General features: G+C 41.9%; 1 protein-coding gene across 1 annotated transcript; it reads left to right on the top strand.

Annotated features, from left to right (window-relative positions):
* The first annotated feature begins 13861 nt into the window (after positions 1-13861).
* LOC132780274 (protein BTG3-like) lies at positions 13862-51725 on the top strand. The gene is made up of 6 exons (XM_060783885.2): positions 13862-13900; positions 25894-26164; positions 40297-40494; positions 46035-46172; positions 47360-47582; positions 48635-51725. Exons 2-6 carry the CDS (start codon positions 26157-26159, stop codon positions 48818-48820), a joined length of 753 nt encoding a protein of 250 aa, XP_060639868.2. The 5' UTR covers positions 13862-13900; positions 25894-26156; the 3' UTR covers positions 48821-51725.
* Positions 51726-70641: the final 18916 nt, after the last annotated feature.

Consider the following 70641-nt stretch of genomic DNA (forward strand, 5'->3'; position numbering starts at 1 on the left):
CCAACTGGGAAGGGAAAGAATTTTCTCGTTCCTTTCTTTCTTTTACTGCCATTTCATCACACTGGAGAAAAAATCCACTTAAAATCTGGTTTCTGCCTCTTGCAGAATTCTGAGGTTTGTAGTTTAGTGAGGCTGTTAACTGGGTGTATTTTGGATTCAGGACCCTTCTACACTGCCATATAATCCAGTTTCTGGTCCCAGTTGACACAATGTAACACGATTTTTGTTCCTGGTTTATCAACATCATAGGAATCTCCTCTGGTAGTGCAATGAGTTAAACCTTTGTGCCGGCAGGACTGCTGACCAAAAGGTCAGCGGTTTGAATACGGGGACAGGGGTGAGCTCCCGTCTGTCAGCTCCAGCTTCTCATGCGGGGACATGAGAGAAGCCTCCCACAGGATGGTAAAACATCTGGGCATCCCCTAGGCAGCGTCCTTGCAGACAGCAAATTCTCTTACACCAGGAGCGACTTGCAGTTTCTCAAGTCGCGTCTGACATGAAAAAAAAATCAATGTCATTTCCTAATTATTAAAACATGGGGAAAGTTTATTAAACTGCAGCATATTTTGCAATAGTTTTTCAATAAATATCTCATTGAGTTTCAACCAATTCCAAATAGTTTGTGGCAGCCACAAAAACGAAGTTTTGGAGTACAATAACTACTTTCAAATAGAACAGGAATAACACTTTCAAACCAGGAGCAGATTTTTTTTCAAATGTTGTTACATGGTGTTATCTATTTTGAATTGGATTATATGACAGTGTAAACTCATATAATCCAGTTCAAAGCAGATAATCTGTGATCTGATACTGGATTATATGGCAATGTTGATCCAACCTCAGTTTGCAACAATTGAGATCAACATAGGACAAAGAGGGGAAATTGAAAGATTTGAGAGAAACAAACATTTTAAAGTGAAATGACAAAGTGAAACAATTGAAAATTTATCAGGACTCAATTCAGGACAGTTGGGAAATAAGGGAAAGGGATAATGGGAGGGGAGATAAGTGATGAGAAAAGGCCCACAGAGTTTTCTCTGCGGAAGTAAATCACCCCATTGGATTATCTATATAGGGACATGAGAAATATTGAAGAACTACTCCCAGTTGTGTAGCTACCAGGCATTTGGATGGATAGAGTTAGATTTTGCTAAAAACAAACTAATTTTATATCCCTCTCATACCCATTTTCCCATTATCTCTACAACCCCCCAGTACAGGATATTCACAAAAAGGAAGGAGATGCAACTCTTCTCAACTGTGAGGTTAAGTTCGAGGTTCCCCAAGATCGGACAATCCGGTGGAAATTTGCTAAGGAAGTAAGTGATTCTCTGGGGGCTCAGAATAACTTAAGAACAAAAACTCCTATGTGAGTTGCCAGTTCACTAACTTTGTGAATTTATTTTGTCCTTCAGTTGCAGTGCTGATGGAGGGAACTTTGCAAAAGTGCAGGAAAGGGCATAACTTAGTCTTGTTACTTCTCAAATAGATTACTGCAACACGTTCTACATGGGGCTGCCCTTGAAGACTGTTCGGAAGCTCCAAGTAGTCCAAAGGCCTACTTTAGATTTTAATTCCTTGTATAAGTTAAAACTTGTACATGCAAATTTGGATATGATTTTATACACATTGAATTTATGCTTTTATATAACTAATTTACGTATTAATTTTCTACTTAAAAAACAGCTATTTATCTTTCACATGGAGTACTATATTTTTGTCTTATATGGTAAATTTGTAATTAGCATTTTTTAGTACAATGGGGTCTCAATTGGTATTGTCTCAAATTGAGATTAATTCTTTTTACCAAAAATCATTGTTATATACTTTTTTCTTTAGAGCATATTTGGTTTTCCTGAGTAGCATTTGCTTTGGACCCTTCCAGACAGGTACAAAAATGCGGGTCCTGTCGTGCTTTTACTGGAGGCATCCAAAAAAAGGGCCTGGGTCTAATGGGATATTGGGCCAGTGGGGACTGACTACTGGGTTGTCTTGAGATGCTTGAGAGTCAGTCCCCACAGCCATCTCACACTTTTTGGGCTCCTGGAGCCCAAATGTACAAGATGGCACCCACATCCTCCTCCCAAGCCCCCCAAAACAAGCCTTAAAGTTAAATGGAAAATTGCCAGGCCGCTGTTCGGCTGCCTTGAGAATCCTCCTGGCATGTACAAGAGATGCACCAGAAGACCAGGAGGAAGTGGAGGTTCCTGTCTCCTGGCATATTATTTCTATGTACCAGGACTCGCAGAGCAGCTTGGCGGTGGTCCAGTAAGATTTTTCTTATTTTGAGGCTTGTTTTGGGGGTGCCCCCCCCCCCACCACCACCACCACCAAGCCTGGGTGTTTTTTTTTGGGGGGGGGGGGTTGAACTCACATCTGAACCAAAGTGGATTTTAAAAATACACTTTGGTGCAGATTTGGGTATTGTCTGGAAGTGCTCTCCAAAAGCAAAACACGGCCATCCCCAAAGAAACTGGTGTACTTGTTGGCCCTTGAAATGCCTTGAAATAAATGATTATGTTATTGAGAAAGCTTTTCTTGCCATTATATTGTTTTTGTAAAATAGAAATCACTGCATTTAATACAGCATCTGTCACATTAATTATATATTAATACAGTGCAATAGATGACTTGGATTCGTGTAACGATCATTGGAATGGTCTGACCTTGATTGTGAAAAATGTTATTTTATAGTTGCAAATGGTATTGTTTATGTTTTAATTGCTTTTAACCTCGTTTAGATTTTTAACTAAATGTTATTTAATTGTTGAATTGTTTAAGGCATTGAATTTTGCTTCTGCTGTAAGTCGCTTTGAGTCCCCTTCAGGGTCGAAAAGGGCGGGATATAAATATAGTAAATAAATAAAGAAATATAATCCAGTTTAAAGCAGATAATCTGGGATCAGATCCTGGGATATAGGGCCTTGTAGAAGAGGCCATAGATGTTATCCAACAGATCCCTCTGACATTTGTGCAACCCTATTTTAGTCCGTATGAAACAATTCTATTTCTCATGGAAAGGGATGGGGTTTCCCGAGCCACAGGGTATGGCTGTATGAGTGACACAGTTCCCCTGTTTCATTCTTGTTGGTTGTCTCAGCAAACTGAAAGCCAAAACCAAGGTTACAACAACATCTATTATAGAACTCCAGTATGCTGATGACAACGTCGTCTGTGCGCATTCAGAAGAAGATCTACAAACCACTCTAAACACCTTCGCAGAAGCATACGAGAAGCTCAGCCTGTCATTGAACAAAGTGGTCTTCCAGCTGTCACCAGCCAACCCCTTTCCAATGCCAGAGATACAGCTTAATGGTGTAACATTAGAAAATGTTGACCATTTCCGCTGCTTTGGCAGCCACCTCTCCACCAAAGTCAATATCGACACTGAAATACAACACCGCCTGAGCTCTGCGAGTGCAGCGTTTTTCCGAATGAAGCAGAGAGTGTTTGAGGACTGGGACATCCATAGGGATACCAGGGTGCTTGTTTATAAAGCTATTGTCCTCCCAACCCAACTATATGCCTGCGAAACGTGGACTGTCTACAGACGACACATGCAACTCCTAGAACAATTCCATCAGCGCTGCCTCCAGAAAATACTGCAAATCTCTTGGAAAGACAAGCGGACAAATGTCAGTGAGCTGGAAGAAGCAAAGACCACCAGCACTGAAGCGATGGTCCTCTACCATCAACTCCGCTGGACCGGCCACGTTGTCCAGATGCCCGACCACCATCTCCCAAAACTGTTGCTCTACTACTCCGAACTCAAGAACGGAAAATGAAATGTTGGTGGGCAGGAAAAGAGATTTAAAGATGGGTTCAAAGCCAACCTTAAAATCTCTGGCATAGACACTGAGAACTGGGAAGCCCTGGCTCTTGAGTGCTCCAGTTGGAGGTCAGCTGTGACCAGCAGTGCTGCAGAATTTGAAGAGGCACGAATGGAGGGCGAAAGAGAGCAAAGTGCCAAGAGGAAGGCACGTCAAACCAACCCCGACCGGGACCGCCTTCCACCTGGAAACTGATGCCCTCACTACGGGAGAAGATGCAGATCAAGAACAGGGCTCCACAGTCACCTACGGACCCACCCTGGAGGATTATCCTACTCGGACAATGGGGGATCAAGTAAGTAAGTAAGTAAGGTTGGAATTGTGCACATGGATGTGTTTGATAGCATTCTGAATTTGATGCCACAAGTGAGTGCATATAAACTGATTGCAAAGTTCCTAAAGTGACTCTCCAAAACTTTTCAAGCCTAGATAGAGAACATAAAAGTATATCACTGTGCCATGAATGCTGTGCTTGATCTTCCTCCCTCTGGTGGCGGAAATAGGAAATGAATGTAACCTTTCTGCCAGATGCAGGTAAATCCAGAATCTGAAATGCTTCAAAATCCAAAACAATCCATAAGACAATTGGGACAAAGCTACCTTTGCTTTCTGATGAACCTGTGTATACAAAATTGTGCATACAAATTACCTTCAGAGTGCTTGCTTACTTACTTAGATGATCCCTCGTTGTCCGAGTAGGATAGTCTTCCAGGATCAGTGTACTGGCAGTGGGTCCGTAGGTGGCTGTGGAGCCCTATTCTTGATCTGCATCTTCTCCCGCAGTGAGGCCATTGGTTTCCAGGTGGGTGACAGTCCCGGTTGGCTTGATGCACCTTCCTTTTGGCACGTTTCTCTCTTTCGCCCTCCATTTGTGCCGCTTCAAATTCTACAGCACTGCTGGTCACAGCTGACCTCCAGCTGGAGCACTCAAGGGCCAGGGCTTCCCAGTTCTCAGTGTCAATGCCAGAGTGTTTAAGGTTGGCTTTGAGCCCATCTTTAAATCTCTTTTCCTGTCCACCAACATTCTGTTTTCCCTTCTTGAGTTTGGAGTAGAGCAACTGCTTTGGGAGACGGTGGTCGGGCATCTGGACAATGTGGCCAGTTCAGCGGAGTTGATGGCAAAGGACCACCACTTCAATGCTGTGGTCTTTGCTTCTTCCAACACGTGACATTTGTCCACTTGTCTTCCCAAGAGATTTGCAGGAGGCAGCGCGGATGGAATTGTTCCAGGAGCTGCATGTGACGTCTGTAGACAATCCATGTTTTGCAGGCGTATAGCAGGGTTGGGAGGACAATAGCTTTATAAACAAACACCTTGGTATCCCTACGGATGTCCCGGTCCTCAAGCACTCTCTGCTTCATTTGGGAAAAAAGTGCACTCGCAGAGCTCAGGCAGTGTTGTATTTCAGTGTCAATGTTGACTTTTGTGGAGAGGTGGCTGCCAAGGTAGTGGAAATGATCAACATTTTCATATATATATATATATATATATATATATATATATATATATATAATCTTTATTAGAGTTTTCATTTTATAACATACAGTGCAAATAAACTGAGAAAAGTGATAATATATAATAAAAGAGAGAAAAGAAAGAAAAAAAGGGGAGAAAGAAGAAGAAAGGAGAAGAGGGGAGGATAGAAGAAGTGAAAGAGAGAAGAGAGGGGGGAGAAAAAGAGAGAGAAGAAAGAAAGAAAAAGAAAAGAAAAGAAAAGAAGTAGCAAAGATTTAAAAACAAACAATGGGGACAGCTGGAATATGTCTCCCTCGTTGACTTCCTTTATATCTTCCGAGTGGATTTTCCTTTTCTTTCTTCCATCCGTATTTTCTTCCTATTTTTTCTCCTCTATTTTTATTGTTGTATTTCTATTTCCTTATTTTAAGTGATTTGTCGCATCTGTCCAGTCAGTTTCTTTTATTGGGGTTCCATTATTTTTTGATATCCAGTATGTTAATCTGTCCATATTCCTAATATCTAGGATTTTTTCTGTCCAGTCCCTAATTTCTGGAATGTCTTCTTTCTTCCAGAGTTTTGCATAGCAAATTCTTGCTGCTGTATTTAATAAGAATAGGAGTTTGTCTGTGTTTTTATCCATCTTTGAGTCTGTTATGCCTAATAGATATATCTCTGGTTTAAGTGGTATTTTTATATGTAACATTTCCTGTGTAATTTCTTTAATTTTTTTCCAGTACAATTTAGCTTTTGGGCACGACCACCACATATGGAAATATGAACCCTCTATGTTTCTGCATTTCCAGCATTTTATGTTTATATTTTTGTGGGAGTTACTTAATTTCTTAGGGGTCATATACCATCTGTGCGCCACCTTCAGCCAATTTTCTTTTAGGTCTATTGCGTACGTATATTTGATCTTTGTCCTCCAGATTTTTTCCCAATCTTCTTTTTTAATTGTTTTTCACAGATTTTCATTCCATCTTTTCATATATTTTTTCTCACTTTCTGCCTCTAAATTCCATTCTATTAATTTCTTATATAGTTTAGTTATTATTTTTCTTTCAGTTTCCAATATGCTGTCCCAAAAGGTGTCTTGTTCTTGAAATCCTATTTTTTAATCTTTCTTAAAACATTCGTTTATTTGTCTGTGCTGATACCACGATATATTTTTATTTATCAAATTCATTTCCTGTTGAGTTTTTATTGCTGTCTCTCCTTCTTCTTTTTTTAAATAATTCCTTGTATTTGGGCCAATTATTCCATCCCATTTCTCTCCTTTGCATAACCTCTAAAGGGGATAGCCATAATGGAGTTTTCTCACATATTTTTAACTTATATTTTTGCCAAATTTTCATAATAGCCGACCTAGTGAAATGATTTCCAATTTTTTTTCCCTTTTTTTGGACCTTCATACCACATATAGTAGTGCCAACCAGTTCTCAGGCCAATTCCTTCTAGGTTTAGTAATTTTACTTTCTTTAATTCCGTCCAATCTTTAGACCACATCAATGCACTGGCTTCAAAATATAGTTTTAGGTCTGGGACTGCAAAACCTCCTCTTTTTGTTCCTTCTGTCATATTTTTGAAATTAATCCTTGCTTTTTTTGCCTTGCCAAATATATTTCATTATGTCTTTGTTCCACTCTTTCAGTAAGTTTTGGTTTCTAATTATTGGAAGATTTTGAAAGAGAAAAATCATTTTTGGTAATATTTTCATTTTTACACTGGCAGAACATTTTCTAATGTTACACCATTAAGCTGTATTTCTGGCATTGGAGAGAGATTGGCTGATGACTGCTGGAACAGCACTAGGGTTTTCTCAATGTTCAATGACAGGCCGAGCTTCTTGTATGCTTATGCGAAGGTGTTTAGAGTGGTTTGTAGGTCTTCTTCTGAATGTGCACAGACGACATTGTTATCAGCATATTGGAGTTCTATAACAGAGAACTAACAGTGCACATATAAGATGTATATATGAAGCTTCTGTGAATATCATGTTTAGATTTGGGTCCCATCTCCAAGATATTTCATTATGTCCCTAAATACAAATGCAGGTAGAGCAAAATCTTTTTTTTTTTTTTTTGGTGGGGGGAACTGAAATCCAGAACACTTCTGGTTCCAAGCATTAGAGAAATGCAACCTGCATACAGACAGTCCCCGAGTTACAGACTTTTGACTTACAAACAAATAGTTAAGAACGGGGGGGGGGGGGGAGACCACAGGAAGTGAGAGAAATCTATCCCTCGGAAGGGAAATTCACTCCTGAAAGAGTTATCATGGAGAAGAGGTGTCTCAACAGAAGATTTCTTGCCAATCCTTGTTTCCACAACAAGCCAAATTTTTCAAAATCCAATTGTCAAAGGGACAGAGATTGAGGTTATTTATTTGTCGTGTCAGGGCAACCAGTCAATTATATTACATTTCTAACAGAATAAAGCAAACAAACAGACAAAATACAAAATTTGTGAGTTTGGTAGTCGATTAAATGTCCTTTGACCAGTAGCTGGCCACTTGGAGTGCTTCTGGTGTTGCTGCAAGAAGGTCCTCCATTGTGCAAGTGTCAGGGCTCGGGTTGCATTTCAGCAGGTGGTCAGTGGTTTGCTCCTCTCCACACTCGCATGTCGTGGATTCCACTTTGTAGCCCCATTTCTTGAGGTTGGCTCTGCATCTCGTGGTGCCGGAGCGCAGTCTGTTCAGCGCCTTCCAAGTTGCCCAGTTTTCTGTGTGCCCAGGGGGTATCAGCCATTGGTTGAGGTTCTGGGTTTGAGCCTGCCACTTTTGGATTCTCGCTTGCTGAGATTGAGGTGAAATCTTCTGAAACAGCGGCACAGATAGTAAAACAAACACCACAGGTTTGTTAACCCTTCCCTATGGTAAGGTAAAGTTTTTCCCCTGACATTAAGTGTAGTCGTGTCTGACTCTGGGGTTGGTGCTCATCTCCATTTCTAAGCTGAAGAGCCAGCGTTGTCCGTAGACACCTCCAAGATCATGTGGCCAGCATGACTGCACAGAGCACTGTTACCTTCCCGCCGGAGTGGTACCTATTTATCTACTCACGGTTGCATGTTTTCAAATTGCTAGGTTGGCAGAAGCTCACGCCACTCCCCGGATTTGAACCTGCAACCTTTCGGTCAGCAAGTTCAGCAGCTCAGTGCTTTAATTCACTGCACCACTGGGGGCTCCTTTTCCCTACGGTATTGAAAGCTAAAAAAGATATATTTTTGGCTGGAGTTACACTTAACCCTCTTTGCCTCCTTATGGCACAGCAGGTTAAACCGCTGAGCTGTTGAGCTTGCTGGCCGAAAGTTTGGCGGTTCTAATCCGGAGAGCAGGGTGAGCTCCCACTGTTAGGCCGAGGTTCTGCCAACCTAGCAGTTCAAAAACATGCAAATGTGAGTAGATCAATAGGTACCACTTCTGCGGGAAGGTAACGGCGCTCCATGCAGTCATGCTGGCCACCTGGCCTTGGAAGTGCCTACGGACAACGCTGGCTGTTCGGCTTAGAAATGGAGATGAGCACCACTCCCCAAAGTGATACCACTTTGATGGCTGAAAGCGAGGAGGAGCTGAGGAGCCTTCTAATCAAGGTGAAAGAAGATCGTGCAAAAGCTGGGTTGCAGTTAAACGTTTAAAAAAACAAAGATACTGTCAACTGGACTGATTGATAACTGGCAAATAGAGGGAGAAAACATGGAGGCAGACTTTGTATTTCTAGGTGCAAAGATTACTGCAGATGCAGACTGCAGCCAGGAAATCAAAAGATGCTTCCTTCTTGGGAGGAGAGCAATGTCCAGTCTCGATAAAATAGTGAAGAGTAAAGACATCACACGGGCAACGAAGGTCTGCATAGTGAAAGCAATGGTATTCCCCTTTAGTAACCTACGGATGTGAGAGCTGGACCATAGGGAAGGCTGAGTGAATAGATACATTTGAACTGTGGTGTTGGAGGAAAATTCTTAGAGTGCCTTGGACTGCGAGAAGATCCAACCAGTCCATACTTCAGGAAATAAGGCCCAATTGCTCATTGGAGGGAAGGATATTAGAGGCAAAGATGAAGTACTTTGGCCACATAATGAGAAGACAGGAAAGCTTAGAGAAGACACTGATGCTGGGGAAATTGGGAAAAGGAAGAGGGGCCGACCAAGGGCAAGATGGATGGATGGTATCCATGAAGTGACGGGCTTGACTCTGAAGGAGCTGGGGGTGGCCACGGCCGATGGAATTCTGGTGTGGGCTGGTCCATGAGGTCACGAAGAGTCAGAAGTAACTGAAGGAATAAACAACAACAACACCAGAGTCAGACACGACTAGACTTAATGTCAAGATAAACCTTTATCTTTACCTTACACTTAAAAATGTATCTGTTCCGGTTTGCAAACAAATTCAATTTAATAACAAGCTTACAGAATCTAACTTGTTCCTAACTTGGGGACTGCCTGTACAGTCGGGTTTGTGCCCACAGATTCTATATATCCATGGATTTAATCACACTGGCTTGAATATATATATATATATATATATATATATATTAAAATGAAAACCTAGATTTCTGCCCTAGTTATATAAGATATGCCATTTTACTCTGCTTTTGTATGTAACGGGACTTGAGCATCCATGGATGATTGTGTCCATAAGGGGTATCATCTGTCCTTTTACCTGATTATTCTGTTGTTTGTTTTCTGGCCCAGTTTGCAATCTCCACTTGTTCTATTTCCAAGCATAAGCGAGACAGCTGGAGGAGTGGGGAGGCATCTCCCCCATCTCTATTCCTCCCTGGATCCCTGCGGTTACATAAGAAAATAATTATCTTCCCACATAAATTGTATCCAAAGCAAAAAACACTGAAATTGAAATCCAAAGCATGCTTGCATAATCCCATTAACAATAATAGGGCCAACTTCAGAGAAAAATATGATGGGGATGAAATCATCTCTTATATTTATTTATGTGTACGTCCCACTTGATATTTAATGAAATGGCTACAATTGAACATATGATGGCCGGAAGCCTGTTGGTTTGTCCCTGCTCTAGGAGGCCCACACAAGTAATTGCTGGAGGTTGAATCAAGAAATAAGGGCCAGCATTGTATTATTGTACTGCATTATACTAGGGCCCCTTCCACATGGCCATATAAAATCCAGATTATCTGCTTGAACTGGATTATATGGCAGTGTTGACTCATATAATCCAGTTCAAAGTAGATAATGTGGATTGTTTGCTTTGATAATCCACACAGTGAAGGCATCTACCTTACGCTTTGCTACTCTGCTGCTGAATACGCATGCTCAGTGTGGGAAACATCTCACCACGTTAAAACAGTGGATGTGGCTCTTAATTTGACATGCTGCATTGTCACAGGATGTCTATGCCCCACACAACTGGAGAAATTACACTGTCTAGCTGGCATTGCACAACCTGACATCTGCCAGGAAGTAGCAGCCAGTAATGAAAGCATTGACGTTTTTGGCCCATCCTCTGTTTGGATATCAGCCAGCATGCCAACACCTTAAATCAAGAAACAGCTTCCTAAGATCTACATAGATACTTGCAGGAACACCTCAGCAAGCAAGAGTCCAGAAGTGGCAGGCTGACACCCAACTCCTCAATCAGTGGCTGAGACCGGATGAGAAACTCCCTCTTGGGCAAGAAGAGTGGATTACTTGGAAGTCGCTAAACAGGCTGCACTCTGGCACCACAAGATGCAGAACTAATTTTAAGAAATGGGACTACAAAGTGGAGTCCACGAGATGCTAATGTGGAGAAAAGCAAACTACAGACCACCTACTATAAGGCAACCTGAGCCCTGCCACATGCACAATGGAGGACCTTCTCACAGCGACACCACAGTGGCCAGCTACTGGTCAAAGAACGTTAGTATAATGCCAAGTTTTTTTTAACTTTGTGTTTTTACATGCATTTTAACTGTCCCCTTAACTTGCTTTTGACATCTATATACATAAAAATATAATGTTCGTTTGTGGGATTAACCTAACTCAAAAACCACTGGACAAATTGACACCAAATTTGGAGACAATACACCTATCAGGCCAACGAGTGACCATCACTCATAAAAACACAGCAGAAGAGACTTTAAAAGCCAACCCCCCCCCCCAAATACATTTTAACGCATGCGCAAAACCACACACACACACACATATATATACACGCAAACGCACATATATACACATATACACTGGTGGCGCAGTAGGTTGAAGCACTGAGCTGCTGAGCTTGTTGACCAAAAGGTCACGGGTTCGAATCCGGGGAGAGGCGTGAGCTTCCACTGTCAGCCCCAGCAGTGGAACCTAGCAGTTCGAAAACATGCAAATGTGAGTAGATCAATAGGTACCACTCCGGTGGGAAGGTAACGGCGTTCCATGCAGTCATTCCGGCCACATGACCTTGGAGGTGTCTATGGACAACACTGGTTCTTCGGCTTAGAAATGGAGATGAGCACCACACCCCAGGGTCATGACTGGACTTAATGTCAAGGGAAACCTTTACCTTTAACCTATATACACAAATGCACATATATATGCATATACAAAACATATATACACAGATTGGGCTACACAATGCGTGGCAGGGGACGGCAAGTGATAAATAAAAATAAATCTGGATTATATGATAGTGCAGAAAGGGATTTGGTCTCTGGAAGTCCAGGGTTCGAATCCTGCCTCACCATGAAACTCTCTGGAAGATCCTTGGCAAGTCATACTCTCAGCTGCATAGGAAGGCAATAGCAAATCTCCTTGGAATTAATTTTGCCAAGGAAGCTGAATGATGGTTTAATACTTTATGACTTTAATCTATTTCAATCCCCGAAAAGCCACAGGCATTGGCTCAGGGTGCATCTACACTGTAAAATGAATGCAGTTTGACACCATGTTAACTGCTATGGCTCAATGCTATGGGCTCTTGAGAGTTGTAGTTTGGTGAGGCCCCAGCAAACAAGGTTGAAGACCTTGTAATACTACAACTCCCACACCCCCATGGCATTAAGCTACAGAAGTTAAAGTAATCAATATACATATTTCTAAAGTATATGTGTATCCTTAGTTGTGTTTACCTTTCTGGGGATTCATCATTCAACAATGAATTCAATGGAAGTCTCTTCTATTTGCAGATTTTAGCATTAATGGAGCGACGATTTGGGTTCCCCACCACCGGCCAACATTGTCTCGTTCCTTTGTCCCATCTCCAACTCTGAGTCCCTCCTTGATTATCTCATACTTTTTTGCACCTCTTCATCTACAGCTCAGAACTGAGGACCTTTTTCTGTTCCAAGACCTGGCCTTTGGGTTCAATCCAACCCTCCTCATCCGGCCCACCTTAGGAGCCCACCATGGGACATTCATCTGTGAGATCGTAGAAGGAGATGACTTGCTCATCAGAAAGTACTTCTATGTCAATGGTGAGGACATAACAATCACAGACATATTGGGACAGAGAGTGTGAGAGGATTCTCTATCAGAGGGACAGGATAGGAAAGTGTTAAAGGGAGAATAGATTACATTGTGGGTTGTTGTAGGTTTTTTGGGCTGTGTGGCCATGTTCTAGAAGCATTCTCTCATTAAGAGCCACATCTACTGTTTTAGTGTGGTGAGATGTGTTCCACACTGGGCATGCGTACTCAGCAGCAGAGTAGCAAATCACAAGGGCCTGCATCTGTTTCGCCTGCATCTGTGGCAGGCATCCTCAGAGGTTGTAAGGTCTGTTGGAAACTAGAAAAACTGGGTTTTATATCTGTGGAAAGACCAGAGTGGGAGAAAGAACCCTTGTCTGTTGGAGCTAGGTGTGAATGTTCTCTGAGCATGAGCAGAGAGTTTTCTCTTGATCATTAACAAAATCCAAGCACGTACATCCACTCACACAACCTGTTAAGATAAAAAATGAATTTAGTGCTCTAAAGCAAAGGCTCAGTTTTTATAGGTTTTAATATACACCTGCATGAGCCACCGGTGGCGCAGCAGGTTAAACTGCTGAGCTGCTGAACTTACTGACTGAAAGGTCGGTGGTTCGAATCTAGGGAATGGGGGTGAGCTCCCACTGTTAGCCCCAGCTCCTGCCAATTTAGCAGTTCGAAAACATAAAAATGTGATAGATCAATAGGTACTGCTTTAAAGGAAGGTAACGGCGCTCCATTCAGTCATGCTGATCACATGACCTTGGAAGTGTCTATGGACAATGCCGGCACTTTGGTGTTGTCCATAGACACTTCCAAGCTCATGTGGCTGGCATGGAGATGAGCACCACCCCCCAGAGTAGACTTAATGTCAAGAGAAACCCTTTAATACACATATAAAAAAATTCAAAGTGATGAAATCTAAACAGTAAAATTGACAGCGGAAATGAGACGAGTAAGTAGCTTGAACTTTCTGCCTCCCTTTCTTGCAGTGACAGAGAAAAGACTTGGGCTGGAAAAAGAGCTGCAAAGTATGTTCATTGCCATTCTGAATCCCCCACCGAAGGTAGCACAGGATATCGTGGAAAGACACCGACCTTCCCTGGAAGACATGCTCTCAGGTCCAAACTTCTTGCAGAAAAAGAATGTCATTCTCCTCATCATAGGAATAGTCCTGGGCTCCATGGTCTTCACCATGGTGGTAATGTGAGTACTTCTCGCACATGCTTCTGACAGCAAAGAATGGAGCTTGTGTGGCAGAGTGAATGGCTGGATCTACATTGCCTTATAATCCAATTTAGAACATTATATAGCCAGGGCAGACCTATATAATGTGGTTAACTGCGCTGATCTGTATTATATGGGTCTACATTGACCATATACAGGCAGTCCCTAAGGTACGAACAAGATAGGTTCTTGAAGGCTTTCACGGTGAGAATCACTGGATTGCTGTGCATTTTCCGGGCTGTATGGCTATGTTCCAGAAGCATTCTCTCCTGACGTTTCACTCACATCTGTGGCAGGCATCCTCACAGCTTGACCCCTCAACCTCTGAGGATGCCCGCCATAGATGTGGGAGAAACATCAGGAGAGAATGCTTCTGGAACATGGCCCAGAAAACTCACAGCAACCCAGTGATTCCAGCCATGAAAGAAGATAGGCTATGTAGGTGTGTTCTTAAGTTGGATTTGTTTGTAAGTCAGAACAGGTACATTTTAAAAGTATAACTCCATACACTCTCTCACACACATATATCTACACAATATAATAATTATATATTCATATTACATATAATATTACTAATAATATTACAGTATAGTAGCATAGTACAATATAGTAATATATAATACTAATATTGTGCTGTATTAATAATATAATATATTGTATACACATGTAATATTGATAATATTATAATGTAATACAATATAATAATTTGATATTTCATATTACATGTAATATTACTAATAATATTGCAGTACAGTGGTATAGTACAATATAGTAATATATTACTAATATTGTGCTGTGCTAATAATTTATATTGTATACACATATAATATTAATAATATTATAATGTAATACAATATAATAATTTGATATTTTGTATTACATGTAATATTACTAATAATATTGCAGTACAGTGGTATAGTACAATATAGTAATATATAATACTAATATTGTGCTGTGCTAATAATATAATATATTGTATACACATATAATATTGATAATATTATAATGTAATACAACACTAATAATACAATATAATAATTTTATATTCATATTTCATATAATATTACTAATGATATTACAGTATAGTGGTATAGTACAATATAGTAATATAAATACTAATATTGTGCTGAGCTAATAATATAATATTTGTATACACATATAATATTGATAATATTATAATGTAATACAATATAATGCTACTAATAATAATACAATATAATAAGTTTATATTTCATATTACATGTAATATTACTAATAATAATACAGTATAGTGGTATAATACAATATAGTAATATATAATACTAATATTGTGCTATGCTAATAATATATTGTATGTACATATAACTTGTACACCGCTCTGAGTCCCCTTCAGGGAGAGATCCAAGTTCAGGGAGAACTCCAAGTTCTAGACCAGGCTGAGCCAGAAAGCTCACTGAAGCCCCTTCTACACTGCCCTATATCCCAGGATCTGATCCCAGAGTATTGGCTTTATGAGTCTTCACTGCCAGATAACCTGGGATAAACAGATAATCTGGGATCAGATCCTGGGAAGGGGCCTGGGGATGGATCTACACTGCTCTATATCCCAGGATTTCTCATGCCCTGAGTTTAATTGGTGAGGAATCTTATTTACACCCCAGTCTCTTTGCACAAGAGCATCAATTGTGGGATCTGTAGGAAATTGGCAGAACTCCTTGAATGCCTCCCTGTGGCACAGCTGTTAAACCTTTGACCTAGAGATGTGGTACAAAGCTCCTATTTTGTTGTTGCGTGCCTTCAAGCCAACTCCAACCTATGATAACTCTTATCATAGGGTTTTCTTGGCAAGATGTCTTGGAGGAGGTTTCCCATCGCCTTCCCCTGAGGCTGAGAGAATATGACTTGCTCAAGGTCACAGAGCAGGTTTCTGTACCTCAGTGGACATTCGAACCCTCTCTGCAGAAATCATGATCCAACACTTATACCATTACACCATGCTGCCTTTTTTCCAAGGCCCCTATTTCAGTACATTTTTCATTTTCATTGCTGAAAAATGTTGCAATTGGCCACCTTGATTAGCATTGAATGGCCTTGTAGCTTCAAAGCCTGGCTGCTTCCTGCCTGGGGGAATTTCGCCCACATCTATGGCAGGCATCCTCAGAGGTTGTGATGTCAGTTGGAAACTAGGCAAGTAAGGTTTATATATCTGTGGAATAATGTCCAGTTTGGGAGAAAGAACTCTTGTCTGTTTGAGGCAAGTGTCAATGTTGCAACTGCCCACCTTGATTAGTATTGAATGGCCTTGTAGTTTCAAAGCCTGGCTGCTTCCTGCCTGGGAGAATCCTTTGTTGGAAGGTGTTAGCTGGCCCTAATTGTTTGCTGTGTGGAATTCCCCATTTCCCTAATCAAGGTGGCCGATTGCAACACAAAACAATCAGGGCCAGCTAACACCTCCCAAGAAAGGATTTCTCCAGGCAGGAAGAAGCCAGGCTTTGAAGCTGCAAGGCCATTCAATGCTAATCAAGGTGGCCAATGGCAACAATCAGACTTGCCTCAAGCAGGCAAGAGTTCATTCCACAGATATATAAAACTCTCTTGCCTAGTTTCCAACAGACTTCACAACTTCTGAGGATGCCTGCTATAGGTGTGGGTGAAACGTCCGGAGAGAATGCTTCTGGAACATGGAAAACTCCCAGCGACCCAGTGATTCTGCCTATGAAAGCCTTCATCAACACAATAGCTCGTTTGGTTTGAATGTTGCACTAGGGCCCTGGGAGAACAAAATTCAAATGCTCCTCTTGGCAATGGAAATCCAAGACCTTGGGCAAATTATGCTCTTTCATCCACAGAAAAGGGCACGGAGAAACTCCTTCTGACCCGAAATGTTGTCAAGAAAACACCACAATAGGGTTGCCATAAATTGGAAATGACTTGAAGGCACACAACAGCAACAAACATTTAGAATGTTAATTTTTTTTTACTTTCATCTTTTGCCCAGTTCATCAAATGACTTTGCTATTGCTCAAAAGTACTCTCCCTAAACCAGCCCTTGTTTTAGTTGTTGTGTGCCTTCAAGTCATTGCTAATTTAAGACAACCATCATGGGGTTTTCTTGGCAGATACTATCTGTGAAATACTAACTGGAGCCTTAAGTACTAAGGAGAGAGGAACAAAAGTCTTTGCACCCTGAAGCATCACTAGCTCAGAATAATCTAATCCAGTGTTTTCTAACCTTCCTAATGCCGTGACCCCTTAATACAGTTCCTCATGTTGTGGTGACCCCCAACCATAACATTATTTCGTTACTACTTCATAATTGTAATTTTGCTACTGTTACGAATCGTAATGTAAACATCTGATATGCAGGATGTATTTTCATTCACTGGACCAAATTTGGCACAGAAACCCAGTATGCCCAAATTCGAATACTGATGGGGTTGGGTGGGGGATTGATTTTTGTCATTTGGGAATTGTAGTTGCTGGGATTTATAGTTCACCTACAATCAAAGAGCATTCTGAACTCCACCAATGATAGAATTTTATTTATTTGTTTATTTATTTATTTACTTTGCTTATATACCGCTGTTCTCAGCCCGAAGGCGACTCACAGCGGTTCACAACCAATAAAAACAGCAATAATTCAATGCAATAATGTAACAACAATTAACAACTTAACACATTACCCAGAATTGAACCAAACTTGGTGCACAGAACTCCCATAAACAGCAAAAAACACTGAAAGGGTTTTGTGGGCACTGACTTTGAGTTCTGGAGTTGTAGTTCACCTACATTCAGAGCGCACCGTAGACTCAGAAAATGGGTGTTTGTAGGTTTTTCAGACTGTATGGCCATGTTCTAGAAGCATTCTCTCCTGATGTTTCACCTGCATCTGTGGCAAGCATGCTCATAACCTCCAAGGATGCTTCCTACAGATGCAGGCGAAACATCAGGAGAGAATGCTTCTAGAACATAGCCATACGGCCTGAAAATCATACAAGAATCCAGTGATTCTAGTCATGAAAGCCTTCGACAATAGACTCAAAAACTGATAGATCTGGCATGAATACTCAATATGCCCAAATGTGAGCATTTGCTGGAGTTTGGGGAAACTAGACCTTGAGATTTGGGAGTTGTAGTTGCTGGGATTTATAGTTCATCTACAATCAAAGAACATTCTGAATCCCATCAATGATAAAATTGGGCCAAACTTCCCACACAGAGAATCCCATGACCAATAGAAAATACTGGAAGGGTTTAGAATGAATCGACAGTGATTTAGGGGAGATGTAGTTCACCTACATCCGGAGAGCACTATGGACTCAAACAAGGATGGATCTGAACCAAACTTGGCATGGATACTTAACATGCCAAATATGTAAATTGGTGGAGTCTGGGGAAAGAAATTAGACCTTGAGATTTGGGAATTGTAGTTGCTGGGATTTATAGTTCACCAATCAAAGAGCATTCTGAACCCCACCTATGATAAAATTGGGCCAAACTACCCACACAGAGACTCCCAAAGCCAGAAAATACTGGAAGGATTTAGAATGAATTGACAGTGATTTAGGGGAGATGTAGTTCACCTACAACCAGAGAGCATTGTGAACCCAAAGGACTATGCCAAAGAGATTCCTAAGACCATCATAAATATATTTTTTCTGAAAGTCTTTTGGGACCCCTCTGAAACCCCCTTGTGACCCCCAGGGGTCCTGACCCCCAGGTTGAGTATCACTGAACTAGAGCCTAACTCCTAAGGAGAGAGGAACAAAACTCATTGTACCCTTAAGCATCATTAGGACAGAGTAATCTAATCATTTCTTCCTAAGCAGCCCAAACCTACCTGTGGGTCTATTCAGATGTAAATATCCCATTGAGGCCCAGAGCATTTCATCCATACAATAAAAAGGGACCTAACAAGGTAGTCTTAACCAATTTGCTATCCCATTGTCATGCAAACTGATGCAAAGTCCACTCATCCGAAATGGCAGTGAGTAATTTAATCACTCTCTTTTTTCCCTTCTTTGCAACTATCTCCTGCCACCTCAGGACACTTTATCGCTGGGCCAAGTGAATGGGAAACGACTTTGCGGACCTGCCTTCATCTCCTGTTTTCTTCCCACCATCCTGCCTTAGTAAAGAAAACTGTATACCTTGGCGTAATCTTTGTCATTGCCACTATTTTCTTTCCATTTGACTTTGATTTATGACGATTCTATGAACGAGAGACCTCCAAGAGCTCCTGGCCTCAACTCACATCTTGCTAACTCTGTGCAACCAGGACTTCAATGATTGGATCCATTCACTACTCTTCTATATAAATAAAAATGTAATGTTAGTTTGTGGGATTAACAGAACTCAAAAACCACTGGGGGAATTGACACCAAATTTGGACAGCATACACCTAACAACCCAATGTATGTTCTTCACTAAAAAAAATTGAGTTTGTCATTGGGAGTTGTAGTTGCTGGGATTAATATTTCAGCTACAATCAAAGAGCATTTTGAACTCCACCAATGATGGAATTGAACCAACCTTGGCAGATAGGACTCCCATGACCAACAGAAAACATAGAAGGGTTTGGTGGGCATTGACCTTGAGTTTGGGAGTTGCAGAGATAATGTGGGCTAGGTAAAACTATGGTTAGGTGGATCTGTAATTGCTTAAGCAAACAAACCCAAAGGGTGATTCTCCCCGAGCGGAGTGCCATAAGCAGGGTTTCATCCAGGGCCCAATTCTGTTCAACATCTTTACTAATGACTTAAATGAAGGGTTAGAAGGCATGATCATCAAGTTTGGAGACGACACCAAATTGGGAGGGATAGCCAATACTCCAGAAGACAGGAGCAGAATTCAAAATGATCATAACAGATTAGGGAGATGGGTCAAAACAAACAAAATGAAGTTCAAAGCAAGATACTCCACTTAGGCAGAAAAAATGAAATGCAACAATACAGAATGGGGGACGATGCCTAACTCGACATCAGCACATGTGAGAAAGATCTTGGAGTCCTCATGGACAATAAGTTAAACATGAACCAACAATGTTGTGCAGCAGCTAAAAAAGCCAATGGGATTTTGGCCTGCATCAATAGGAGTCTAGTGTCTAGATTCGGGAAGTCATGCTAGCCCTCTTCTGCCTTGGTCAGACCACACCTGGAATACTGTATCCAATTCTGGGCACCACAATTGAAGGGAGATGTTGACAAGCTGGAATGTGTACAGAGGAGGGTGACTAAAGGGATCAAGGATCTGGAGAACAAGCCCTATGAGGAGCAGCTGAAAGAGCTGGGCATGTTAAGCTTGAAGAAGAGAAGGCTGAGAGGAGACATGATGAGAGCCATGTATCAATATGTGAGGAAGTCATAGGCAGTCTTGTTTTCCGCCACCCTGGAGACTAGGACATGGAACAATGGCTTCAAACTACAGGAAGAGGAGATTCCACCAGGACATTAGGAAGAACTTCCTGACTGTGAGAGCTGTTCAGCAGTGGAACTCTTTGCCCCGGAGTGTGGTGGAGGCTCCTTCTTTGGAGGCTTTTAAACAGAAGTTGGATTGCCATCTGTCAGGAGTGCTTTAAATGCGATTTTCCTGCTTCTAGGCAGAGGGTTGGACTGGATGGCCCACGAAGTCTCTTCCAACTTTATGATTCTATGATTTTAAAAAACCACTTTGGGTGTTATGAAGCAAACAAGGAAAATTATAAGAGAAATGGTAAGGGAAGAATAGGACCCTGTAACCAACATAATTTATATAAGCCTGATTTCCTATTCCCCAGTTTATTCCATGAATTTTATTTCAATTGGCACAATAACATGAAATTTAGGCCGCTGACCATTTGAATTTGTTCTTAGTTATCCTCCTGTTTCTTGAATTAGGTCAAAAGTTTGTTTTCATTATATATCAGCTTACTCCTGTGTTGCCATAGAGGCAAAGATTGCCCGGCTTGCTAATGGCACTGCTTTTAAAAATATTTATGTATTTCAACACAAGCAATCTAAATTGCAATCAAAGTAAGTGGCATTCAGGAAAAAAAACAGAAATAAAAGAAATACATAAATAAGAAAGGAAAGAAAAATAGAAAAGAATATAATATGATATAATACCTTGCTTTGGTTAGTTAGTGTTTAGTGTTTTAGCTAGCTGTGTGTATATTGTGTTTATACACGATACATATATATACACACACACTAATCTAAAACCCTAATCATTAGCCAAAACTCTAAACACTAATTAAATGAAACACAAAAACACTCTGATCAAACTAATGAAAGAAAACCCCATAATATTTTTTGATTCTACCATTACTGATCCAACTAGATATCACTAGAAAATTAGATCTAACTAGAAAAATTTAAAAAATATTCTGTTCTTGGTTTGAAAGTATTATTTCTTCTTTAACTATGTGGTACTGACTTTGAAAGTAGTTTTTTATAAACCCCCCTTCCCTAGTTTCCAACAGACCTCACAAGCTCTGAGAATGCCCGCCATAGATGCAGGTGAAACGTCAGGAGAGAATGCTTCTGGAACATGGCCATACAGACCAAAAAACTTACAGCAACCAGCAATAAAGTAATTCTATACTAGCCGTCCCCTGCCACGCCTTGCTATGGCCCAGTCTGGTGATCTGGAAAATAAAATAATGAGAAAGTTTTGGTTTCTAATATATGTAATTTCTTTCTGTTTGTCGGTAAACAGTATTTCTTTTGTTTCTTTGTCAGTGTTGATGTGGAGATTTTCTGGTTTGCCTACTCTGGAACATGCAACATATAATTGTCCTTCTTTAGGGGTCCCTTTCAAATATATGATACTATATCTCTTTCTGTGTGTGAATCATATATATCGATCCATATCTACGGCTGGATGGCTCTTTGTCAGGAGGGCTTTGATTATGTTTTCTTGCCCTGGTGAAGGGAGTTGGACTGGATGGCCTTAAGTATTTTCTGTTGGTCATGGCGGTTCTGTGTGGGAAGTTTGGCCTAATTCTGTCGTTCGTGGGGTTCAGAATGCTCTTTGATTATAGGTGAACTATAAATCCTAGTAACTACAACTCCCAAATGTTAACATCTATTTTCCCTAAACTCCATGTTCATATTTGGGCATATGGAATATTTGTGCCAAGTTTGGTCCAGATCCATGATTCTTTGAGTCCACAATGCTCTCTGGATGTAGGTGAACTACAATTCCCAAACTCAAGGTCAATGCCTACCAAACCCTTCCAATATTTTCTGTTGGGCATGGCAGTCCTGTGTGAAACATTTGGTTCAATTCCATCATTGGTGGAATTCAGAATGTTCTTTGATTGTAGGTGAACTGTAAATCCCAGCAACTACAACTCCCAAATGACAAAATCATCTTTTTTAGTGAAAAACATACATTGGTTTGATAGGTGTATGCTGTCAAAATTTGATGCCAATTAGTCCAGTGGTTTTTGAGTTCTGTTAATCCCACAAACAAACATTACATTTTTATTTATATATCTGTTTGGAAGCCATGCCATTGCCAACACCAAAAGCTTGGGATTAATTTAGCACAGGTTTCACTCCAGCGCCAGTGAGACAGTCATAGCATTTGCGCTCATCAAGACAGTTTCCATAGTCAGACATTCAGGGAGAGTCCCAAACATCCACAAACCCGTTGTGGCAGTTTCCACCTTTTCCAGGTCTCTTGCAATGCGTATCAGTCTGGATGAATGCTTTGCATAAGAAGAGGGGCAGCTCACCTGAGAAGGCATAGTTCCTGGGAAAATCCCTCCTCCCTTTACTCCCAGGAGAGCCTCAGGCAACTACAGGAACATGTCTACATACCAAAGACAATAGACGCAGGGAATAAAGGAAATCTACATACTTATAAACCTGTCAAGATGTAATTAATTCCATGGGTCTGTTGTGGTTAGAAACATGATTGGATTTAGTTCAGGGAAGCCTCAGGCAGCCTTGAATAGAGGAGTGAGTGGAGGCATTGTTAGCAGGAATCAAGGTCTGACATTGTCCACATTTCAATGACTTCTACTGAGGTCCACAGCCCTACAGGCATTGCCAAATTACAAATCCCATCAGGATTTACCATTTGATTGGGACTAATATGACCAAGCAAAGAGGGACATTTCACATTGCCATTTTTCACCATGGACCATAAGACTTTGCTGTTAGGAAAAGCAGCAGGAAACTGTTCAAATATAAAGTGCAAGCCTACAAAGATAAACATTCTTTTCCACCTTAGTATCAATTTTGCTTCATTTCAAAATTTATTTTATTGTTTATAGTTTGAATTAGATCTCTACTGAGACACCACTTTCTTTTAAGTGGTTAGGATATCAAGATATTAATCCAAACATGGGCAAATTTCAGCCCTCCAGGTGATTTGGAATCCCACAGATATATAAACCTCTCTTACTTAGTTTCCAATATACCTCACAATCTCTGAGGATGCCTGCCATAGATGTGGGCGAAACGTCAGGAGAAAATGCTTCTGGATCATGGCCATAAAACCCGGAAAACTCACAGCAACCCAGTAACATGACTTTGTTAGTGTCCAATATACCTCACAACCTCTGAGGATGCCTGCCATAGATGTGGGCAAAACATCAGGAGAGAATGCTTCTGGATCATGGCCATAAAACCTGGAAAACTCACAGCAACCCAGTAATGTGACTTTCTTAGTTTTCCTATGCGTGGAGGGCTTTTGGGTCACTCAGTACAACGAAGATGCTATGATTATGATTGTTGTGATTGTAATGATTATGATTGACTACACTATGCAAAAAAAGGGAGAAAAAATATGTTCCTAGTTTGAAAGTGTTACTTCCTTCCTGTTCAGTTGTGCGACACTTACTTGAACAAGGAAGTAGAATAAGTACTTTTTCTACTTCCTTTTTTAAAATCCTTCTATTACCTGAAACTCAAAAGTTTGTAGTTTTCCTTAATATTACATTTTTAAGCCTTTCAAAACAAAAGTTCTTGCAGTTTAATAAACTTTTCCATATTTTTTTCCTGTCTGAACCAATTAGGAAATGACATTTATAACCCAGGAACTTTTATTTTATATTATTTATATTATTTTATAAACTCAAGATCAATGCCTACCATTTAGTTTGGTTCAATATCATCATTGGTGGAGTTCGGAATGCTCTTTGATTGTGAGTGAACTATAAATCCCAGCAACTACAACTCCCAAATGACAAAATGATAGGTGTATTGTTTCCAAATTTGGTGTCAATTCATCCAGTGATTTTTGCGTTACGTTAATCCCACACACAAGCATTATATTTTTATATTATACTAGCTGTCCCTGCCACGCATCTGGTGATATGCAAAATAACATAATGAGAAAGTGTTGTTTTCTAATATATGTAATGTCTTTCTGCTTGTGGGTAAACAGTATTTCTTGCTGTTTCTTTGTCATTGTTCATGTGGAGATTGTCTGGTTTGCCCACTCTGGAACATGCAACATATAATTGTCCTTCTTTAGGGGTCCCTTTCAAATCTATCATACTATGCGTGTGTGCAAGTCATATATATGTATCTATATCTATGGCTGGATGACTCTTTGTCAGGAGGGCTTTGATTACGTTTTCTTGCCCTGGTGAAAGGAGTTGGACTGGGTGGCCTTAAGTATTTTCTGTTGGTCATGGGGGTTCTGTGAGGGAAGTTTGCTCCAATTCTGTCGTTTGCGGGGTTCAGAATGCTCTTTGATTGTAGGTGAACTACAAATCTCAGCAACTACAACTCCCAAATGTCAAGATTCTATTTTCCTCAAACTCCACCAGTGTTCACATTTGGGCATATTGAGTATTCCTGTAGAGTTTGGTCCAGATCCATCATTGTTTAAGTCCACAGTGAGCTCTGGATGTAGGTGAACTACAACTCCAAAACCAAAGGACACTGCCCACCAAACCCTTCCAGTATTTTCTATTGGTCATGGGAGAACAGTATGCCAAGTTTGGTTGGTACACTGTTCCATCGTTGGTGGGATTCAGAATGGTCTTTGATTGTAGGTGAACTATAAATCCCAGCAACTACCAAATGACAAAATCAATTTTTTGAGGGAAGGACATACATTGGGTTGTTAGGTGTCTTATGTCCAAATTTGGTGTCAATTCACCCTGTAGTTTTTGAGTTCTGTTAATCCCACAAACATTACATTTTTATTTATACTACTAGTTGTGCCCACCATGCGTTGCTGTGGCCAACCTTCCCTCTTTCTTTCATTCCTTCTTTCCCTCCATCCTTCACTCCCTCTTTCCTTCCTTCCTTCCCGTCTTTCCTTCTCTTCTTCCTTCCTTATCTCTTTACTTCCTTCCCCCTTTTTCTTTCTCTTCTGCTGTCTCTTTCCTTCCTTCTCTTTCCTTCCTTCCCTCCCTCTTTCTCTACATTTTCCCCCTTCCTTCGATTCCTCTTCCCTCTTGCCCTTTTTTCTTTCCTTCTCTCCTTCCTTCCTTCTCTAACTTTCCTTCCTTCCTTTCCCCTTTTTCTTTCCCTACCCCTTTCCTTCCTTCCTTCTCTCTTTGCTTCCATGCTTCCTTCTCCCTTTCCTTCCTTCCCTCTTTCTTTCTTTTTTCTCCCCTTCCCTCCCTCTTTCTTCCCTTTTTTCTGTACTGTTATTTAGCTTTTCATCATTTAGCTTTTGGGGGCATTTTAAGTCCCTTCTGCTGTGTTTTTCAGTGTTTTTATGAGTGATGGTCACTCCTTGGCCTGATAGGTGTATTGTGTCCAAATTTGGTGTCAATTCGCCCAGTGGTTTTTGAGTTATGTGAATCCCACAAACGAACATGACATTTATATTATATTATATTATATTATATTATATTATATTATATTATATTATATTATATTATATTATATTATATTATATTATATTATATTATATTATATTATATTATATTATATTATATTATATTATATTATATTATATTATATTATATTATATTATATTATTAAAAAACCCAGGAACAACAAAGTGTTTAATATTGATCCATCTTTTCCATTTTAATGCAGCGCCTGGCACGAGTCCCGCAGCGCCCCCTAGCGTTGATCCGGCCCCTTGCAGCTCCCTCCTTAACACTTGCCCTGGAAGTTCCCACGCGCCCAGGATCTCCTTTCATGGTCAGTGACGTCGGCAGTGGGCGGAGAAAGCCCCGCCTCTTTCCCCGGGCCCGCCTTCATATGAGTCAGAGGGGCTGAACGGAGGGACACGAGTGCTGGGAGTTTGCTCAGGAGTCGGGACCGCGTGGCAGCGAGTGAGAGAGCAACACGTTGCAATGGCTGGGTAAGCAGACTGGAAGGGGAAGCAGAACCTTGGAAGTGGAAAGGGAGCCCTTCAATTGGGGAGAAATCCCATGTTTTCCTTTCCTTGATCTGTGTTGCTACTTTGTTTATGTTGCAGTATTGTTTTGATTTGCTTGATTATGATTTACTGTGGTCGTCTCGTGGGTCTCCCTTCCTCTGCCCAGGTCTTGCAAGTTCAGGGCTTCCACGATCAGTTTAGTTCAACTACTGGGCCAAAGCAACGCGTGGCAGGGGACGGCTAGTTTATATATCCCCTGCCATGCGTTGCTGTGGCAGTCTGGTGATCTGGAAACTAAAGTAATTGGAAAGTGTTGGTTTCTAATAAATGTAATGTCTTGATGCTTGTGGATAAATACAGTATTTTCTGTTGGTCATGGGGGAAGTGTGGCCCAATTCTATTGTTGGTGGGGTTCAGAATCCTCTTTGATTGTAGGTGAACTATAAATCCCAGTAACTACAACTCCCAAATATCAAGGTCTATTTCCCCCAAACTCCACCAGTGTTCACATTTTGAGTATTTGTGCCAAGTTTGGCCTAGATCCTTCATTGTTTGAGTCCACAGTGATCTCTGGATGTAGGTGAACTACAACTCCAAAACTCAGGGTCAATGCCCACCAAACCCTTCCAGTATTTTCTATTGGGCATGGGAGTCCTGTGTGCCAATTTGGTTCAATTCCATCCATGGTGGAGTTCAGAATGCGCTTTGATTGTAGGTTAACCATAAATCCCAGCAACTACAACTCCCAAATGTCAAGGTCTATTTCCCCCTAACTCCATCTGTGACCCTAGTTGGGCATATGGAATATTCGAGCCAAGTTTGGTCCGGATCCATCATTGTTTGAGTCCACAGTGCTCTCTGGATGTAGGTGTACTACAACTCCCAAATTCAACGTCAATGCCCAATAACCCCTTCCAGTATTTTCTGTTGGTCATGGGAGTCCTGTGTGCCAATTTGGTTCAATTCCACCCATGGTGGAGTTCAGAATGCTCTTTGATTGTAGGTTAACCATAAATCCCAGCAACTACAACTCCCAAATGACAAAATCAATTTTTGAGTGATGGTCACTCCTTGGGTTAGTAGGTGTCTTGTGGCCAAATTTGGTGGCAATTAGTCCAGCGGTTTTTTAGTTATGATATCACTTAAAACAAAAAGAGCATACAAACATACAACTGGTAATATAATAATAATAATAATGATAATGATAATAATAAGGGTTCCCGCACCCTCTTGCCTTTCACTTTCCTTTGGTTTGGGATCTTTCTTCTCTGATCCTTTTAGATTTTTCAGTGTTCCCTCAACAGCACCCCAATTCAGTCCTTTCTCTCCTTCCACAAGTAACTCTAGTTCTTTTCCTTCTAGTTCTTTTCCTTCCTTTTTCCTTTTCTCAACCCCATACTCAAGGTCCCTGCCCTGATCTGGAAGCTTTCAAAGTCAAAATCCAGCTTTGAATCGCATGATTTCTCTGAATCTCAAAGTTGCTGGCAAGGGGATTCTGGGAGTTGCAGTCCAGATGAGCAACTCTTAACCCAGATTGCCTTTTGTGCTACTCGGAATTAGGCCCATTGAGTGAATTGTTTCTTGCTGTTGGGCAAAGAGGGCACAGGGTGGCAGTTTTGTATATCGGTGACATTCATTGGGTTTTGAGATTATTATTATTATTATTATTATTATTATTATTATTATTATTTACACCCAGGTATGGAACCACCTGGTTCCACATCTGGGTGTATAATAATAATAATAATGTATTGTCAAAGGCTTTCATGGTCGGAATCACTGGGTTGTTGTAGGTTTTTTGGGCTGTATGGCCATATTCCAGAAGCATTCTCTCCTGACGTTTCACCCACATCTATGGCAAGCACCCTCTGTTTCCAACAGGCCTCCCAACAAATTACTCTTTGTCTGCTGGACGCCAATGTTGATGTTGTATTTGGCCACCTTGATAAGCACTGAATGGCCTTGCAGCTTCAAAGCCAGGTTGCTTCCTGCCTGAGGGTATCCTTTGTTGGATTGTTTCTTGTCTGGAATTCCCCTGTTTTTGAGTAATGTTATTTATTTACTGTTCTGATTTTAGAGTAATACTCGTAGCCAGATTTTGTTCATTTTCATAATTCCCCAGATATATAAATCTCATTTGAAGTAGGATCCAAAAAGAATCAATCAGGGCCAGCTAACACCTCCCAACAATAAAGGATTCCCCCCAGGCAGCAACCAGCCAGGCTTTGAAGCTGCAAGGCCATTCAATGCTAATTAAGGTGGCCAATTGCAGCATCCACATTGGCGTCCAGCAGACAAGAGTCCTTTCTCCCACCATGGGCATTCCACAATATAAAAACCTTACTTGCCTAGTTTCCAACAGACCTCACAACCTCTGAGGATGCCTGCCCTAGATGTGTTCGAAACGCCAGGAGAGGATACTTCTGGAACATGGCCATACAGCCTGGAAAATTCACAGCAACCCCCTTATTATTGTTGTTGTTGTTATTTAGGTTGGAATAGGCCTTTTGCTTCTCTCTACTCCTCTACCCACCCTCTCCATCCCTTCTTGTCCTTTGCCTCTCTTTTTATCTCCACTGGTTGGCAGTTCCTCTTTCTGTTTTGATGCCTTTCCTCTTTCTGTTTTGATACACTTCTAAACCCAAAGGCTGATGAAACTCACCCATAACATTCTCTGTTGTGCAACCTGGGTCTTTTGTCATCTGGATGATCTGGGTTGGGGAAGTTTGCCTCCACCCCAGACACTCCCTCTCTCCGGTATTGACTTTTATCATCAAACAAAGTGGTTGCTGTTCTTTCCTTCTCCTGCTTTTCCTGCCTATGTTTTGTGCTCTTGCTGCTTTTACACTTAATGAGAGCATTTGGCCTAATACGGGCAATTTGGGCCCCATAGTCATAGTTTGAAACTGCATTATATGGTTGCATAGATGGGGTCTCGGGCTAGCAGCCCCTTTTCCTGGCTTTCGGGATCTTTTTCTAGTATGACCCTTTACAACAGGTATAGGCAAACTTCGGCCCTCCAGATATTTTGGACTGTTAGGTATTGTGGGAGTTGAAGGATTCTTGAGGATATTTGCTATAGATGCAGGCGAAATGTCAGGAGAGTGCCTCTAGAACAAGGCATGGGCAAACTTCAGCCCTCCATGTGTTTTGGACTTCAATTCCCAAAATTCCTAACAGTCCACCTGGAGGGCCGAAGTTTGCCCATGCCTGCTTTACAAGATGTACCTTCAAGCTTGTGATGAGTTTCATGGAGTTTTCCTAGACAAGGGATACTCAGAAGTAGTTTCCTCTGAAATATTGTCGCTAGAATTGGGTTGGTGGTGTCCCATCCAAGGACTAGCCAGGAATGACCCTGCTTAGCTTTCCACTCTATTGTACTTTTACTGCATTCTGTGGAATTCTGGGCTCCAAATATGGAGAGCTTTCTGAAATCTAAAAGTTGTTGGGTACACACTATCATTGTGTTTTTTGGGGCTGAGAGAGTGTGACTCACCTGACATCATCTAGTACAGACATGGGCAAACCTGGGCCATCCAGGTGTTTTGGACTTCAACTCCCACCATTCCTAACAGCCTCAGGATCTTTCATTTTTCCTCTCAGCCACTTAAGTGGCTGAGCTGAGATGGCTAAGTTAGTACTTAGTTGTATAAAGAGACACTTCCTTCTCCTTAGTATTGGCCAAACATTGCTGTGTATGACTGATGCTTGTACTGAAAAGTGTGACTGTGTCCTTGATTTCTAAAAAAAAACTGGATTCTCTGCAGAATTAGCCATGCTTGAGTCATACCACAATCCCGTCTAGATACAACTGAGTTCATACCGGGTCATTTTGCATGCTGTTGTGTTTTCTCCTAGCAAGGCGATTTCAGGTCACTTTCCTTTTGGATCATAATCCCAAAAAATGAGCTTTTCCAAGTATTTCTATGCTTCAGCCTTTTAATTTGTTGCTTGACTTCTGGTTACCCCATGAATGCTAGTTTTCTGAGGCAAGAGGTACTAAAAGAATGCCGTGGTTCCCAACCTGTGGTCCGCAAGAACTAAAATATGGCCTGCAGCCTCACCGTTACTACACCGAGAGCAACTGGTCTTGCAAAATCCTGTTATAGTGCCGAGGCTTATTAAATATGGTTTTCTGTGGGTGAGCAGATGGTGACTACTGGGTGGATTATGTTCTGTATCAGAAAGTAGAGCTGATGTGATCTATCCAATGCAACAAAATCTAAAGTTGACCAAAAACTGATTCGTAACTATTTTGGTACTAATGTTGGAAAGTGGTCCCTGGTCAAAAAAAGGTTGGGAACCACTGCAAAAGTGGTTTCCCCTGAAATATTGCCTACTGCACCTGGTAATTGTTGACAAGTCTCTCACCCAGGGATGACAAATTTAATTCTTGATATTGTCTTTTCATATCTGTTCAGATTGGCATTGGGAGATGGTTGTTTCCAGTTTGATGTGCCATGTTCAAAATCAGGATTTATTTATTTATTTATTAACCATATTTATTGAACAGGTCCCTTTCCAGTGCATCCTTATCTACACTGATTTTTAAAGCCAACTGGCACCTATTTGGATTTTTCCAAATCCCAGTACAACACTGAAACCTCTGTGCCATATTGGGTCAAGAGTGTGTGGTTTAGTGACTTGAGTGCAGGGCTATGACACTGAAGACCAGGATTCAAATCCCTGCTTAGCCATGAAAACCCACTGGTTGAGTCGTACACTCTCAGCCTCAGAATGTCCTATGATAGTTGTCACAAGTTGGAAATGACTTGAAGACACAGCAACAAAGCTATTCTCAGTAATGTCATTGAAGATCTTGTCTCATATTGGTTCATGGACATCCTGTGTTTATTTTCCTTTTTGCTCCATTGGCATGAGTTGGTTTGTGGCACCCTCTCTTTGCCCTGACAAGGAGTTTCCCGGGGTGGATAAAAACTTATTGATCCTTAGATGGAGAAGAACGGAAAGCCCCCTAAAAGCCAAGGAGAACAAGAAAACAACCGTACTCTATTGAGTGGAATAGTTGGGAAATTCTGGTGACCTCATAAGAAGATAACAGGGCACTTCAGTATTATGTGCTGTGAGTGTTCATGCCCTTAAGTTCCCTGTTAACTTAGGGCAACCCCCTGAATTTCATAAGAAATTTCAAAGGCAAGGAACATGTGGATGTGGTTTTGCCAATTCCTTCCTCTGAAATATCACCTACAATCCCGGTGGTCTGTTATCTAGATATTAACCAGGACTGACCTTGTTTGGTGGTCCATCATATAGATATTAACCAGCACTGACCTTGTTTAACTCCCAAGATCAGATGGGATCTGAAACCTTTTTGGTCATTTCCTAGGTATCAGAACAACTTACACACATACATAACACAGAGTTCATTAAGTCTGTGTTTCAATGCAGTATAAATATGTAGCCTCTTTCTGTTTATAGATTAAACTGAACTACTTGGCTAAAGGCTGATAGTCCTCAAGCTATATATTTACCTCTGTGCCTAAGGTGGCAAAAAACTTGGTTTGAAGAGTGCTGCTAACTTTTGGATCATGACACCTTTATCCTCAAATCTTCTGGATTTTGCGTTGCTGTGAGTTTTCCAGGCTGTATGGCCACTTTCCAGAAGCATTCTCTTCTGACATTTCACCCACATCTATGGCAGGCATCCCCTGAGGTTGTGAGGTCTGTTGGAAACTACGCAAGTGAGGTTTATACATATCTGTGGAATAAAGTCCAGGGTGGGAGAAAGAACTCTTGTCTGTTGGAGGCAAGTGTGAGTGTTGCAATTGGCCACCTTGAACACTGAATGGTCTTGCAGCTTCAAAGCCTGGCTGGTTACTGCCTGGCAGGATCCTTTGTTGGGAGGTGTTAGCATGAAAGGTTGCCATAGATGCAGGCGAAACATCAGAGAATGCTTATGGAACATGGCCATACAGCCCGGAAAACACACAACAACAACCCAATGATTTCTGCCATGAAAGCCTTTGGCAATACATACAAAGAATGTTTATATTGCTGCAAGTGCCCAAGGCAATCTATTTTAGCGTTTGTCCCATGCTGTTATCTCTTCCGGTGGTTAAAGGGCACCGAGATGGGGTTTTGCTACTTACTGTTCCATATCCATTCCACTTTTGTTTCTGATCAGCCATTTGGCAAATGTTTCCTGTTTCAAAAGATGTGTGAAATTGTTTGCAAGCCATCCGGAGGTACACATTGTGCATATTACCTATGGCCTGATTGCAATTTGGATGAGAAATAGGCTAATTCAGTGGGTGAATTGGTCACTTTTGTCTCTCTCTCAAAATTTGGATGTCAGTTTGGGCTTTTGAAATCAATCTATTAATCCTGCTTAATTTATATTCTCTCGATAGTCAAGTCTCGAGTGACTTTTTAAATGGGTTTTTATATTGATTTCTGGGTTTGCGAGAAAAGGGAATCCACTGGATTGTATGAGCCAACAGGAGACGCACAGCTTGTCCTTTGCGTCCTCCTGTTGGAAAGAACTGTGCGAGACCCTGAAGTTTCATTTCTGTGCTCGTAAATGTTGACAGTACCCCCGGAAGCAGCTTCTGTGTAATCTTTTTGGCTCTCCTTTACAATGATGTCATCCGGTCTTTGCGTGTGCCTTTGTTTTTATCACTTCTGTGTGGCTCTTGTGGGGACAGCAGAGGCAGGTGAGCCGGCTGATGCAAGAAACAGCAAAGGTAATGGGTGCCTAGGTGTTGGGACTTGGGGGGCAGGCAGGGGAAGAAAAAGACACCTATAATGAGTACCTTATTCTTCCTGGATTCACAACTTTGCAAAACTACAATTCCCATGATTACATACCATTGAGCCATGACAGTCAAAGTGCAGTGTAGGTGTACCTCTAGTCCAACATTCAAACAACTACATTGTCTGTATTACTTTTTAGAATTGTGTTAGAATTACTCAAATTATGCTTTGGCTCAGTGATTCTCAACCTTCCTAATGCTGCAACCCCTTAATAGACTTCTTCAAGTTGTGGTGACCCCCAACCATAATAATATTTTCGTTGCTACTTCATAACTCTTAATTTTGCTACTGTTATGAATTGTAATGTAAATATCTGATATGCAGGATGTATTTTCATTCACTGAACAAAATTTGGCCCAAATACTGCTGGGATTGGGGGGATTGATTTTGTCATTTGGGAGTTGTAGTTGCTGGGATTTATAGTTCATCTACAATCAAAGAGCATTCTGAACTCAACCAATGATGAAATTGAACCAATTTTGGCATGCAAAATTCCCATGACCAATAGAAAATAATGGGCGGGTTTGGTGGGCATTGACCTTGAGTTTTAGAGTTGTAGTTCACCTACATCCAGAGAGCACTGTGGACTCAAACAATTTATTTTTTTTATTTATTATTCGAACTTATATGCCGCCACTCCCCTGGGGCTCGGAGTGGGTTACAAGAACAGGCTAAAATCGAACACAATTTAAAAACAGCAAGATCAAAGATCAAAAGCCCGTCGAAACAGATATTTCTTACATGCCCTGCGGAAAGCTGATAAGTCCCGCAAGGCTGGATCTGGACCAAACTTGGCACAGATACTCAATATGCCCAAATGTGAACATTGGTGAAGTTTGGGGAAAATGGACCTTGACATTTGGGAGTTGTAATTGCTGGGATTTATAGTTCACCTACACCCAAAGAACATTCTGAACTCCACCAATAATGGAATTGGGCCAAACTTCCCACATAGAACTCCCATGACCAGCAGAAAATACTGGAAGGGTTTGATGTGCATTTGCCTTTAGTTTTGGAGTTGTAGTTCACTTACAACTCCAAAACCCAAGGCAAATGGATCTGGACCAAATTTGGCATGGATACTCAATATGGCCAAATGTGGGCACTGGTAGAGTTTGGGGGAAAATAGATCTTGACATTTGGGATTTATAGTTCAACTACAATTAAAGAGCGTTCTGATAGAATTGGGCCAAACTTCTCTCTCAGAACCCCCATGACCAACAGAAAATACTCTGTTTCCTGATGGTCTTTGGCGACCCCTCGTAACCCGACCCTCAGGTTGAGAGATTCTGCTTTAGATGGTGGTAAGGGGGCTGCAAAAATGGTGTTCAGGAGATGCATAGAGTTTTCCCTTTAGCTGCCTTTGAGTGACTCTGTCATTTTTCGCCACTAGTGTATCTGACCCCATTTGTTGGATTTCAGAGTTCCCATGGGGAAACAAACAAAAAAGTCTGTCTCCAGGAATCTGAAGTCTACCGACTCCTATCTGCAGACTTCAGGAATTGCGGGGTGTAGTGGCTATCTTCTCAATGCTAATTCTTGAGGTTCATGAACAACAGAGTGCCTCAACAGTTATGTTGTGGGCTCCCTAGATTGTTGGTCACTATGTGGAGTAGAACAGCAGACGCAGTAAACCTTAGATTTGATTTGTCTTAGCCACTTCTATTGAAAACAATGAGTGCTGTGAGTTCTGGGAAATTAGGTTGGGGTGAGGCCAAAGTCAGGGCAATAACAAAGTTTTTTTTATCGTGCCTTGCAGCATTCATGTCTTTCTGGTTTTGGAAAACAGGGAGGGAGTGGTCTGTCAACAACAAGGAGCTATAAACCTTGCATAGCTCCCAACTGCCTTGTGTTAGTGATTAGGATGGCGATGTGTGTATAAACACACATACACTCAAGTTGTGTGCCTTTGCTGATGTGTAATATAGGCAGACTGGCTTCCTGGGAACACACAGTCATACGCCTCTTTCTGCTTTTGTTTTGCTTCCCACTTCCAAACACAATCTCTGTCTGTTGCACAAAGTTTTGCAACCCACTCACTGTGTACTTCCATGTCCCATAACCGACAGATAGTCGGTTGAGACAAGCTGTTCCAGGAAGTTGGTCAGGCCAGTTTGCTGGGAGGGGAGAAGGGTTTGCTCATACAAAGGCTATGAGTGTACAGATCTTGACTACAGGTGTGTTGCGTGAGTGTGGAGACAAGGTGAGCAATTGCTGTATTTCCAGGTGCATTGCTGTTTGTAGGAGTGGGATGCTCATATCTGCTCATATCTGCACATCAAGTGTTAGCTCAAGATTAAGGACCTTTCACACAACATACCCCCTGTGATTCCACTTTTACTGCAATGGCAGCATCTTATGCAATCCTGATATTGGTAGGGAAAATAATAATAATAATAATAATAATAATAATAATAATAATAATTTTATTTTTATACCACTTTTAGAACACAATTGCAGCTCTAGTGCCTCCCCAAACTACAAATCCCAGAATTTCATTGTATATCACCAATCCTAGTTTTGCTGTAAGTTTTTCGGGCTGTATGGCCATGTTCCTGAAGCATTATCTCCTGACATTTCACCTGTCTATGGCAGGCAGCCTCAGAGGTTGTGAGGTCTGTTGGAAACTAGGAAAATGGGGTTTATATAACTCTGGAATGTTCAAGGTGGGAGAAAAACAGCTAATGAGCTCTCAACAAAGGATTTCCCCAGGTAGTTAGAAGCTACACGTTGAAACTGCTAGGTCATTAAATGCAACATATAAACATTCTTTGTATGTATTGTCGAATGCTTTCGTTACTGGAATCACTGGGTTGTTGTATGTTTTCTGGGCTGTATGGCCATGTTCCAGAAGCATTCTTTCCTGATGTTTCGCCTGCATCTATTACAGCCTTTCATGCTAACATCTCCCAATAAATGGTTCTGCCAGCCAGCAACCAGCCAGGCTTTGAAGCTGCAAGGCCATTCAGTGCTAATCAAGGTGGCCAATTGAAACATTCACACCTACTTTCAACAGACAAGAGTTCTTTCTCCCATCTGGACATTCCACAGATATATAAACCCAATTTTTCTAGTTTCCAACAGACCTCACAACTTCTGAGGATACCTGCCATAATTGCAGGTGAAATGTCAGGAGAGAATGCTTCTGGAACATGGCCATACAGCCCAGTAAACTCACAGAAACCTGGATTAAAAACATATTCAGAACTAAAACTGTGGATTGAGAGAGACTTGTGTTCAATTTGCCAATTTGGAGTGGTTTGCCTTTTCTTAACCCTTGTCCTTCTTGGACTACAACTTCAAGAAGCCGCAAATCAGCATGGGTATGCACCACTTTTGGGAGTTAGTTCCCAATGTAGCATTTCTTCCCTGGTTGGGGAAGATGAATGTATTCGAGGCAGTGGTTCCCAAGTACTGTTGCTCTATGTCAAGGTTCCACAAACTTTTAAACAGAGGGCCAAGTCCCAATCTCTCAAACTGTTGGAGGGCCGGACTATAATTTGAAAAAAACATGCATGAATTCCTATGCACACTGCACATATCTTATTTGTAGTGCAAAAACACTTTAAATCAATACAATAATTAAAATGAAGAACAATTTTAACAAAAGTAAACTTACTAGTATTTCAATGGGAAGTATGGGCCTGGTTGATGAGATAGGGTTGTTGTTGTTGTTGTTGTTGTTGTTGTTGTTGTGTGCTTTCAAGTCATTTCAGACTTAGGTTGACCCTGAGCGAGGGACAGGTAAATGACCTTGGAGGGCTGTATCCGGCCCTCGGGCCTTAGTTTGAAGACCCCTGTTCTAGGTGTTGTGAGAGAGTGTGGTATAGACGGTAAGAGTATGGCTCTGAAGACCACCCATGGATCTGGATGAGTCACATTCTCTCAGCCTCAGAGGAAGGCAAAGGCAGACCCCCCCCCCCCCGAGCAAATCTTGTCAGGAAAGATCCATAATAAGTTTGCCTTATAGTGCTAATGTTTGATCTCTACTAGCAAAGGATGGAGTTCGTTTTTGACCTTTTCCCTTGGATTGTAGTATGCATTTGAGTCTTTTTTTTCCAACTAAAGGCAACCCCGTCATTGAGTTTTCTAAGACAGCGAATGTGACTTGTTTAAGGTCACCCAATGGATTTCCAAATCAGACCCATTATGTGAATTGATAGCAATGTGAAATCACCCTCCCTTTTCAAAATGCCCTTTTGACTGGGTTTTGCTTTGGCTCTGACTTATTGGAGAAGCAGGTCAGGAATGCTGACTCTTACTGTTCCCAAGAACCGATTGGTTAGCAGCCTTGTTTGATAGCAAACGTTCCCTGGCTCACCTGTATGAGTCATCTGTGGCACTGTTTGACCTGGGTTCACCTCTGATTCCACATCCCGTAGGATGCTGGGGATTGTGCTTTGCGGAGGCACTGTTGCTTTCTCACCAAACATTCTAAAGACCTTATCCTAAATTGCAAATCCCAGTACTTGGAAAGGATGTTGCCATAGTAGTAAAAGTGGAACCACAACACTAAGGAACTTTGCAAAATGAAAGACAGCTTAGTTTGCCTGTGGATTACTTTACTGCAGTGGTTCTCAACCTTCCTAATGCTGCGATCCCTCATGTTGTGGTGAACCCCAAAACATAACAGTATTTTCGTTGCTACTGCATAACTGTAATTTTGCTACTGTCATGAATTGTAATGTAAATATCCAATATGCAGAATGTATTTTCATTCACTGGACCCAATTTGGCATAAATACTCAAAATTTGAGTACTGGTGGGGTTTGGAAAAAATATACCTTGACATTTGGAATTTGTAGTTGCTGGGATTTATAGTTAACCTACAATCAAATAACATTCTCAACTTCACCAATGATGGAATTGAATCAGACTTCACACAGAATTCCCATGACCAACAGAAAATACTGGAATTGTTTGGTGGTCATTGACCTTGAGTTTGGGAGTTGTCGTTCATCTGCATCCAAAGAGCATTGTGGACTCAAACAATGATGGATCTGGACCAAACTTGGCAAGAATCTTCAATGTGCCCAAATTTGAACACTGGTGGAGTTTGGGGAAAACAGACCTTGACATTTGTGAGTTGTAGTTGCTGGGATTTATAGTTCTCCTACAATCAAAGAGCATCCTTAACGCTCCCAATGATAGAATTGGGCCAAACTTCCCACACAGAACCCCCAAGACCAACAGAAAATACTGTGTTTCTGATGGTCTTTGGTGACCCCTCTGACAACCCTCCTCATGACCCACCTCAGGGGTCCCGACCCCCAAGTTGAGAAATGCTGCTTTACAGGAATGCTTGGTCTGCATATTGCAGGTTGATTTCAAAATAAAAAATAAATGCCCCTGCTGGGTTTGCTATGGTTCTATGAATTGGTTTTTGTGATGCCATTCCCTTTGCAGCTGAGTGTCAGGAACAGGCTGTATTGTACCCTAACCAAAATGAGGAGTTAGAGCTATCCCTCCATTGGCAGGCAAAGTCTTTTCAAGTCTCTGATCCAAATGTTTTTAAACAAAGACCTGATAAGAGGATGCTGGAATGTTTTTAACTCCATTGTGTTCCTTTCTGTTATTGCATGTCTTATGTTTTAGCCATGTTTTGCAAAAAGTTGAGAAAGGTTATCTGAAATGCTTGGGACCAGAAATGTTTTGGATTTTGGTATTTTTGTGTATAATATGATCTTAGAGATGAGATCCAAGGCTAAACACAAAACATTTAGGTTTTGTATACCTTATAAACATAGCCCAAAGGTTATTTTGTACAGTATTTTTTAAAAAAAAATGTTTCTGAAACAAAGTTTGAGTGCATTGAACCACGAGGAAGCAGAAGTGTCCTATCTGGACAATTTTTGGATTTGGGGGTATTTCAAATTTTGGAACTCCAAAAAAGGAATTATTTCTGACCTTGTCCACCCTTAGAACTATTCTGTATTTGAGTACCCTTGGTAACTTTGCAAACCCACTCCCTTTGTAAAAATTCTGCTTGCACTGTATTTTTGAATTTCCACTTAATTTTTTAAGTTAACTGCAATGCTAAGTACTTGGAGATGGAGAGAAATGGTTTATTAGGAGTAGCATTATTGGATAGCAGTGCCCTTACTTTGCTCCTATCTGCATCCCTGTCTTTGGGAGTGTCTGTGTGCCCCATAGTTGACAGTATTGTGGTCATTTTTAGCATCAGGGGTTTCAGAGGGGTCGCCAAAGACCATCTTAAAACACATCTGTCCTTCTCTTTTATTGTTGGTGATCTACAACTCCCAGAATTCAAAAACCGCCCCTCCAACCCTACCAGTATTCAATGTTGGCCATGTAGGTAGTGTGCCAAGCTTCGTGCAGATCCATTATGGGCTGGGTTTGATTTTAGGTGAACTATAAATCTCAGCAACTACAATAGCCAAGTGTCAATGTGGATTTTCCCCAAACTCTGCCACTGTTTCCATTTTGGGTGTTTGTGCCAAGTTTGGTCCAGATCCATCATTGTTTGAGTCCTCAGTGCTCTCTGGATGTAGGTGAACTACAACTCCAAAACTCAAGGTCAATGTCCACCAAACCCTTCCAGTATTTCTTCATGGGAGTTCTGTGTGTCAAGTTTGGTTCAATTGCATCGTTGGTGGAGTTCAGAATGCCCTTTGATTATAGGTGAACTATAAATCCCAGCAACGACAACTCCCAAATGTGAAGTTATATTTTCTCCAAACCCCACCAGTACTCAAATTTTGGATATTTATGCCAAATTGGGTCCAGTGAATAAAAATACATCCTGCATATCAGATATTTACATTACGATTCATAACAGTAGCAAATTTAGTTATGAAGTAGCAACGAAAATAATGTTATGGTTGCGGGTCACCACAAAATGAGGAACTGTATTAAGGGGTTGCGGCATTAGGAAGATCGAGAAACATTGCTGTAGGGGGTGAATAGGCTGGCATAGATGCTCTCTGGGTTCCTCCCACGACGGCAGCCACCAGCAGCTTGCTTTTGTTGACGGGTGAATGCGTAAGACCACGGTTGTGACCCAGTTGACGGCTCCCTGATGTAACAGCCCTGCAATCTGCCTTCCTCCTTCCGAGTGGAGTGAGTCACTTCTCTCCCATCGGCCGGCAGAGTCACTCGAAGGTGTTGCAACTTGAAGACAAAAGGCTTCCTTGTGCTGAAACAGGAAATCTGCATTTGTGTCTCAGCCTAAGTGGATACAGGGACTTGCCTGGCCTCAGCAAAAAAACAGAAAGAGAAATGGGACTGGGGTGTTCCTATGAGCTCAATTATTTTCTGGTTCCATTGTAACTTTTCTTGACCTTGCCAGGATTGAGTAGGATCTCTTGTTTCGCCCTCAGGATACAAAACCAACAGTCGACCATGCAAGAAGAAGTAGAAAAGGGAGTCCGGTTTCTCTGTCGCATGGTGAGGAACCGGAACGAGAAAGTGGACAAGCAACGGGTGGAGCGTTTCGGCGAGTGCCTGGTTGCCATCTTGTGTGAACGCTACACCGGGCACTGGTACCCAGAGAAACCCCTCAAAGGACAGGCTTACAGGTAAGCAACAGTGTCTGGGTTGTGATTCGTTTTAAGTTGAAGAGGGAGGAGTTACGATCGGTTTGATGTTGGGGGATTGTGCATCCCTTTGGATGTTGTTGAACTGTAGCTCTCATCAGCCTCCATTAGCATTGTCAGTAGGAAGGAGCGGTGGTGTGTGTGGTTGAACAACATCCAGAGGTAGATCCAGTGCTGGGTTTTATAAGTTACCAAGCTACTTTCTAGCGGCATATAAGTGTATTAAAGGTAAACATAAAATGTTTCCCCTCCAACTCTGGGGGGTGGTGCTCATCTTCATTTCTGAACCAAAGAGCCGGCTTTGTCCATAGACACCTCCAAGGTCATGTGGTTGGCATGACTGAATGGAGTGCCGTTACCTTCCCGCTAAAGCAGTATCTATTGATCTACTCACATTTGTATCATAGAATCATAGATTCAAAGAGTTGGAAGAGACCTCATGGGCCATCCAGTCCAACCCTCTGCCAAGAAGCAGGAATATTGCATTCAAATCACCCCTGACAGATGGCCATCCAGCCTCTGTTTAAAAGCTTCCAAAGAAGGAGCCTCCACCACACTCGGGCAGAGAGTTCCACTGCTGAATGGCTCTCACAGTTAGGAAGTTCTTCCTAATGTTCAGATGGAATCTCCTCTCTTGTAGTTTGAAGCCATTGTTCTGCGTCCTAGTCTCCAAGGAAGCAGAAAACAAGCTTGCTCCCTCCTCCCTGTGGCTTCCTCTCACATATTTATACATGGCTATCATATCTCCTCTCGGCCATCTCTTCTTCAGGCTAAACATGCCCAGCTCCTTAAGCCGCTCCTCATAGGGCTTGTTCTCCAGACCCTTGATCATTTTAGTCGCCCTCCTCTGGACATATTCCAGCTTGTCAATATCTCTTGTCAGTATCTTTTTGAACTGCTATGTTGGCAGAAGCTGGGGCTAATAGCAGGAGCTCACTCCCGCTCCCAGGATTCAAACTGTTGACCTTTTAACCTGCTGCACCACCGGTGGCTCATACAGGTGTATATTAAGCACACCTATAAAATCTGAGCCTTTGCTTTCGAGCACTAAATTCATGCTTGATCTAATGAAGTTGTGTACATGCTCGTGATTTTTGTTAACGATCAAGAGAAAACTCTCTGCTCATGCTCAGAGCCCCATCACACAGTTTTTTTAATCATGTCAGGAGCGACTTGAGAAATTGCAAGTTGCTTCTGGTGTGAGAGAATTGGCCATCTGCAGAGACGTTGCCTGGGGATGGCTGGATGTTTTGATGATTTGCCATCCTTGTGGGAGGCTTCTCTCATGTCCCCACATGAAGAGTTGGAGCTGTCAGAGGGAGCTCATCCGCACTCTTCCCAGATTCGAACCTCTGACCTGTCAGTCTTCAGTCCTGCCAGGACAAGGGTTTAACCCACTGCACCACCAGGGGCTCCTCTAGGTGAACTATAAATCCCAGCAACTACAACACCCAAATGTCAAGGTGTATTTTCCCAAAATTGCAAGTGTTACCATCCTGTGAGAGGTTTCTTTCATGTCCCCTCATGGGAAGCTGCGACTGACAGATGGAAGCTCACCCCGTCTTGTGGATTCAAACCCCCAACCTTCAGGTCAGCAGTTCAGCCAGCACAAGGGTTTAACCCATTACGCCACCGCAGCTGCTATCACACATTGAAAGGGACATATGTCACATGCACAATATCCTTGTGTCTATTCTCTATCTCCAGGTGAGATACAGGTGTCCAAAATACTGGAAATACAGTGCCGGATTTCCGGAGCTGTAGCCCAAAATATTTCAAAATTTAACTTAGGTGGGTGTGACTGATCTAGATTTCTGATGATTTGACTTCGTTTGCTACGTTCCTTTTCTTAGTTCAGGGTGTTGGGTTTGCAAACACACATCCCTCCTCCAGTTGCGTCTGAGCCGACTGGGTTTCTTGGCTTGCCAGAAGGTCACTGCTTGACTTCTTTTGCAAAATCAGAATAACAAAAAAGAAAGACCATGAACGCAGTAACCTCTGTCAGCGCTTACACCACAAGGATGAGCTTAATCAGCAAAAAGGATCACAAAACAACATGCTGTGTTTAATGTCAAGGAAATGGTGGAGGTCTGTCGTGGCTTCAGCTGTGGAGATGGAAAACAAGCCTGTTTAACTAGAAAGGAAGTTCATTTTCTCTTTATCAGAAACATCAAAAGCCCAACAATGGAAGAAACAGGGCATTTGCATACATTGTGTTGTCAGAAGTTTTCGTGACCGGAATCACTAGGTTGCTGTGAGTTTTCTGGGCTGTATGGCCATGTTCCAGAAGCATTCTTGCCTTATGTTTCTCCCACATCTATGGCAGGCATCCTCAGGGGTTGTGAAGCCTGTTGGAAACTAGGCAAGTGAGGTTTATGTATCTTTGGAATGTCCAGGGTGGGAGACAGAACTCCTGTTTGCTCGAGGCAAGTGTGAATGTTGCAGTTGGCCACCTTGATTAGCATTTAATGGCCTCACAGCTTCAAAGCTTGGCTGATTGCTGCCTGGGGGATCCTTTGTTGGGAGGGCCATATTATTATTATTATCATTATTATTATTATTGTATTGTCAAAGGCTTTCGTGGCCAGAATCACTGGGTTGTTGTAGTTCTTTTCAGGCTATATGGCCATGTTCTAGAGGCATTCTCTCCTGACGGTTCACCTGCATCTATGGCAAGCATCCTCGGAGTAGTGAGGTAGTGAGACCTCACTACCTCTGAGGATACTTGCCATAGATGCAGGTGAAACGCCAGGAGAGAATGCCTCTAGAACATGGCCATTTAGCCCAAAAAAATATACAACAACCCATCATCATCATCATCATCATTATTATTATTACTAATTGCTGCCTGTGGGATCCTTTGTTGGAAGGTCCATTATTATTATTATTATTGACCTTCCAACAAAGGATCCCCCAGGCAGCAATTAGTAATAATAATAATAATAATAATAATAATAATAATGCAAAGACTCTGGCACAAGCCAGTAAAGGTGGTACCAGTGGTGATCGGTACACTGGGTGCAGCGCCTAAAGACCTTGGCCTGCACTTAAACACAATCAGAGCTGACAAAATTAACATCTGCCAGCTGCAAAAGGCCACCTTACTGGGATCTGCACACATTATTTGCTGATACATCACACAGTCCTAGACACTTGGGAAGTGTCCGACGTGTGATCTGATACAACAGCCGGCAGAGTGATCCCTGTGCAGACAATGAGACTTAAGCAATGTCTAGTCATTGAATTCTTGACAGCAGAAGGTGTCACCTCAACATCTTTATAAACTTGCTCACTCAACGACACACAGTACTCACATCAACACAATCACCATAATCAGCTTGCATTCTCCGATGAATCTCCTTTGGGGTGACATCTTCTGCTGTCAAGAATTTAATGACTTCACGTTGCTTAAGTCGCATTGACCGACCATCTGCGCAGGGTTCCATACGTTGCACTTTAACAGCACAGCCATTCAATGCTAACACTTCCCACCAAAATGGAACTGTAGAGGAGAGTCTACTGAACAAGCCAGCACCTGCTGCATACCAGTACTGCCATCTGTTGAAGAGTTATGAAGGTGGAGGTATTACTTTTCATTCAACCCTTGTAGTCTCCTGGGTGGCAGAAAACAAGCCTGTTCCTTTCTTTCTGTGACTTCCTCTCACATCTTTATACATGGCCCTCATGTCTCCTCTCAACCTTTTCTTCAGGCTAATCATGCCCAACTCTTTAAGCCGCTCCTCACAGGGCTTGTTCTCCAGACCCTTGATCTTTTTAGTCACCCTCCTCTGGACACATTTCCCTTGAATCATCATCAACAACAAATCTGTAGGGCTAATTTCGCATTCCTAAAGTTAAATATTTTGTGGCAGAGATCTTTAGTGCCTTCCTAGGTGTCCTTTGTCCTCTAGCTGTTGGTCAGATGTTCACCTCAAGCAATGATCTCATGCCTTTTTGTAGAGTGCGTTGTTTGCAGAGCGAGCCGTGAAAGACCCACATTGTATTCCTCAAGGCTATTGGTGTACCTGATTGAAGCACAGTTTGCATACCTGGCGGCTGCTCCACCTGTGCTGCTCACCTGCGGGTCAGAAAGGAGTTTTGTTTGCAAAGCACGGGATGGCATTTATTGCACCACAGGAAGGTTATTTGGCAGGCCTTGGTCTATAAAACTGTATTATTGGTGCACGATCTGTACCGGAGCAAACTGATTCAGGCATGTTTGTTTCCAAGTCACTCATGCCAATTTCAGTGAATGTTTAGAGACAGCAAGGAGATTAGAAATGGCTGAGCGCAATCGTTACATGTGAGAAAGAAAACAGACTTCACAACCTCTAAGGATGCCTGCTCTAGATGTGGGCATAATGTCAGGAGAGCATGCTTCTGGATCATGGCTACACGGCCCAGAAAACCCACACTAACCCAAAGTTGAAAGGTGTTTTGATTTGGCTTTTGGTAGTGTACAAACCTGGCATATTTAAGAAGAGCAAATAAGAACCCTGGCTTGGCTGCAATGAAAATATTCATTGGTTTCACTTACTATGGTTTTATACGTCTCTATTCTGTGGCTATCCTACCAAAAATACAATGGCGGAGGGAAATTATATCCCTTATAACACAGCAAAATCAATTGCAAAGTTTGCATTATTTACAACCATGAACGGTGGAATCTGTAGATACAAACTTTATAGATAAGGAGGTCTGATTGTGTACATTTTTTCTTTTGTTTGCATTTGGAAGTCCTTCATAATCTGATGTGGTTTCGATGGGAAGGGAAGTGTTTTTGCTTTCCCTGGGTCTTAGTTGGCTCCACATGCACACCTCCCACAAAGACTGGTATGAAAAATAACTCGTAGAAGCCTAGGAGGGGATATTTTGCCATTTCAGGGACCAAAATAGTATTTTATAGAAACAGGAAATGGCTATTTAAAGTCTCTTTCAAGCTAGAAACTGGCCCAGACTTATAAAATATATAGTGTGCATTTTGTGTGATTTTTTTTTTGTGTCAGGAGCGATTTAAGAAACTGCAAGTCTTAAATCTGATGTTTTGATGTTTTATGATCCTTGTGGGAGACTTCTCTCATGTACCCGCATGGGGAGCTGGAGCTGACAGGGGGAGCTCATCCGCGCTCTCCCCAGATTCAAATCTCCGATCTGTTGGTCTTCAGTCCTATGTATGTTCCTATTTTGTGTGAACATACATACATAACACACATTTTTGGAAATGCAGTACACAGATGTGTGTGCCTTTTAACTCTTTCCATCTATTCCAAAGGAGTTATTTTGGCAAGGACTATTCAGGGGTAGTTTTGCCAATTCCTTCCCCTGAAATCAAGCCTAAAGCACCTGGGATTCATTTTAGTGCTGGACAGGATGACATTTGCCGTCAAACACATTTGAGGATTGCCAGGTTAGGAAAGGCTAACTTGACTGAATGATGGCTCGTGCATACTTGCTGTTTCAGTGGCACATGGGATTTGTCTTGCTCTAAGCTAAAATTCCTCATCTGCTCTCCTCCCTACCAGGTGTATCCGGATCAATAGGAATCAGCCTGTTGATGATTCGCTCCTGAAAGCTTGCAAAGACTGTGGACTGGAATATTCTGAATTAAAGTTACCCTGGGAATTCACCATGTGGATTGACCCTGGAGAGGTCTGCTGTCGGTAAGGACGCTTTTGGAATATGCCCATATTTTCCCCAAAGGGCACTGCATACTTTGCAATCCTCAACGTGTTTATTCATGAGCCTCTATTGTACTCAACAGAATGTATTCCCAGTTATAAATGTGTATAGGATTGCAGCTATGCTCAGTTGCTGGATTAATTCACATTGCATTGCATGCAGAGTCCTGTTTGTGCTCCATTGCAAACTCCACAACGCATCCTGTGAAAGTGAATGTGTGTCAAGCATACATAAATAAGGTTTATTGGGGTTTTTTTTTTCATGTCAGGAGCGACTTGAGAAACTTCCTTTCTCACAGAATGAGACTCTGGATTCATATTAGTTATTGTTATTAGTAGTATTTATTTATGCCCTGCTTTCATACTCTCAAAGGAGACCCAAAACAGCTAACACTAAAAATCACAATGTGTAAATTGGGTTGCTCATCTCCTTTTCTAAGTCCAAGATCCATCATTGTCCATAGACACCTCCAAAATCATATGGCCGGCATGACTGCATGGAACACCGTTACCTTCTCGCCAGAGAGATACTTCATTGAGCTACTCACATTTTCATGTTTTTGAATTGCTAGGTTGGCAGAAGTTGGGGTTAACAGTGGGAGCTCATGCCGCTCCCCATATTCGAACCTGCGACCTTTCGGTTAACCCCCACTGCGAAGCCCCCACTGCGTCACTGGTGGCTTTGGCATAACCACATAAATACACATATACACAAATATATACACACACACATACACATATATACACACACAAAACACATATATACAGACTGGGCCACGGCAACGCGTGGCAGGGGATGGCTTGTAATAAATAAAACTTTTATATCCCGCCCTATCTTCCCAAGGGGGACTCAGGGAGGATTCCAACGGCAAACATTCAATGCCTCCATAAACAGACAAGAATCAATATAATAACCCCAGAGGTACCCCATATATCAAGACAAGAGTTCTTTCTCCCACCCTGGACATTCCACAGATATATAAACCTCTTGGAATTGTCAGCAGAACATAAGACACTTGAATTAAAAAGGGCTTTTAAAATATTTTGTATGGTCCACAATGAAAGCTCTGCCTACTGAATTTCTGCTTCTCACAAAATATTGTTATATCATTTCTAGGTGAAAGTCCTCCCTGCCTGTCTTAACCTTCCACTTCCCTCCTTCCACTCAGGCTCAGTGAGAACAGCCACTATTTCACGGTGAAGGATGAGGAAGAGAGCACCACTGCCAGTGGCAAAACTACACCTGATCCGGAGACAACATCGGACTACCATTCTGAGTCTCCCTCCTCCGAATGTTCATCGGAAGACGAGGGGAAAGCCAAGCTGGCAAAATCCATGGCCATGAGCAAATACGAACCATGGAAAACCAACAACAACAACAAACAGCAACAGGTATAATAGAACCATAGAGTTGGGAAGGGACCACAAAGACCACCTAGTCCAACCCCCTTGCCATACAGGAATATAAAACCAAAACACTCCTAAAAGATGGCTATCCAACCAATCTGGTTCAGACTGGCCCTACACTATAGAATTAATGCCATTTGACACCACTATAACTGCCATGGCTCAATGCTATGGGATTATGGGATTTGTGGATGTTGATACTTAGCTTGCTAGGATGGCATTGTTCCCTTGAATGTTTATATAGTAGTGGTGGTGGGTGTTGATACTTCGCTTGCTAGGATGGCATTGTTCCCTTGAATCTATATAAATAAAAATGTAATGTTCGTTTGTAGGATTAACAGAACTCAAAAATCACTGGTGGAATTGACACCAAATTTGGACAACATATACCTAACAAGCCAATGTATGTTCTTCACTCATAAAAACACAGCAGAAGTGACTTAAAAAGGGCCCAAAAGCTAAATGGCGAAAAGCTAAATGACAATACAGTAAAAAAGGAAGAAAGAGGGAGGGAAGAGGAGAAGAAAGAGAGAAAAAAGAGAAAGAAAGGGAGAGAGAAAGAGAGAAAGAAAGAGGGAGGGTGAGAAAGAAAGAAAGAAAGAAAAGAAAGGTGTGAAAGAGGGAGGGAAAGAAAAAGGAGGAAGGAAGGAAAGTTAGAGAAAGAAGGAAGGAAAGAGGGAGCGAAGGAAGGGGGAAGATGTAGAGAAAGAGGGTGGGAAGTAAAGAAGGAAAGATAGAAGGAAGAAAAGAGAGACAGCAGAAGAGAAAGAAAAAGGGGGAAGGAAGGAAAGAAATAGAGAAGGAAGGAAGAAGAGAAGGAAAGATGGGAAGGAAGGAAGGAAAAGAGCGAGTGAATGAAGGAGGGAAAGAAGGAGAGAAAGAGAGAAGGTTGGCCACAGCAACGCGTGGCGGGTACAGCTAGTGTTTATATAATGGTGGTGGTGGGTGTTGATACTTCGCTTGCTAGGATGGCATTTTTCCATAATAGAGAAATGAAAGATCCCTATTTTAACCTTTCTGTCTTTTCTTTTCCCAAGCCGGCCCAGTATTTCTACGTTCCGGCACCTCTGTGGGTCCCATGCCATCAAGGCATGGTCAGCTACCTCCCGGCGTACCAACCCGTAACCTTCTACTATCCCAACGTCGGATCGAAAAAGCCGGCCAATAGGCAGCCCAACCCCAACTTGGTGAAGCGCCTCACCAAACGGGCCACGAAACCATGAAAGACGACGTAGCTGGGCAACGGCAGTGGTCCCTAGCTCTTGCCCAAGCATCTTCAGGACCAGAAGTTGGGACTCCACTGACAATGCGACTCTCGAGCCTTAGTCCTCAGGGAAGGTAGCTGTTCTGCTAGCAATTCTCTTATGGAGGAATCCTAGATAGTTGGTGTCTTAGTTTTGCCCTCTTTGGTGTGTGTCAAGGGTGTCACCTTGTTTCTATGGTGCTGAACGACTGTAGCATTCCGACTGTGTATATATAAATATATTTGCAGCACTTTGTTGTGCGCTCAGAACGTTGCCTTGTTGGAGAAGGGAGCAAAGGAATGGAGGATGGATACAGATTCCTTCTTAGATGGGTTCAAGCCTATCCTGTCGCCCCACAGGATAGGTTTGAACCCCAAAAGGTACTTACCTTTCATCTCCCAGAAGGTGAAATCTAAGCACGAGCTCCTCTTTCCTCAGTTTTCGTTTTCTTGGCTACTTCTGTAAAGCCGGGAAACAAGTAGATGATGCATTTGTATGTATGTTGCACTTTAAGAAGTCAATCCTGCTGCTACCAAAGTTGTGAGGAGAGGAGGTGAATGTGGTATGGACTTCTGTATACACTGTTCATGTGAATATAATCTGTTTTTCAAAATCCGTCCTTTGTTGGCTACTCGTAGGGCAAGGAATAGAGAAGTAGAATGCATTTCCTTGCTGTCCTAGCTTTTGAAATTTTCACCAGGCACAGTGCCTCTGCTTCTATCTTTTGGGCACGAATAGGGTGGCTGTCCAAATACTGTAAATCCCATCTTTCCACACCATTGATTTAGGGCATCTGGGGCTCGATCTATGTCTCCATATAAGCTAGATTGTCAACACAGATAATCCATGTATTGTCGAAGGATAAAATCACTGGGTTGTTGCAAGTTTTTCAGGTGGTATGGCCATGTTCCAGAAGCATTCTCTCCTGACGTTTTGCCCACATCTATGACAAGCATCCTCAGATGTTGGAACTTTTGTAAACTAGGAAAATGGGGTTGATATATCTGTGGAAAAATGTCCAGGGTGGGAGAAAGAACTCTTGTCTGTGAGTGTTGCAGTTGGCCACCTTGATTAACATTGAATGGCCTTGCAGCTTCAAAGCCTGGCTGATTGCTGCCTGGCAGAATACTTTGTTGGGAGATGTTAGCATGAAAGAACTCTTTGTCTATTAGAGGTAGGTGTGAATGTTGCAATTGGCCACCTTGATTAGCATTTAATGGCCTAGGGAAATGGGGGTTATATATCTGTGGAATGTCCAAAGTGGGAGAAAGAACATCTTTCAACAAAGGATTCCCCCAGGCAGTAAGAAGTCACACCTTGAAACCGCTACGCCAGTGGTTCTTGACCTGTGGGTCCCCAGGTGTTTTGGCCTACAACTCCCAGAAACCCCAGCTAGTTTACCAGCTGTTAGGATTTCTGGGAGTTGAAGGTCAAAACATCTGAAGGTCAAAACATCTTACTGCCTGGGGGAATCCTTTGTTGAGATGTGATTAGCTCTTCTTTCTCCCACCCTGGACATTCTACAGATATATAAACCCAATTTTCCTAGTTTCCAACAGACCTCATAACATGTGAGAATGCCTGCCATAGATGTGGGTGAAACGTCAGGAGAGAATGCTTCTTGAACATGGCCATACCGACCGAAACATTTACAAGAACCCACAGTCAAGCCGCATTATCTGCTTTGGACTGGATTATATGATCCAGTTCAAAGCAGATAATTTAGTTTTTATATGACAGTGAAGATGGGACCTGGGAGCCATTGTTCCACAATCTCTCCAAAGAGCCACACTATTCCCATCATTGGCCCGAATCCACTTGTTACTCCTAATTTAAGTAGTTCCATTGGATCAAAGGAAAGTTAGTTATGTCAACTCATTCTGTTGGACTTCAACTTGCACTATTCCTAACAGTTTCAGGCCCTTCAACCCAACAAAGGATTCCCCCAGGCTGCAATCAGCCAGGCTTTGAAGCTGCAAGGCCATTCAATGCTAATCAAGGTGGCCTATTGCAACATTCACACTTACATCAAACAGTTCTTTCTCCCACCCTGGATGTTCCTCAGATATATAAACCTCACTTTCCTAGTTTCCAACAGACCTCAGGCTCTTTCCTGAGACTGTTAGGAATTGTGGGAGTTGAAGTCCAAAACTCCTGGAGAGTCAAAGTTGGCCCATACCTGATCTACACTGTCGAATTAAGATTTTACTTTCATGGCTCAATACTGTGGAATCCTGGGAGATGTAGTTTAGTAAGGTCTTTAGCTTTGCCCGCCAAAGAGTGTTGCCACTTGTCCAAACTACACATCCCATGATTCCTGTTAACTTTGAGCCAAATAAAACTACAACCCTTTGGATTCCATAGCAGTGAGTGATAGTAGTGTCAAACTGCATTAGTTCTACAGTGTGGATGCACATTAGTTGGAAGTTACAGGTGGATTTTGGGTTATATATTTTGTAAACATAAATGGAAAAAGACAGCTGAATTTAAAATGTTGTACCCATTGGCGGCGTGTGTTCTGGCGACGCCATGTGGCTGTAAAAATAAATAATACTTCACCTACCTCAAGTGATATCGTTGTAAAGAGATTTATGAATGAAGCAGAGTTTAATTATTGTATATTGAAGGATTTTTTTAAGCGCTTGTCTGGAAGTAACTTGTTGTTGGGCAAAGTATTATTATTGTTATTATTATTCACGATGTTTAATATATGTCCTGTAAATAACAGCTGTGTGCTTTTTTTAATTTATGGAAAGAGTATAATTGTGCGAAATGTCTTTTATCTGCAGCTTGTTTTGATGCACCATTGATACAATGTCCTTTTTTGCCTTTTTTAAAAGAGCCTTTTATATGAAAAATGCCTTTTAAAATAAATTAATAAAAATTGTACCTAATTCTAAATAATCAATGTTGTGTTGGATTCATTAATACAGGCTTGATTTGCCTTAGGAACCACTGATTTGACTTTATAGCAGTCCATAGTATCCCCAATTCAGTGAATTGGACTTTCTCTTATTGGATTCCACCAGGCAGCAACCAGCCAGGCTTTGAAGGTACAAGGCCATTCAAGTTTACCAGGCTGTATAGCCATGTTCCAGAAGCATTCTCTCCTGATGTTTTGCCTACATCTCTGGCAGCCTTTCATATTAACACCTCCCAACAAAGGATTCCACCAGGCAGCAACCAGCCAGGCTTTGAAGGTACAAGGCCATTCAAGTTTACCAGGCTGTATGACCATGTTCCAGAAGCATTCTCTCCTGACATTTCGCCTACATCTCTGGCAGCCTTTCATATTAACACCTCCCAACAAAGGATTCCACCAGGCAGCAACCAGCCAGGCTTTGAAGGTACAAGGCCATTCAAGTTTACCAGGCTGTATGACCATGTTCCAGAAGCATTCTCTCCTGACGTTTTGCCTGCATCTCTGGCAGCCTTTCATATTAACACCTCCCAACAAAGGATTCCACCAGGCAGCAACCAGCCAGGCTTTGAAGGTACAAGGCCATTCAAGTTTACCAGGCTGTATGACCATGTTCCAGAAGCATTCTCTCCTGACATTTCGCCTACATCTATGGCAGGCATCCTCAGAGGTTGTGAGGTCTGTTGGAAACTAGGGCAAGTGGGGTTTATATATCTGTGGAATGTCCAAGGAGAGAGAAAGAACTCTTGTCTGTTTGAGACAAGTGTAAATGTTGCAATAGGCCACCTTGATTTGCATTTAATGGCCTTGCAGCATCAAAGCCTGATTGATTGCTCCCTGATTGCATTTAATGGCCTAGAAACCATGAAAATGAACAAAATTTGGATACCAGTATTAAAACATTCTAAAATCAGGACAGTAAATAAAGAGCAACACTCAAAAAGCAGGGGAAATCCAGACAAGAATCAATCAGGGCCAGCTAACACCTCCCAACAAAGGATTCCCCCAGCTGCAACCAGCCAAGCCTTTTAAAAATAATTTTATTGAATGCTTATCTATTTTTACATTCATAAAATTGGGGTTGGGTAGTATAGGTCGTAGGTAAGAGGGGCAGGTTGGGAAATGGGTGAGTGATGGGTATTATATATCTATAAGGGAAGGAAAATAAAATAAATAAATATAGGAAAAGAAGTGGGTGAAAGGTAGATTATGTGGTTATTGTTGACTTCCAAATCTCCTTCTCCGTGTCCTCTATAAAAGTATTTTTTTCGTCCATAAAATTCTCTCTAGTCTTGTCTTCTCTCTTCAATCTATCATGTTGACCTATTTTCTTCTGCATAGTTTATTTCTTTTCTAATTTCGGTCATACAAACACAATTACAGCAACATTATACAAGAGAAAAGCATTGGATTAAAATACATTAAAACATTATTATTAATCATGTAGCTGAGTCTAAATCTGATTTAGCGACCGACAACTCAGTCCAAAGCCTGTCATTGTCAAGAGTTCATGCACTGTGAATACTGCCAAACATACTGTCCAAAGCATTGGCATTGAATGGCCTTGCAGCTTCAAAGCTTGGCTGATTGCTGCAGGGGACCCTTTGTTGGGCGAGCCAGCTAACACCTCCTAACAAAGGATTCCCCCAAGCTGCAAGCAGCCAAGCTTTGAAGCTGCAAGGCCATTCAGTGCTAATCAAGTTGGCTAATTGTAACATTCACACTTGCCTCAAGCAGACAAGAATTCTTTCTCCCACCCTGGACATTATTCCACAGATATATAAACCTCACTTGCCTAATTTCCAACAGACCTCACAACCTCTGAGAATGCCTGCCATTGGTATGAGTAAAACGTCAGGAGAAAATGCTTTTGGAACATGGCCAGACAGTCCGGAAGATTATCAGTAACTCAATTGTGCAGTTAATCAATTGAGGACAAAAGGAAAAAGGAACTCAGTAAATGGAACCACATTGTTCCATGGTGTCTGCAGTTTTATTTATGACCGCCAGAGGGGGATGTTTACCTGTACATATATGGCATTGTCTCTTTTTTTCTGCTCATTTTATGTGCTGTAAGCACAGCAAAAGTTTCAGAAATACAGTCAGCTATGTTTCACTGGAGTTAGGGTGGAAAACCCCTATATAAGTGGTAGGTAAAGGTAGAGGTTCCTCCCTGACATTAATTCCAGTAATGTTCGACTCTTGGAGTTGGTGCTCATCTCTCCATTTCTAAGCCAAAGAACCGGCGTTGTCCATAGACACCTCCGAGGTCATGTGGCCGGCATGACAACATGGAGTGCCGTTGCCTTCCCGATTGGTACCTATTGATGTGGGAGTTGAAGTCCAAAACACCTGGAGGGCCCAAGTTTGCCCATGCCTGATGTACAGCCAGAAAAGGAGTCATGGAGGACTGCTTCAATATATGGCAACAAGATGGTTGCATGGACAAAGATAGGAGAATATGACACTATGGTGGAATGGCTGTTCAAACAGAAAGCAGAAGTGGGCAAATGACCTGATTTGCTTCAGGAAAGGTCATTCGTAACATTTTGCAAAAACTGGAAACCCCTTATAGACTTTTCACAAGAGAATGACTTAGCAACTTTTGGGTTTGATGATTAGAAGGAACAGGGTATTGAAAAAGGGAATATGTTGTAACTTTGCAGACAGAAGTACGAATATCTATCTATATAAATAAAAATGTGTTCTTTGGATGTAGGTGTACTACAATTCCCAATTCAACGTCAATGCCCACCAAACCCTTTTAGTATTTTCTGTTGGTCCTGTGTGCCACATTTGGTTCAATTCCATCATTGGTGGAGTTCAAAATGCTCTTTGATTGTAGGTGAACTATAAATCCCAGCAACTACAACTCCTAAATGACAAACTAAACTTTTTTGAATGATGGTCACTCCATAGAATCATAGAATCAAAGAGTTGGAAGAGACCACATGGGCCATCCAGTCCAACCCCCTGCCAAGAAGCAGGAATATTGCATTCAAATCACCCCTGACAGATGGCCATCCAGCCTCTGTTTAAAAGCTTCCAAAGAAGGAGCCTCCACCACACTCCGGGGCAGAGAGTTCCACTGCTGAATGGATCTCACAGTTAGGAAGTTCTTCCTAATGTTCAGATGGAATCTCCTCTTTTGTAGTTTGAAGCCATAGTTTTGCGTCCTAGTCTCCAGGGAAGCAGAAAACAAGCTTGCTCCCTCCTCCCTGTGGCTTCCCCTCGCATATTTATACATGGCTATCATGTCTCCTCTCAGCCTTCTCTTCTTTAGGCTAAACATGCCCAGCTCCTTAAGCCGCTCCTCATAGGGCTTGTTCTCCAGACCCTTAATCATTTTAGTTGCCCTCCTCTGGACACACATTCCAGCTTGTCAATATCTCTCTTGAATTGTGGTGCCCAGAATTGGACACAATATTCCAGGTGTGGTCTAACCAAAGCGGAATAGAGGGGTAGCATTACTTCCCTAGATCTAGACACTATGCTCCTATTGATGCAGGCCAAAATCCCATTGGCTTTTTTTGCCGCCACATCACATTGTTGGCTCATGTTTAACTTGTTGTCCACGAGGACTCCAAGATCTTTTTCACACGTACTGCTCTCGAGCCAGGTGTCCCCCATTTTGTATCTTTGCATTTCGTTTTTCCTGCCAAAGTGGAGTATCTTGCATTTGTCACTGTTGAACTTCATTTTGTTAGTTTTGGCCCATCTGTCAAGATCGTTTTGAATCCTGCTCCTGTCCTCTGGAGTATTGGCTATCCCTCCCAATTTGGTGTCGTCTGCAAACTTGATGATCCTGCCTTCTAGCCCTTCATCTAAGTCATTAATAAAGATGTTGAACAGGACCGGGCCCAGGACGGAACCCTGCGGCACTCCGCTCGTCACTTCTTTCCAGGATGAAGAGGAAGCATTGGTGAGCACCCTCTGGGTTCGTCCATTTAACCAATTACAGATCTCCCTCACCGTAGTTTTGCCTAGCCCACATTGGACTAGTTTCCTTGCCAGAAGGTCGTGGGGGACCTTGGCGAAGGCCTTACTGAAATCCAGGTACGCTACATCCACGGCATTTCCCGCATCTATCCAGCTTGTAACTCTATCGAAAAAAGGGATTAGATTAGTCTGGCATGACTTGGTTTTGATAAATCCATGTTGACTATTAGCGATGACCGCATTTGTTTCTAAGTGTTTGCAGACCGCTTCCTTAACAATCTTTTCCAGAATCTTGCCCGGTATCGACGTGAGGCTGACCGGACGGTAGTTGTTTGGGTCATCCTTTTTTCCCTTCTTGAAGATTGGGACCACATTGGCCTTTCTCCAGTCTGCTGGAACTACTCCCGTTCTCCAAGATCTCTCAAAGATGGTTCGGAAATGACCATCTTCCGCTAGTTCCTTCAATACTCTTGGGTGTAGTTGATCTGGCCCTGGGTTAGTAGGTGTCTTGTGGCCAAATTTGGCAGTAATTCGTCCAGTGGTTTTTGAGTTATGTTAATCCCACACATACACACACACACACGCAGACACACACATATATACTCATGCCATTTATATGCCACTGTTTGCCCAATGTGGGAGCCAAGGCAGTTCTCCAAAGGGAATCAGTTTTTAAAACTTACCAATAAACATTTTAAACTCAAAAAACCATCACATTGAATAGTATGAAATCATGTAAAAGTCATACAAAAGTAAGAAAGCCTTCGCTTGTGTATAGACCTTGAAACCTTGGCAGGTTTCTGTGGGGAGATAAGGTTTTTCAGACCTAAACTATAGGGTTAAAAGGGCACTTTTGACAATGTGGGTCTATGATAACACACAGGCTTCCAGATGTTGGACTGATTGTGTGCTTATCAGAAAAGCTGATGGTGAGGAGTACCAGGAATCGCAATCTAACATCTGTCCGCAAGATTCCCACCCTTATTTTATCATCATACATGAAAAGAATGGTGACCGGCTTTTCTAAAGACCAGCTTTTTGAACATGCTCTTCATAGCAATGCAAATAACTTTGGAGGTGATGCTCTGCCTGGCATTAAAATAAGTTGGAAGGAAAGGTTTCCCTCGATAGATAGACACAGCCTTGTGCTGGCAGGACTGCTGACTGAAAGGTTAGCGGTTTGAATCTGAGGAACGGGGTGAGCTCCAGTCTGTCAGCTCCAACTTCTCATGCGGGGACATGAGAGAAGCCTCCCACAGGATGGTAACACATCCAAGCATCCCCCAGGCAACGTCCTTGCAGACAACCAATTCTCTGACGCCAGAAGTGAATTGCAGTTTCTCAAGTCCCTCCTGACACGAAACCCGCCCCCCCCCCCCCCATAGATATATGATTTACAAGGTGGGCAACTATTAAGCCAACAACAACACAGGAGCCCTCTTGGAAGGGGAAGTATGTGTTAACAGCCTTAGCTGTTAGGATATTTGTTTTCAAGCTTCCTATTAACATTCTTCAGCAGATTTTCACAGAGCTTCCTGAATTAATCGGCCCTCATAATGCTTTGGTTTTGTAATTGGCCCTAGAATCCTTACAATTGTTGTTTCCCAAATTTGCCTTCTAAACTAATTTTACTTCCTGCCTCTTTCCACGGGTCTAAATACACCCATCGCACCTACGCATTGGGGTGCTAATCCCAACATTGGCGTTAACAGAGGAAGAGACCCAAGTGTTACACTGGGTCTTGGGAAAGGCAGGTTCTGGTTCCCACTGAGCCTTGAAACGCATTGGGCGACTTGGGGTCTGCCATTCTCTCTCAGTCTGCCCTACTTCACAAGACTGTGGTGTGGATAAAGAGGCAGAGAGAGAGAGAGAGAGAGAGAGGTCTTGAACACACAAAAGGAAAAGTAAATAGATTCAACCTCTTGGGGCCACAGATAGCTATTTTCTCATAATTGTTTAATTATATGTTTCAAAATAAAAACAAAAAACAGAGGATGCCTCCAGGCAACAGCGGCCAGGCAGCCTCTATGCAGATACCTTCACTGATTGACTTTGCAGCTTCATGGCTACTCAATGCCATGAATATCATGAAGATGTAGGTTCGCAGCTTGGGTATGATCCTGGATTCATCGCTGAATCTAGAACCCCAGGTTTCGGCAGTGACCAGGGGAGCATTTGCACAGTTAAAACTTGTGCTCCAGCTGTGCCCATACCTTGGGAAGTCTGACTTGGCCACGGTAGTCCACTCTCTGGTTAAATCCAGTATAGACTACTGCAACACACTCCACATGGGGTTGCCTTTGAAGACTGTTTGAAAGCTTCAAATGGTCCAACGGATGGCAGCCAACTTACTAACAGGAGCAACGCTCAGGGAGCATACAACTCCCCTGTTGCGCCTTTGTCTTAAAACCTTAGGAGACCACCCTAAGAACGAAGTAACAGCCCTGTCCAGGGGAGCTGTTTTCATGGGAAATAACCAAACAACGTTTCATAATGACATGTAATAACTGGGCTTTTTGCTTCAAGGTTTTCCCAGATTGGTTTAGAGAAGTGTGAGTTCTCATGACACAGCTGCTTAGGTTATGCCACTTTGCGTTTGGATTAAAATGAGTGAGTGTGACATTGACAGGGTCAATCCAGGGCAGGATACAGTGCACCGGAGCTGGGAAATAGCCTGGGTTTGGATTCAGCCAGAAATGAATAAACTGTCGACCCTGATTAAAGAAAAACCATTACTAAGTTTTCTTAAAAGCTTGGAAACCCTTGATAGATCTTTTTGAGAAAAAATATAGGTGAATTGATGATGATCTGAATCTTAGAATGATTCAGATCATCATCATCTGAATCTTAGTTCAGGCCATGAAAGCCTTCGACAATACATTGAATCTTAGTTATTTAACAGAAAAATCATAATATTCAATTTAGGGAGAAAGAAGTCAGGTGAATATGGGAATGACCACAGAAAAGATCATTGCAAGTCACTTTTAGATAGTTTAGCAATCTCAATAGTTTAATGGGTACTATTGCAGAAGCATTTTTATATTGTATTGTAATATTTTATTATATTAGTAGTCGTCCCCTGCCACGTGTTGCTGTGCTCCAGTCTGTATATATGTGTTTTGTGTGTGTATATATTTGTGTGTTTGTGATTATATATGTGGTTTTGCACATGCGTTGCAATGTATTTTTTGTTTCTTTTGGCTTTTAAGCCTCTTCTGCTGTGTTTTTCAGCGTTTTGTGAGTGATGGTCATTCATCGGCCTGCTACGTGTATTGGGTTCAAATTTGTGTCAATTCATCCAGTGGTTTTTGAATTATGTTAATCCCACAAATAGTCATTACATTTTTATTTATATAGATAATATGTTTGTTTATGTGCTTGTAGTATGCCCATTTTGTCCTGTTTGTTTTTAAGAGTGTTTGGTGTGGTTTTAGTGTGTGCAACAGGGTTGTGCTTTTGGGCTAAACCTTGACCTGTTTCGTGTCCTAGCTTTTGGTGGTGCCCCAGTTTTTTTGTTTTTGTTTTTTTTGGGAGCCTCCCGAAATCGAGAAGGCAGATATTCGTTTTCTCTCTGCCCATTATGTGGGATGGGGGCTTCCCAGGCTCCCTTTTCCTGTCATTTTAGGCATTTAAGCTGTTTTACTCTAGAGAAGAGGTGGTCAGCTGCAGACAGGTGCGTGCTTTAAGGAAGCTTTAAGGAGGCTACTTACCTGTTTCTTCTCTAGAGGAAAGATGCTCAGCTGCAGGCAGACGCACACTCTTTCTGGGCCTGCACGCCACACACACACTCTTTCCAAGTCAAGGAGGCATGGAGTGCCATGAGCTTCCGAAAAGCAGGTGAGGAGCCAGGATCGGCTACTGCTTGCTTTCGTGTCGAACTGATTTTTGTACTGGGAGAGGCCTTCCCGTTATGTGCTCCTGAAGATAACAAAAGTAACGAATGAATGGATGTACTGAAGGAAAACGTTTCTGCGCACAACTCTAGTGCGTAACAAAATAGCCATGTTAAAAACCTATATGTTTTGAAGAAAAAAATTAATAGGGATTTTTCAGAATTCATGCCATCATTTCTTATATGATGCACAGTATTTAAAAAATGAGCAAACATCAAAGGAATGTTTAAGACGGTACAAACAAAACATGAAACTCACAGATTATAGTCTTCGCTAAAACCATATGTTCCAATTTCAGAACCAGCAGTTGTGTTTTGAGTGACAACTTAAACAGAAATCATGGGCACAATGGCCAGAATTTGGATGGTGACATGCACATGGTGGTTGCACTCTGCAAATGGAGTGATCTTTTCAGACAACGCAAAATAGACATATTTATCTCTTGGTGTCAAGAAAATAGCAGATATTTTGCTATGTTAAAATCATGTTGAATCTCAAAAGTATATTCAGACTTCCACTCTCTGTACAGGTGACCTAGTTACCCTCACTGAGGAGCAAACAGGTTTTACTGTTTATACGCTTAAAATCTTGAAATAATTCAACAACTGGTTTAAGATTCTGTTCCTTCCTGGAATCTCCTAACCAATAGCCCTGAATACAGATCTCCTGGGTTCATAGGATCATAGATAATTCTAGAGTTGGAAGAAATTGTTAGGGCTTGTAAGAAATCAATTAGTGTGTTGTGTTAACTATAAACTGCAAGGCATGAAGCTGATTGGATGGGCAATGCCCCGGGAACTAGCTGAGCCTGGGAGTTTTGGTAACAGTTTCATATTCAGGCTTGAGCTATGCACGTGCTTGCAGAAAGAGAGAAAGTTCTTGCTTCATTTGCTGCTGGGAGGATATTCTTCACATGGATACCAAAATATCATTTATATCTCTTGAAATGGACAATGTGTGAGTCAGTGCAACTGATCTCATGATTGTAAACATGTTGTTCTGCTTTACAAAGAATAAATGACTTGTTCTTTATTGATAATTTGTGTGGCATATTTTTTTCTCTCTAGCAAGACAGTGTATGGACTGATAAAATGTGAATTATGGGTCATCTAGTCCAACCTCATTCGGCCATGCAGAAAGGCACTTCCGCCAGATGGGCATCCATGCTCTGCTTAAAACCTCCAGAGGAGGAGTCTTCACCACTCTTCAAGGTAGCATATTTCACTATCAAACAACTCTCACCTTTAAAAAGTTTTTCCTAATGTTTATGTGGAAGGTCAATTCCTGTAGTTTGGTCTCTGAGGTTGGATCTACACAACCATATAAAATCCAGATCATCTGGTTTGAACCGGATAATATGGCAATGTAGACTCCTACAATCAAGTCCAAAGCAGATAATGTAGATGTTTCAATATGTTTATTTGTTGCTCTCTGCTTCATTCGGAAAAATGCTGCACTCGCAGAGCTCAGGCAGTGTTGTATTTCAGTGTCGATGTTGACTTTGGTGGAGAGGTGGCTGCCAAGGTAGCGGAAAGGTTCTAAAGTTATAGTAGTTAACTGAGTGAAAACTATTTTTCCATTTTGAAATTAGTTTGCAGCTATTAGGTCAGGAAGAAGGGGAAACGTGGGAGGAGAAGGGAAAAAACGGGACTTTTTAAAAACAGCTGGAAAAGCATAATAAGGACTGCCTCTGGCAAACTGGATCAGGATATATGGCAATAACTGTATTAAAAAGGAAGGAAGCTATTGAAGGTGCAACAATGGAAAAGATGGCAAAGTTTCCCTCAAGAATCTGGCTCTGGCATAGCCCTTCAAGGCGACTAGAAGTTGAGGGCCAAGATGTTGGCATTCCTCACATTGAGTCCCTGATTTGCGGTTTAGCCAAATGAGGTAAGCTTCTAAAAAGATTAGCAACAGATTTATTTTTTTTCGGGGCCAGAGGCCATGAGGAAACATCTTTGCCAACTTTCCTAAAATGAGTCTTACCTGAATTCTCCCACAACAAGGCACCTGTGCATGTCAGGCTGATACCTTGTTGGCAAAACAGCGTCTCCCTCACTGTATATCAATGCTGGGGAAAAGAGAACACACTGAACATTTGCCTGGCATGAAGTCATAAAATTCATGGTCAGGAAGCAAAAAAGTAGCAACATGTTCTACAGACCCATTTCAGGTCTTTTGTGCCTCCTCACTTCAATTATATTTGTGCAGTGAAGTTTCTAAACCACAGCTGGGCAGGATTCAGGCTAATGGGATCTAATTTGTTTTTCATTGGAAACGTTAGATCTCTCCACCAGAGGTGGACGGAAAAGAAAGATCTTTTTAAAAAAAGAATGAATTCTGAGTCCTGGCATTTGCGCTGGGTTTCTGAAGTAAGCGCTGATCCCGTTTCTTTCACATAGAAATCAGCTGGTTGTTTTTAAGGGTACATCGACAGGACTAGTCCGGAATCGCAGTACTTCGGAGTGATCCCAGGAGCAAGCTACATTGCCCGCGAAACAGAGCTGAGTTTAATTCAGACCCATTAAATGGGCGCCTTACTTGTTTTGTGTTATTGTTGTGCTAAGTTTGGTCCAGATCTATCATTGTTTGAGTCTACAGTACTCTCTGGATGTTGGTGAACTACAACTCTAAAACTCAAGGTCATTGCCCACCAAACATTTCCAATATTTTCGGTTGGTCATGGGAGTTCCGTGTGCCAAGTTTTGTTCAATTCTATCATGTGTGGCAAGTTTGGTTCAGAATGTTCTTTGATTGTAGGTTAACTATAAATTCCAGCAACTCCAACTCCCAAATGTCATGGCCTATATTCCCCAAACTCCGCCAGTGTTCACATTTGGTCATATTGAGTAATCGTACCAAGTTCGGTCCAGATCTGTCATTATTTGAGCCCACAGTGCTTTTTGGATGTAGGTGAACTACAACTTCAAAACTCAACGTCAATGCCCACCAAACCCTTCTAGTATTTTCTGTTGGTCTTGGAAGTTCTGGGTTCCAAGTTTGGTTCAGTTCTATCATTGGTGGAGTTCACAATGCTCTTTGATTGTGTGAACTATAAATCCCAGCAACTACAACTCCCAAATGTCAAGGTCTATTTTCCCCAAACTTTACCAATGTTCATTTGGGCATATTGAGTATTGGTGCCAAGATTGGTCCTGATGCATCATTATTTGAGTCCACAGTTTGGTACAATTCCATCGTTGGTGGAGTTCAGAATACTCTTTGATTGTAGGTGAATTATAAATCCCAGCAGCTACAACTCTCAAGTGACAAAAATCAATCGGGTGTTTGTGCCAAATTTGGTCCAGTGAATGAGAATAAACCCTGCATATCAGATATTTACATTATGATTCATAACAGTAGCAACGAAAATAATTTTATGGTTGGGGGTCACCGCAACATGAGGAACTGTATTAAGGGGTCACATCATTAGGAAGGTTGAGAACCACTGATCTACTCAATCCACTGCCGTTTCATTTAAAACATAATGCAGAATTGTTCTGAATTTTTAGTCTGCAATCAGCCACTTTACTGGGCTTGTGGCCAATACTGCGCCTGTCAATCAAAGGCAAAGCTATTCAGTATTGGTTAACCCCGGCTCTAATTTGGGGCATGCCTCCTCCTCCTCCTCCTCCTCCTCCTCCTCCTCCTCCTTGAAAGTAAACGCTCAGTCTTTCCAGGCCAAGCCAAGGCTTCCCACCCTTTGCAAAAAATAGTAGCATCTGTGTCATAATAGCCTTTGGTGAATCATGACTTCTCCCCCCTCTTGATATGCAGCGTTACTCAGAACAGAGAGGCATCATGGGGTAATCTTATGCAAGAAATGGCTAAAGTTTCGTAGCCAGCCAGGAAAAGCATCTGGAGAACTACTGTGAACCACATTTCTGGACGGTCCCAAGTAATCGCGCCTTGCTTCCCTGGCCCTTTCACTTGTTTTAGCACTGGCTTACAGGAGATTTACAGGCGGCAGCTTTTATTATTCTTTTTTATGGTGTGGCTGTTTTCAATTATGGTGTTTGAGCTTTATTGCGTTGGAGCATACTATTATATCACATGCCATATTAAGCCATCAAGTCTGCATGCTGCCTCAGGTAGCTTGGAAGAGGGAGTTAATTTATGGAGTTGCAATTTGACAAGGGCTTTGAGAGTACTGGTGCCTCACCAAATGACAACTCCCATGATTCTATAACATTAGACCATGAAAGTTAAAGTGGGGTCAAGCTGCATTACGTTTCCAATGTAGATGCACCCATAGTCTCATGGGCTATATCTACACTGCCATTGAACTGCCCTATATGGCAGTGTAGATCCAGCCATGAGGACTAGAACCTGGATCACTTGAAATTCAAATAAACAGTGCAGTTTTCATTTCTTCCCAATTCATAACAATTGTTACTAGCTGCCCCCTACTATGCCTTGCTGTGGCCAAGTCTGTGTATATGTGTTTTGTGTATATGTATGTGTGTGTGAATGCATTATAATGTATATTTTATTTTTTGGCTTTTTAAATCTCTTCTGCTGTGTTTTTCAGTGTTTTATGAGTGATGGTCACTCATTGGCCTGATAGGTGTATTGTGTCCAAATTTGGTGTCAATTCGCCCAGTGGTTTTTGAGTTATGTTAATCCTACAAATGAACATTACATTTTTATTTATATAGATTGTTATGGCTGCTTAGAAAACATAATCAGAACCCAATCTTCTTCAGAGTTTTTATCATCATACAGAATCCTTGAGCCAGGGTTGGGATCCCTGGGGGTGTTGCATGGGGCGGTGAGAGGGGTCGCCAAAAACCATATGAAAACACAGCATTTTCCATTGTTGGTGGGGTTCAGAATGCTCGTTGAATGCAGGTGAACTATAAATCCCTACAGCCACAACTCCCAAATGACAAAATCAACCCCCCCCCCCCCAACAACCCCACCTGTATTCAAATTTGGGCTTACTGTGTATTTGTGCCAAATTTGGTCCAGTGAATGAAAATACATCCTACGTATCAAGAGATCTCTCATTCTCCCTCTGACCCCCTGTCATTCTTGGAGTATTCATTCTGCTCAATTCCTTTCATAGTCCATTAATCAGTGCTGAAAATGTAGTTCCAGGCCCTACTATGGTCACTGCTAGGATTGACTTTTTGCTTCCCCTCCATCTCCCCAGCCGTATATTGTTCTGCACTATCCTGGGCCCAGCCCTCTTAGACAGTTTAGACCCACTCAACTACCCCAGCCCTTAGTAACTCATTCCAGATTATAGAATAGTGTTTGATCTTGGTTTTAAATGTATTTGTTTTTGTGTTAATTTTTGTGTGTTTTTGTTTTGAATACTTTGTGTATTTCTACTGTGTCATTGCATGTATGGAAACCGCCCTGAGTCACCTAGAGGAGATAGAGCGGTATATAAATAAAGTTGTTTATTATTATTGTTGTTGTTGTTGTTGTTGTTGTTGTTATATCATATATTTACATCACGATTCATAACAGTAACAAAATTACAGTAATGAAGTAGCAACCAAATTAAATGTATGGATGGGGGTCACCACAACATGAGGAACTGTAGTAAGGCGTAGTGGCATTAGGAATGCTGAGAAACACTGATTTAAGGAATAATGAGGATGAGTGGGAGAGGAGAAACATCCCACCTCCTGACTACATTTCATGGCCGGCATGCCAGCACACAATCACAACGGACTGGCCACGTTGTCCGGATGGCCGATCACCGTCTCTACTCCGAACTCAATAACGGAAAACGGAATATGGGTGGGCAGGAAAAGAGATTTAAAGATGGGCTCAAAGCCAACCTTAAAAACTGAGGCATAGACACTGAGAACTGGGAAGCCCTAGCCCTTGAGCACTCTAGCTGGAGGTCAGCTGTGACCAGCAGTGCTGTAAAATTAGAAGAGGCACGAATGGAGGATGAAAGGGAAAAACATGCCAAGAGGAAAGCGCGTCAAGCCAACCCTGACCGGGACTGCCTTCCACCTGGAAACCAATGCCCTCACTGCAGGAGAAGATGCACATCAAGAATAGGGCTCCACAGTCACCTACGAACCCACCAGCACACTGATCCTGAAAGACTACCTTACTCAGACAACAAGGGATCGCCTAAGTGAGTAAGTACAACAGACCCATCACATAAAGTAGGCGATGAGAACATTGCAGGACTGGCAACTATTGATGGGGTTTGCCCATCAATAGTGAAGGGTTGGTTGATCACGGGGAGGTAGCAGACGGACAGTGAGATGGACAGAGTGTTATGCAATAAGGACTGTCACTAAAGGTGAAGGCGTTGCTTCAATACCAATTTAGCTGCCTTGAACAATAAAGTCTGCAATGGATAATAGGTCATATAGGATTATGACGCCGCTTTGAACTACCTATAAAAGGTAAAGGTTTATCCTTGACATTAAGTCTATTCGTGTCCGACTCTGGGGGGTGGTGCTGAAATCCATTTCTAAGCCGAAGAGCTGGTGTTGTCCATGAACACCTTCAAGGCCATGTGGCCAGCATGACTGCATGGAGCACCCTTACCTTCCTGCAGAAGCAGTACCTATTGATCTATTTGATACCTACTGATCTACTACTTTTCAAACTGCTAGGTTGGCAGAAGCTGGGGCTAACAGTGAGAGCTCACACCGCTCCCTGGATTCAAACCGCCGACCTTTCAGTCAGCAAGTTCAGCAGCTCAGCAGTTTAACCTGCTGCACCACCGGGGGCTCCCTTGCAGTATTATTTGTATTAAAATTAACACATAGATATTATTTTAAAAACAAGCAGCATTTTGTGCAACTTTGGCCAAACAACAGATTGACATTGTCTCATACCTTGGGATGGAAATAATACATGAATGATAGTAAAAAATCATATTTTGGGGGTGTCAAGAAGCCCCGATAAGAAGAGCCTCGCCCTTTCAATGTCGGTTTTAGTAAAGGTAAAGGTTTCCTCTTGACATTAAGTCTAGTTATATCTGACTCTGGGGAGTGGTGCTCATCTCCATTTCTAAGTTGAAGAGCCACCGTTGTCTGTAGACACCTCCAAGGCCTTGTGGCCAGCAAGACTGCAGGGAGCACCATCACCTTCCCACAGAAGCGGTACCTATTGATCTACTCACGTTTGCATGTTTTCAAACTGGTAGGTTGGCAGAAGCTCCCTGGATTTGAACTGCCGACGTTTCAGTCAGCAATTTCAGCAGCTCAGTGGTTTAATATGCTATGCCATCGGGGGGTTTATTTTGTTGATTTTACTCCTTGAAAAAATATACACTTGGTTGTTTTGAGTAGAAATACTATTTCTGTATAGAGTAGCTGTCTTCCTGCATGGGAAATGCATCCCCTGTTCAAAATTCATATGTGGGTGACTTGTAAAGAAATCATTCTTTCCTTAGCATTTCTGTGCCGAAAATTCTATTTTCTGTATAAAACAACCATTTGTGAATTTTTCACCGAATTATTTCCATATTTATAATAGGCTTCGAGGACCATATGGATTCCTTTTGCAGAGGGTCCAGTTAGGAAAATATCCCTCTGTTCTCCAGAAACATGAAAATGGCTACTTAGGAGAGGGCTGCATTGCCTAAAAATGGGTTGCAGGGGATAGGATCAGGAGACGTAACTGAAGACAGTCAGCTGCATGCCATATGTACATCTCCCAGTGCATGATTTCGGCATCAATGTCTTTGGCATAAGCAGTGTGATGACCTGGAGGGTTTCCTTTTCTTCAAAGAACAACAGAATTCCATCACCAAAAAATGGTTTTGTCTCTTGCCAAGGGAGGCAACGTAGACTCAAACTACATACCAGACTGAATATGTAGCTAAAACTGCATCTGGATTAGATACTGGATGGCACCTCCCAACCTATCCCTGCACGAATCCTAAAATAAGACAAAAGTAGCTCTCCTCCACGTTTCAAGAAAAGGGTCTTCTCAGTGGTTGCACCCAAGCTTTGAACTGATCGCTCGTTATGGTAACATATTACTATGCCACCTACTATGTACTGCTACAGCTTGCTTGAGCAGGCATTTTGCTTTATGTGCTTTATATCATGACCAGAGGAGGGCAAAATGATCAAGGGTCTGGAGAACAAGGCCTATGAGGAGTGGCTTAAAGAGCTGGGCATGTTTAGCTTTCAGAAGAGAAGGTTGAGACATGATAGCCATGTATAATTATGTGAGGGGAAGTCATAGGGAGGAGGGAACAAGCTTGTTTTCTGCTGCCCTGGAAACTAGGACGCGGAGAAATGGCTTCAAACTACAGGAAAGAAAATTCTACCTGAACATTAGGAAGAACTTTCTGACTGTGAGAGCTGTTCAGCAGTGGAACTCTCAACCCTGAAGTGTGGTGGAGGCTCCTTCTCTGGAGGCTTTTAAACAGAGGCTGGATGGCCATCTGTTGGGGGTGCTTTGAACACGATTGTCCTGCTTCTTGGCAGGGTGTTGAACTGGCTGGCCCACAAGGTCTCTTACAATTCTATGATTCTATGTTTTCTCTGTAGTACTTCTCTGTCTTGATTATATTATACTGATTATACTGTTTGGAAATGTTATTGCATGCTCTGATTGTTTTTCATTGATGCTAACCACTATGAGTGGTGCTTAAGCAATGTAAAACAGCTAAATAAATCTGGATATTTTTCTATAGAATAATAATAATAATTTTTTTTTTTCTACCTGCCTCTCCTGATGGCTCAAAGCAGTAGTTCTCAACCTTCCTAATGCCATGACTCCTTAATACAGTTCCTCATGTTGTGGTGACCCACAACTATAAAATTATTTCTTGTTGCTACTTCATAACTGTAATTTTGCTACTGTTATGAATCGTAACGTAAATATCTGATATGCAAGATGTATTTTCATTCACTGGACCAAATTAAGCCAAATACCCAATATGCCCAAATTTATATACAGGTGGGGTGGAGGGGGATTGAGTTTGTCATTTGGGAGTTGTAGTTGCTAATTTATAGTTCATCTACAATCAAAGAGCATTCCAATGATGGAACTGAACAAAACTTGGCACACAAGAACCCCCTGACCAAGAGAAAATACTGGAAGGTTTTGGTGGGCATTGACCTTGAATTTGAGAGTTGTAGTTCACTGTGAACCCAAACAATGATGGATCTGGACCAAACTTGGCATGAATCCTCAATATGCCCAAATGTCAACACTGGTGGAGTTTGGGGAAAACAGACCTTGAATTTGGGAGTTGTAGTTGCAGAGATTTACACTTCACTGAAAATCAAGGAGCATACTGAACCCCACCAACAATAGAATTGGGCCAAACTTCCCACACAGAACCCCCATGACCAACAGAAAATATTTATGGTGTTTTTCGGTGGTCTTTGGTGACCCCTCAGATACCCTCCTTGCGACCCCCCAGGAATCCTGACCCCCAGGTTGAGAAACGCTGGCTTGGACAATGACATTCAGTAAAACATTCTTGGGTGTTGTATATCACCCTCAGCCAAATACCAAAATGCAGCTTCCTCTGGGTTGATCACACAGGACAGTGCATGGAAACGGTTGACTCTGGCGGAAATTCCCACTGGTTGAATCTGAAATGTTCCCCAGCCACAGCATCGGCATCGATTTCCACTTTCCTCTCATTTCTTATACCACTTCTGGTCTCTTGGATGTTGGTGGAAGCGGGACCTCCTCCTGTGCTGAATAGACTGGTCTCCAATCTTCCTTGGATGGAACTCCTCCAAGGGACGTATCCAAATCCTTCAGGATGCTCAGAGGATGACTCACTGGCATGGCATTGAACCTACTGAGTCACATTGGAGCCAACACCCCAGGTTGAGGAGGAAGGGAGTGGCTCAAGGGGCGAGGAGCAGTATTTCTTACATTTGATGGATCAAATTACCAGACATGGTTAATTGGCTATGAACTGTAGGAGCTACTTCAACAGTTCAGAATATCGTAAGATCTCCAAAGGACATTTGATGTATAGGACACATTTTAAACTTCTATCTCACTTTTCTACTGACATAGATTTGCTAATAGTGTAAGATTAAAACAAATCACAATGGAAGTACGCAAGACTATAAAAGGAGACGACTTGAATTATATTGATTAATATAATTAATATGTTGTCGAAGGTTTTCATGGCCGGAATCACTGGGTTGCAGTGAGTTTTCCGGGTGGTATGGCCATGTTCCAGAAGCATTCTCTCCTGATGTTTCACCCACATCTGTGGCAGGCATCCTTAGAGGTTGTGAGGTCTGATGGAAACTAGACAAGTGAGATTTATATATCTGTGGGAGAAAGAAATCTTGTCTGTTTGAGGCAAGTGTAAATGTTGCAATTGGCCACCTTGATTAGCATTGAATAGGCCTGCAGCTTCAACGACTGGCTGATTCCTGCTGGGGGAATCCTTTGTTGGGAGATGTTAGTCAGCCCTGATTGTTTCATTTCAGGAATTCCCCTGTTGTTTCAGTGTTCCTCTTTATTTACTGTCCTGATTTTTGAGTTTTTTTTTTACTACTAGTAGCCAGATTATGTTCATTTTGATGGTTTTTGCTGAAATTGTCCACTTGCTTGTGGATTTCAATGGCTTCTCTGTGTAGTCAAACATGATGGATTTTAGAGTGGTCCAGAATTTTTGTGTTCTTAAATAGTATGCTATGTCCCAGTTGGTTCATCAGGTACTCTGTAATTAATATAATCAATTGTTGTAAGCTGCCCCAAGTCTGCTTGGGAAGAGAGGGCAGGATACAAATAAAGCATTATTGTTATTATTGTTATTATTATTATTATTATTATTATTATTTAAAACACAACAAGATGAGTCCACAGCAGACAAGCTCACTCTGCTCGCTATTGTATTATTATTATTATTATTATTATTATTATTATTATTCCCAATTATAATAGATGCATGGAATCAGTAGAATGTACCTACATATTGACTATTTAACAGTTGTTGTTTTGTTTTGTTTTTTGGGGGGTTTTTTGTGCCAGGAGCAACTTGAGAAACTGCAAATTACTTCTAATATGAGATAATTGGCTGTTTGCTGGGATGTTGCCTAGGGGATGCCCAGATGTTTTGATGTTTTACC

This window comes from Anolis sagrei, chromosome X, assembly GCF_037176765.1.
Source record: "Anolis sagrei isolate rAnoSag1 chromosome X, rAnoSag1.mat, whole genome shotgun sequence".
Lineage (NCBI taxonomy): Eukaryota > Metazoa > Chordata > Lepidosauria > Squamata > Dactyloidae > Anolis > Anolis sagrei.

What these genes read in the sequence shown, in the direction of transcription:
- LOC132780274 (XM_060783885.2), top strand. An exon ending in CCTGGAGAGGTCTGCTGTCG is followed by an intron (nt 46,173 to 47,359) that starts GTAAGGACGCTT and finishes CCTTCCACTCAG; the next exon opens with GCTCAGTGAGAACAGCCACT. An exon ending in ACAACAACAAACAGCAACAG is followed by an intron (nt 47,583 to 48,634) that starts GTATAATAGAAC and finishes TCTTTTCCCAAG; the next exon opens with CCGGCCCAGTATTTCTACGT.